Below are 72,089 nucleotides of genomic sequence, written 5' to 3'. Positions count from 1 at the left end.
CACAAAGTTCACTTGGCGGGGGCTGGGATCGAACCCGGGACCCCAAGCACCAGAGGTGAACGCTCTACCACTGAGCCACCGCGCCCCCCTCAGTGTTAGTTTAAAACGAGTAGTATCTAGATTTTTGGCTTTGTTAGAATTAAGGAATGACACTGCACAAGTAATCACAGAGACAATTACATCACTTCTATACAATCTTAAATTGAATCCGTCCAAGCTGTTAGGTTTAGGAGTTGATAATGCTAGCGTTAACACTGGTGTTGCCAATGGTGTATTTGAAATTCTAAAAGGAGAGTTAAATCTCCCTCATCTAGTTCTGATAAGATGTGTGTGTCACTCGTTACAATTGGCAATGTTGCGTGCAACTTAGGAAACTTTGCCTCGAAACATAGAATTTTTAGTGCGTGAAACTTATAATTGGTTTGAGCATTCTAGTAAAAGGCAAAATATGTACCGGAATATTTGTTACGAGAGCCACAGAAAATTTTAAAAGTATGTGATGTCAGGTGGTTATCTCTAGAACCGGTCGTTCGCCGCATTTTGCAGCAATGGGACAAATGGAAGTTGCACTTCGAAGTTGTTCGATCCGCTGAAAGCCGCTATACGGTTAAAATGTTGTTTCAGATGTACTCAGATGTGTCCAATAAATTATACTCTCAGTGAGGTGCAGAAGACAACCAAAGCATTTGAAGCTGGAAACGTTGATCCCACACAACTGCTTGATGACTTAACTAACCATATACATTTCACAAGCAAAAGGATTTTAAATCCAACAGTCGAAGTAGACTGTCTAACACATCCGAAATAGATAATTTTGTTGACCCCAAACCCTACTTCACGGCTCTCTGTAAATAATTGTTTGAATGTCGGTAAAAATCCAATCACCGATTTAGCGGAAGAGATGGGTTGTTCACCATTGAAGATAGGTAACACAGAAAACCAGTGGCGCACTCTGACAGTGATTAAGTGGAAAAATACTGCGACTACAATTGACTTTTGGGTGGAGGTCTATGAGTACAAAGATTTAGCATGGGGTAATTCATTTCAAGATTTAGCTAATTTCGCGAAGGTAGTGCTATCTCTCCCTCATTCAAACGCTGAGGTTGAAAGACTTTTAACTAATTGAATATTCTAGAAACAAACCTGAGAATTCGGTTGAAAGTGGAAACTGTGTCGGCTATATTTCAAGTACGAAATTCACTTAGAAAATCTGGAAAGAACTGTCATTCGTATGATATACAAGTGGCTGTCATTAAAACAATTGGAGTCAAAGCGACGTACTCGCAGCCGTCGTCTACCGTGACATCCCAGCCTTCAACATCCGTAGAAGAAGAAAGAGTGTATCTTTTCGAGTAGGCAACTAATTTTACGTGGTTTCTGTTTTGATTGATTATGTTTAGCCTATGTATATATGTTTACTTTATATCGACGCAGTAAAACATAGTTTTAGATTTAAATTCGACAAATACCTGTTAGCGACTTTTGGAGCTAGATTTAGCGACATTTTTGTCAATAAGAGTAGACAACAGTGTATAGCACAATCAACTCTGTCATCAATAAGTGAAATTTTCGTAAAGGTAAAGTAGAAAAGGTGACATCTGCTCTAAAAAATTATTTAGTATGTTCTACCAGTAAATAAAATGTTGAAGCAAGGATATAAATCATCCATATAAGCTTCTTTAAAAAATTGTTTAAGTGCTAAGCATCTAACAGTGCCAAACCTATGCTTTTTTTTTAAACAAGAGTTTCATTCCCATCCAATGGATGGGCGGGCCGTAGAAGGCAACACCTTCTCTGTGGCCAGAGATATTTTCAACCTTTTTGATTTATAGGACATGGAGATTGATTTCAGGCTATATAATAATGTGGATTTAAGTAGGGAGCTAATAGCAAAATCAAGTTGACGAGAATGTGTCAGAGTTGGCTATTGTGTTAAAATGTTTCTTGAGCACATGTACGGAGGTTATGGGCAATATATATGTGGATTTTCGTGGTAGATACGGCGGTCAGGATTATACTGATCTATGGCTTCGGTACTTTCGTATATTGCTAAGAGATGATCCAGTGGTGGGTAGGCATAGCGTGGTACAGCAGGAACTTGGTCTAAGAGCTCATGGACGATGGGATGTGCCAATTGGATTCGTGTCGCTATGTAGCGCTGGCGTAGATGGTGGAGGTGTGGCAAAATGGTTGGAAATTGCGCACGACGATATATTTCAGCAGTGGGAGTATCGAAAGCGAGAGAGTAGGCCAGACGTAAGGCATGTCTTTCTAGAACTTTCAGACGCTCATAGTAAGTTGGTGCTGCTGATAACCAGGCAAGATGTCCATACGTGAGTGCTGGGCGTACAAATACTTTATATGTTAACAGTAGTAGTTTTGTATTAAGACCCCACGTGGTGCCTTTAAGGTTTCGTAAAAGGTTCAAACGGCGCCGGATATTAGCTTCTAATTGTTTCAGATGAGGCTTCCAAGTAAGATGTTTGTCGAATATTACACCCAGATATTTGAGACTGTTTTGAATTGGAATTGGAGAGTCAAAAAGGGTTAAATGTAGACGTTCCGGGTTGCGACTGTTACAGTATTTATTGCGTTTGAGCCCAAAGAGAGTCATTTGAGTCTTAGTTGAATTCAGCTTGAGCTTCCATTTCAGGCACCATGTAACTAGTTTGTCCAAAGCTGGTTGTAGGAGTTGATTAATGCGATCCACAGAAGATCCCAATGCTACATAAGCGGTACCATCAGCAAATTGTAAGGCATATAGTGGGGGCTGAGGTTGAGGCATGTCGGCTACATAAAGAATATATAATAGAGGAGATAAAACAGATCCTTGGGGCACACCGGCGCGAAGTTGAAAGGTGTGTGACTTTGCCCTGTTGATCTGAACGAAAGCCTGGCGGTGATGCAGAACCAAACTTATGGAAATACAGAAATAAATTAGAGAATAAAGAGGGCCCCTTAGCAAGAAAGCTCGCCCCCTTGAGTGATGCACCAACCTATATCTACGTGCACCTCCTACATGCAGTTAGAGATCTAAAGCAGCATGTCGTCTGTGGTGTCGCGCCGCGGTTTTTATCCTAAGACATTTACCGGACAGTGTGTATTAGAGAAAGAAAGAAGGATAAAAAAGAAGATAGGAAAGCGCGTGAAGAATTTTTCACCTCACCATTGGCTTGGGTAGTAGGAGGAAAAACCCCGGAAACACATGGAGTCCAGGAAAAACCCCTTTATCGGTCATGCACATGCTCAAGTTATTTACATGGTAAACCACACTAAGAAGGGGTGGAAAAACCCATGTAAAATTATTATTTTACTGTCTGTATTTAATCTAACTTAAAAGCTGGGTGTGATTTAATCTAATTTGTTAGTTGTCTGTAGTTTGGTGGTCAAGTTTGGTTAGTGGGTCTTTGTGTTGTTTTTAAGCATGCAACTTGGTCCTTGGCCTCGCCTAGTCGTCATCGGTTTTCGGTGGTCGCAACTTATCCATGTCCCTCTCTTCCCTCTGTTGGTTTGGATTTGGCGCTGCTTCCCCCGTTCTGTCTGCTTCTAGTGGCTATCTGAGGTTTGGTGACATACAGTTCGCCGGTTGTTGTAGATATGGTGTTTATTGTCAAGTGGAAGATCTTTTTTGTTGCTGTAGCTATTGCATCGGTGAGTCTGGGTCTGTTCGCTGGTGGCGTCGTCATCGTTAATATTGATGTAACCCACGTTACTATTTGTTTTGTTGCTCTATTAATAGCTTCGTCTATTGCTGCAGATGTTATGTGGTTGTGGGTTTCGTCTTGTTTTTGTAGGACATCTTTCTCTGCTTGTTGATTTGTTGTTTTTGTCTGTCCCTGATAAGGGCCTGTTTTTGTAAAGTTTTCTTCTGTGATAAGTTTTGGCTTCGTGATTTGAGTTGAGGCCTTCGGTCTCATGGGGCATTCGCTACTTCCTGTTCTGTGGCCAGTTGTTTTGCATGTGGCACAGAAGTTCCTGTTTGTTGCCATATTACATGGGTCTTTGTGCGTTTGGCCACACCTGTGGCACACTCTCTCGCTGGTACATTGAAACTTCCGGTGCCCATATGCGTAACAATTCCAACAGGGTGATGGTCGAGGTTGGCTTCTTGATTGTTCTACCTGTAAGTCTTTGTTTCTGTCTGTAGGCCTTGTGTAATGAGCTTGTTGACGTCTTCTGGGTGTGTTGTAAACATTCTCACTAGTGGAGTTGGGCCATCGTTTGATTGGATTCTGTTTAGGCTGGTAAACTGTATGTTTTGCTTCTGTAGTTCTTCTTGTAGGCTTTTTAGATCCTCGGTTGTGGGAAAGCCTTTAATTACACACGTGAACATGTGTATCTTCTTCTTCCTCTGGTTAGGTTTTGGAGTTTGGTTCTTCCCTCCATCTTGACTGGCTTCTGGTAGGCTGCTAGTTGGGTTCTGCTGATTGGTAGTTAAAGTTTTGCTTTGGTCCTGAGAAGGGGCTGAGTTTTTGGTTTGTGCCTGTGGCTCGTCTCCCACTTTAGCTGGTTTGGTTTTCACCTGTATGTGACTGGTTTCCACCTGTGTGTGTTTGGTTTTTTCTTCTGAGAGTTTGGTTCCTTCCTGTGTGAGATTTTTTGACACTGCTTCTGTTGTCTTCTCTTCTGGATTTTTCTTCTTTCTTCCTCTGCGTTGAACTACCTGGAAGTGGTGATCTTTATCGGCTTTCTCACATGAGATTTCTATTTGGAAAGCTGCTTGGTTGTCATGGTTCAGTCCGTCTTGAGATAGCTCTGGAGTTGTGGTATGGTGGTCCTCATAAGGCCCGGAACCCTTTTTGCTGCGGTGCTGGTTTGGTGTGATAGGCGTCAGCGACACCCCGTCTTCTTGGCATCTCTTTCCTCTCTCACAGAAAATAGCACGGGAACCAAATTCAACTGCCCTGAAGATCTTGAGGAAGATTTCTCTCGCTGCTGCTGACTTGAAGTATACTCCGAAGTAGTCCTTCTCGTCAACTGCACTGAATTCCCTGGGATCCATCCTATCTTCTATAATGGCACTTACGTCTTGTTTGGAAAATCTGCTGTTAACATTTTGGATCAGCACCGGTGGCACTGACAGCGCCAGCAATGCATCGGCGTCCAGCATTGTGCTCACGATCTGCTCCTGCAGCTCCCTTGCTTCACCTCTGCTGTCTTCTTCATCTGCATAGGTTTGCCTTCTTGTTTCGTGTTGCTTTCTCTGGTTGTGTTTGTTAGCTGCTCCCACCTCATCTGCAACCTTCCTGGCAGGCGTCTTCTGTGCCCGTGGCATGGCTCTAAACAGGGCCGGAAATTGAGCTTGCAAATGTGGTAGCTGGGAATGGTCCTGACAAGGGCCAGATGTGCAAAGGATAGGTAACTTTAACTGTGTGTGTATGCTTCGCTAATGCTATCCCAAAGAGATAGTATTGCGTTCCCGTCAGCCGACTGTCGCCAAGGGCTGTACAACCTATATGGCCAGTGCGAATCTTGGTCCACAATAGGGGGTCAAGCCGACGGAAAACAATGCCTATTTCCTCAGGAAGCGGTGAGTGTTAAGTGTTGTGAGATCAATTTTATTATTCACGAACTCTTCTCTTTAAACACAGAATTATCTCAAAAGACTATTCTGCTTCTTTGGTGTCTTGCTTCTGACCACACCTTCGTTAACACCGCAAGGTCTCCCGGTGTGTCACGGCGTCTTCCAATACAGCAAACAGCATCTTCAGCGTGAAATTTGCCACCAAACTTATGCTTTTTTTTATTGCTAGCCGCTTACGACTAGCACCCACCCAAAGGGTCACACCCTTTATTGAGGGATGAGGGAGGAAAGGAAAAACTGAACAGAGATAGGGAAAAGGTTGATGGTTAGAACCCAGTTTTTATTTATTTCTTTATTTCCATAGAAAAAAAATCAAAAAACAAGGTGGAGGGAAGCATCAATTTGCAGCAGTGGGACTGTCGTTGAGCTTCAAGGACATTATGGTCTTTGACCATAATCATTCAATTAGGATGGGATGAGATGAGAATGAGGTGCAGTAGACATCACAACAACAGGGAGATGGTTAGAGTAGACACATGCATGTTATCTTCTGATCCAGGGCTACTCTGGATCGTGATGTAGACATTGGGAGGCCTAGTGAAACAGTAGGACTACTGTGCAGTAGATGGAAAGATGAAAGATGAATCAAGATGCGTGATGAAATCGGCTACGAGAGGAAGGTGAAAACTATCTGGCGGTAGGGAGTAGTAGTAGAGTGTGAAGAGTAAAGATAAGGGGGTATGGCGAAGTAATGTCTTTTTACGGAAGGTGGCGTCGAAATGCATAGTGTCGAAGAGAAGTGGATGATGGTTCTGGAAGCGTTGAGAGATGTATCGTAAGCGGAGAGTTTCAAGATGATATAGAATATGGGGAACTGATGTACGGGCGTATAAATCACGAGTGGGGCTAGGAAGACGGATTCGGAAAGCAAGCCGGAGTGCATGGCGTTCCAGAATTTGAAGGCGTTTGTAGAAGGAGGGAGGAGCATCAACCCAAGCTGTAAAGCCATAAGTGAGGACTGGTCTGAGGAAAGCTTTATAGGTATTCAGAAGGGTGGTAGCAGAAAGACCCCACGTGGTACCGGTCAGGCGACGAAGAAGATTAAGGCGAGAATAGGCCTTTTGACAGATATACTTGAGGTAGGGAGTCCATTTGAGGTGGTGATCAAAAATTACGCCGAAGTAGGTGACAGTTTTACTGATGGTAATAGGAGTGTGTGAAATGTGAAGATGAAGGTTGGCGGGGTTACGATAGACACGGGACCGTTGGCCAGGTGGTAAGAAGATGATCGCCTGAGTTTTTGTGGCATTGATGGTAAGTCGCCACGAGTGGCACCAAGAAAGAAAGGAATCGATGGCGGGTTGGAGTAAGAGATTAAGGCGAGAGATCGTATTTCCTGCAGCAAGAAAGGCAGTGTCATCAGCATATTGAAAAAGGGTGATATTGGCGGGTAGAGTAGGAAAATCTGCGAGATAAAGAAGATAGAGAAGGGGTGAGAGAGCCGAGCCTTGTGGAACACCTGAGTGAAGGAAAATGGGATGAGATAGACGATTGTTAATGGATACGTAGCTAAGGCGACAGGTTAGAAAGTGATAGATAAGACGAATGTAACAATAGGGTAGATTGAAGTGAAAGAGTTTATAGAGAAGGCCCAGATGCCATACCTTGTCGAAAGCTTTTTCGAGATCAAATAACAGAAGACAGGATGGTTTGGAAGTGTTGAACTGGTTGGTGATGAAAGTAGTGAGGCGGAGAAGTTGATCTGAGATGCTAAAGGAAGGGCGGAAACCAGCTTGATGGAGAGGGAGTAAATTATAAGCAGTGAGATGGGTGTGAAGACGGGTGACAAGGATACGTTCAAGAATTTTGCTAAATACTATTGTGAGTTGGATGGGGCGATAAGAGGAAACTGAGTTTGCTGGTTTGTTGGGTTTAAGAAACATTAATGTGGTAGATGTTTTCCAGGGTATGGGATAAAAGCCTGTGCGAAGGATGAAGGTAAAAATAACGAAGAGGAGGTAATGTAAGATATAAGGACCTTCCTTGACATGACGATATGTGATTTTATCTATGCCAGGGGCAGTGTTCTTTTTTCGAGAGACGGTTTGACAGATTTCCGGGACAGTGATGGGGACAGTGAGTGGATTGTTTAGAGGAAGCTCATGATCGGGGTGAGGTTGTAAATCCGGTGAGGAAAGGTTTAGATGATCAGTAGGGTGGTGGCGAAGAGGTGGATCAGGCGCAGTTGGGGTGAAAATACCTTGAAGATGTGTTGCAAAGGCGTTGGCTTTGGTAGTATCGTCTGAAAGAGGATGATCGCCATCGAGAAGTGGGTAGGGGGTACGGATACTTTTGCCGGTGAGTTGATGGAAACGCTTCCAGAACTTGGTGGGATGAGAGGTGTCAGCAAGAGTGTTGCACGTTTTAATCCAGCGCGGCGCTTGTAAGCCACGAGATAATTATGGACTGTACGTTGGTACTGGCGGTGGAGACGAAGAGATTGAGGATTTCCTGTACGGGTAAAGTCTCGATATAGTTGGCGGGAGCGTGTGATGAGAGAGAGATATTGGGGTGGGAGTGGCGGTTGGTGTGGTCTGATGACAGATTGTGGGATGTATTTCTGCGACGCTGAGTGAATGGTGTTGGTGACAGTGTCAAGAGTCGTGTAGAGTTCTATTTCTGTAGTTGGAGGCGAAACATCAGAGAGGTTGTCAGAAATGTAGGAGCGGTAATGAACCCAGTCAGCTTTATCGAAACGTGGAGTGGTACGAACTGGAAAAGACTGGGTATTAGAACGGGATTGCCGGAGAGGGATGGTAAGTTTTACCGGGACATGGTCGCTCCCAAGGGGGTCCAAGACCGTGATCGCACAACGTGCGGAGAGATTGGCGGATGTTATTACCACGTCCGGGGTGGAGTTACTTTCGGGACGAGTTGGTTTGGGAAGAGTATGAATGAACCCAGTAGTGTGAGTAGTGATATACGTTTGAAAGTCTAGTTTCTGGTGGGCTGAGCGGCTATGGAAGTTCAGATCGGCCATAATAATGAAAGATCGGAAATGAGAAGAGATGTAGTGAAAGAAGTCTTGCGGAATGGGATGACCGGGACGAACATAAAGAGTAGCGACAGTGACAAAAAGATGTTTAAAATAAAGCGTAAGAATGAGATGTTCAGGAAGATTAGGAACAGTAGAGAGATGCTGGCGATAAGGAATACTGGGTGGAAATCCGATGGCGACTCCACCATTAGCACGACGTGCTGGAAGAACATTATCATGTCGAACTAACTGATAACCAGAGATACGTGGATGGAGGCGCGGGGTCAGATACGTTTCGTTTAAAATAAACGTAGTAACATGTTCTTCCCTTAGTAGTTGTTCAAAAAGAGGTTGATGTTGTGATAGGGAGCGAATGTTCAAAAACAGAAAGTTCAGTTATATGATGAAAATTACAGCGAAAGATAGCAAACTTATGCCCCTAAACTGAAACTAGATACTATTGTCACCATTATTTACCTGCGGATATCTTATTTTTTTTTTTTTTTTTTTTTTTTTTTTTAATGAGCAGGAATGCTACGAGAACTGTGCATTTTAGACACATTATTTAAGCAGATGTAGGATTTGAACTAACTGTGTGCAACATTTCTTCTATAAACTAATAAAGATGTCACACATTCTAGAAATATCGATCACTTCACATATGCTGCCATCTACTGATTCGCATTTATAATCACTAAAGCGCCTGCAAGATATCGAAATGACAATGAAATTGTTGAGGTTTACGTCGCATGATTATGTTGGCTAGGCTAAAGGCAGGCCCGTATCCACGAAGGGGCTAGGGTGAGCCGCACCCCCTAAATTTTCACTGGCCTCCGTAAAATTTTCACGGTAGGCTTGCAAAGGAACTATAATATGGTTGGGTCGGGCCCCACCTAACTTCTACCGGGCCCACCTACATTTTTGGGCTGGCTACCGGCCTGGCTAAAGGAGACGGTGATTATGAGAAATGAATGAAATTGTGGAATGAAAAAAGTGGGAGTAAACGGGAGAACCCCGAGAAAATCCACGCACACGGTTTGTCCACCACAAAGTTCACTTGGCGGGAGCAGGGTTTGAACTAGTGCTGTCCAAATCGGTTTTTGAAAAAACCGAAAACCGGTTTTTGAAAAAAGTGAAATTTCATAAAACCGAAATGTCGGTTTCAAAAACCGCTTTTGCGGTTTCGGTTTTAAAAGCCGCATTTGCGGTTTCGGTTTTGAAAACCACATTTGCGGTTTCGGTTTTAAAACTGCATTTGCGGTTTCGATTTTGAAAACCGCTTTTGCGGTTTCGGTTTTCAAAACCGCTTTTGCGGTTTTCGGTTTTCAGAAAACCGGTTTCCTCAAAACCGAAAACTGCAAAAGTCACAAAAATTCGACAGCACTAATATCAATTAAAGACGAGAAAACAGCAAAGAATCTTTCCCATCTTCGGCTCACAGTTGCCAGATGGAGGGAAATTTCCCTCGGCGTAGGGAAAAAATGCTCAAAGTTTGCAGAGGGGAAAGAAGATATTTTTTCTTAAAATGTCTTAATGTGTAGGAAAATTCTTGTTTAGTATACTTTTACAATTGGCAGAATAAAAAAAAAAATAAGTTGCAGTTTCTCACAAAGAGACACGGCTATCGTTATTGGGAAGTAAAAAGATATAGAATAAAATATGATCGGTGTTCTCTTCACGTATGAACTATTGCAGGTGTCTGGGACTTGCGATAAGAAACCAGTCAACACATGGAAAACCACAACATTCACATTTATCGCAGTAGCAACAAATCAACAATAAAATTGTGCATTGCGATCTAAATTTTCTTTCTTTTCTTTTTTTAAGAAAGGGAGACGGTGTTTTTTGTTAACAAAAGAAAGAGTTTCAGTACTATTTAAAAACAAGGTGAAAGAGTAATGATAATATAAAAGATCTCAGTCTAAGTGGATGAGATTTCAAATTGAATTTCATGAGTTGCAGGTGTAGTGATCTTAATAGGGATATACCTTATTTTCTATTTAGCTTAGTGTTGTCATATTACCCGATTTTTGCGGGTACCACCCGATTTTTAGGTTCTATATTCGTCCCTTCGCTCACGAAAAACCACCCGCTTTTTGGGATTGGAGAAAAATCTAAGACGACTTAGTGGATAAAGTGTTGGTATATTCAACGTAAACCGCTACACATCTGACAATCTTAATCGCGATTGACTTAAATTTGGACTCGCGCTCAGGCTCAGGCTGTGAGCTATCTGAGCAGTGCGCGGGTGTAGGGCCATTTGCTAATAAGAGATCTGCTCTAATGCACAATAGTTTCTTTGTGTAGTTCATGTGTTTTTAATGTAATGTGTTGGAGGTTCTATACGAATGAATATTCGTTTGTAGATGTTGTGACAAACATACTTGAATTATTCATGCCTTCATAAGCTACAATAATGCCGAACGACAATTTCAAGTGTAACTTTAACGACTCTTATAGAAGCGAATTTACGTATGTTAGCCAGGGCAGAACTCAGTTTGAAGCAAAATGTACACTCTGGAAAACAGTTTCGTTTGAAAAGTAGGCTGCACGGAAGCAAACTGGAACCCACCTGATTTTTTATGCATTTTGTAAATTAGAGCACGAGAAACACGAATCTGAAGGAATTTTGACATTCCGAATTTCGGAACTCGAGATATTCAATCATAAAGTGACCAAGAAAGCATACTGGACCCCATCTTATTTTTATATATTTTGTAAATTAGACCACGAGGAACACGAATCTGAATTAATTTTGACATTTCTAATTTCGGAACTCGAGATATTAAAACTTTAAGTTTAATATAGATATATTCTCTATACTAAACATATTATGTCCTGTGATATATATAAAGGTAACCCAGAAAGTTCTGTCCCTTTTTGTGGAGGTCTGTGTTCAATTGATCCTCACACCGTGAGTTGAATGCGAATTGAGAAAAGGCGAAGGTCAGATGTTGGAGTGGGTATATCCAACATTCTACCTGCATGTGGCAGTTCAGTTACAACGTGAACTTGTGTAAGGACAGAGTGAATATGGAACCTCCACAGAGCGTCATAAGAACGTGTATGCTGTACGAGTTCAAACTTGGGTCAAACGCCACTGCAGTGGGGCGGAAGATATCTCAGGCCTTTCGTGAGGGTGTCGTGATTACGCAGACAGTGCAAGGGTGGTTTAGAAAGTTTAAGGACGGTGACAAAACACTCACGAAAGACGCACCACGTGCCGGAAGACCAACACATGTATAAAATGAAGATCTTCAGGTAGCAATTGAGGCGAACAGTGGAGAGACCTGTGAGGAACTACGGCTAACATTCAATGTGAGTGGAGAAACCATTCGACAGCACCTCCGTCAACTTGGGAAGCACTACAATTTGAGTCTATTGGTCTCACATGAATTAACTCCGGGCCAGAAGGCTACGCGAGCAGACACCTATGTTTCTTTGCTGTCTCGTCTGAGGAAGGAGTCATTTCTGGACAGGATGTTGACATGTGATGAGAAGCTCCATGGCGTCATCATTGGTTAAAATCCCATGAACTGGTTCCAAAACAGCTGAAACCAGTAATGCAGCAGAAAGTCCTGCTGTGTGTTTGGTGGACTGCTCGCGATATCGTGCATCGGGAACTGCTACCGGATGGTCAGAGCAGAACATTAATGCAACTGTCTACTGTCAGCAGTTGAGCCGCGTTCAAGAAAAACTCAAAACCCTGGAGCCAGCACTTCTCAATCGCTAAGGGGTTCTCCCGTTACGGGACAACGTTAAGCCCCACATGGCTAGAATGACCCGGGACATCATCCTACGCCTTGGATGGGAAACACTATTGTATCCGCCATACTTCCCGGACATTGCACCGTCCGATTATCACCTGTTTCATTCCTTGGACACTCACTTTAGAGAACTCCAGTTCAACTCCGTAGTAAAGGTGCAAAATGCACTTGATGCCTTCTTCGCTTCACGGCAAACCAAGTTCTACCGTGAAGGAATCCATGCCCATTCCGAACGTTTTCAGAAGGTCGTTGATACTGATGGGTACTATTTTTGATCTTCCAGGTACGTCTTAGATGACATATCGATGCTCTAAGGTAATAGGTCAAAAAGCGACAGAACTTTCTTCGTTAATTTTATACATACTATGTAAAACTACTGTATAAGTTCTAGTATCTCGAGTTCGGGAAGTCGGAATGTCAAAATTCCTTCAGATTCGTGTTGCTCGTGATCTACTTTACAAAATATATAAAAATCAGGTTGGGTCCAGTTTGCTTCCATGATCACTTTATGTTCGAATATCTCGAGTTCCGACATTCGAAATGTCAAAATTCCTTCAGATTCGTGTTCCTCGTGGTCTAATTTACAACATATATGAAAATCAGGTGGGGTCCAGTTTGCTTCCCTGCAGCCGAAAAGTACATTGAAAGTGTCACCAAAGAAGTAACTAAAAAAAAAAAGTGTGAAGGATCCCAGGTCAGTATTTGTAATACACAAGTTCACATCAGTACTTACGGTTTAGAACTCCTCACTTTTCTGATTTTAAAATATTGCAACCCTAATTTAGCTGTGACTTGTACAGCGGGGGACACTTCTAAATGGTACAGCCATATGGAGATTTACGGCTAAGGTGTACCATTTAGAAGTGTCCCCCGCTGTACAACCATCGAACTATCCCTTTCGCACAGTGCTGCATATATTACCATAATGATCTTGGAGCAAATAAAAAAAAAGTTAAAACACAGACATAAATCAATACAATTGTCTAGATCGATAGATGCTTTCACAATTATTAAAAGGTGTAATTAAAAACATCAAACATTGTTTCTGCTTTGAAAAGGACAAACAGGGTTTCGCTTATAAAACCGCAAACACGGTTTCGGGTGGTTTTAGCTTTCGAAAAGGGCTTTTGCGGTTTCGGTTTTGAAAACCGCATTTGCGGTTTTCGGTTTTCAGAAAACCGGTTTTCTCAAAAACCGAAAACCGAAAATGTCACAAAAAATCAACAGCACTAGTTTGATCCCGGGACTCCAAGCACCAGAGGTGAACGCTCTACCTCTGAGCCACCGCGGCCCCTGCAAGATATCGAGTTTCAATTGTCTTCAAGTGGTACAAAGGTTCTTTTGGTGCGTAAGTAATGTCACAACAAGGTAGTTCAATACCTACTAAGAAATAAAATGGGAATAATTTACTTTCCAGGTCACGGACATTTCTAGTAGTCCTATATAGATTGAAAATAGATTGGCACTAATTTTGGCCAATTCAGGAAAGTCATTTAGTCACAATTTACTTTCAAGTCACGAGATTTTTTTTTGTTACGTTAGCTAGCTATGGTGTAGCTAGCACCCATTGCGAGGGCTACACCCTCTATTTGGGAAAGAGATTTAACATTATTATGGCGAAAACAAGGAATTTCTGTTTGGCAGAGACATTTATTAACTTTATTAAACATCCATAAGGTTTTTTTTTTTTTTTTGTTATACGTGAGGAGGTCCTGTTAGTAACAAGCGGGTTTACTGTGCATGATGTGAAGGTTAGATATGGGCCGGTACGTCTGATGTGCTGAGGATACTGATGATGTTATAGTCCGGATGATTTGGAGGTACGGTATATTTATATAATGCGAAAAGCAGTGAGAGATGTGTAGACGTGTGGTGATGGCTGTGAGTGTAGGGAGCGTCGCTGTAAACGGTTTCAAAAAATAAAGCGTGTTCGCTGTCATAGCGTTGAGTTATATATTTAATACGAAGAGCTTCAATATGATAAAGAAGGTGAGGAAATGTGATGCGGTCGTACAATTCACGGGTTGGACTTGGTAATTTAATGCGGTAGGCTAGGCGGAGAGCATGTCGTTCCATTATTAACAGCTTTTCCTAATGTTTTGCGCTTGCTGATATCGATGAGGTAAAACCATATGTAAGAACGGGACGGAGGAGAACCTTGTAGGTGTTGATGAGCGTAGAAGAATGGAGACCCCACGTTGTGCCTATGAGACATTTAAGTAAATTTAATCTAATTTTGGCTTTGCTTACAACGGTAGCGAGGTGTGGACTCCATGTAAGATGATGATCAAATGTTATACCCAAGTAGCTCACTGTCTTTGAGTGCTGTATGGCAGTATCATTGACGGTAAGGGCAAGGCGAGCTGGGTTTCGGTGAACTCGTGATCGACGTTTTGGTGGAATAAAGACTATGGCCTGAGTTTTGGTAGCGTTTATTGTTAAGCGCCACGGCCGACACCAATCGCTAAAGCGACGGATAGCTTCATTCATCGCAGTGTTTATTTGAGAGATAGTTTTTGTTAACGCCAGGAAAGCCGTGTCATCGGCGTACTGAAAAGTATGAATGTTTTGCGGTAAGGACGGCATGTCAGCGACATAAAGCAGATAGAGCAGTGGGGACAAGGCAGAGCCTTGCGGAACGCCGCTATGAAGAAAAACAGGATAAGAGACACTGTCATTGATGTAGATGTAAGCCAGGCGGTTTGAAAGAAAATTATAGATGAAGCGGATGTACGTGATAGGAAGACAGAAAGACAGAAGCTTGAATAAAAGTCCCAGGTGCCATACTTTATCAAATGCCTTTCCGAGATCGAATAAAACTAAACAGGCAGGCTTGGAAGAATTGTAATGATTAGTGATCATGGTGAGGCGGAGTAACTGATCGTTAATACTATATCCTGGTCGGAAACCAGCTTGATGTAAAGGAAGCAAATTTTTCGCTGTTAAGTGAGTGTGAAGTCGTTTGACGTCACGAGTTATTTTTTAAAGCTATATATGTAATATGTAGATCAATCGATTGAGAGTGGCGAAAGAAAACAATTGACACAAATCTTCATCAACTTTCTGAAAGCCATTTCCGACGTAGGCCTAGTCACAATTAACTTTTCAGTGCCCGGGCATAGGCTATATATGTATTAGTCCTATATAGACAATATACACATCAATCCATTCAGGACAAAGTAAGTAATCGATTGGTAAGTATTTTAGACACTTGCGAAAAGCCACTTCTAGTTTAGAGTCACAGTTTTCTTCTCTGGAGCCAGACCCTTTTACATACAATCAGGAGCGGATTAAGGGCGGAGCCAATAGAGCCCAGGCTCAGGGGGCCCCAAAAATCCTCCTCTTTAATAGTAAAATATAACAATCAACTTATTATATTATAGGCTTCAGATCCATGCTAATTTTTTCCCGCTCACTTCTTTCGTTGTATCGCTAGAGTTAAGTCTTCTTCCACCAGTGTCTTAATGATACTTATTTTGTGAGGGAGTGAGATATTTTGGGCCTCTATAACAAATCAAATTATTAGCTTATGGTGGCAATTTCTTTGAAGTATCTCTGTCATTTCAATGTTTAATGACATAATAGAATCCTTTCCAAAGCAATGATGTAGGAAGAAAACTTTTCTAACAATGTAGCCTTGTACAGCTTTACCTATTTGTATATGATTTTTCTCATTTTACTCTATTAGTGGTTTTACAGGAACTGTTGACCATTTAGCTTGTATTTGGCATTTGTGTGTTACACTAAAGTATATGAGCATTTAACTGTTAATAATGAATATAATTAAACTAATTATTGTAAACTTGGAGCACAATAAAATATTACAGCATAATTCTCGGTGTTTCAACAAACTTATAAGGCTGTGGAAGGCACCAAAGAAAACTTATGAGCTGGAATTATTCGTAACATAGGACCCCCTTGAAATAGTCAACTCCAGGGCCCCAAAAGCCTTAATATGCCCCTGCATACAATATGTGTACACATCAATCGATTCAAGGTGACGAAAGAAGTCGATTGACATTAATGTTAACCATGTTTGAATAGTCACTTCCGGCTTAGAGTCACAATTTACTTTCCAGGGTAACGCCATTTCTGTTAATGCTATACAGGGTGTGTCAAAACAACCGACAACGTTTGGGGGGTGAGGCCTTTCGGAGTTATAGGCTTGCCGAAAGCATGAAAAAATGTACTTTAATGGTTCATAGCTCCAATACTAGGGGACCTATCGTAGTCGGGTCAAGACTGCACTAGTGTATGTGCCCTATGCAAATATCCATGTTTCAGAATCCTACGGTACTTCCGAAACAATTTTTATAAAGGTAGTTGGTGAGTACTTCAAAGTATATGCTCGTAGTGAAACTCCCTCTATAAATATTGTTGCGTGTGTACCGAAGGATTTTGAAACATGGATATTTGGATAGGACACATACTAATTTCTAAGTGAAGTCTTGAACCGACTACGGTAGATCCCGTAGTTTTGGAGCTATGGACCTTCAAATTTATTATTTTTTTTCCTGGGCACCATACTTATCAAGACTGTGCAACTTGTGTCTAAAACAGAGAAGGGTACCTAAGAACTGGGAAAAAAGCAAATTTAAGCAATCAAAAAGAATGACGACAAAATGAATGACGATCCAAAAGCGTACAGACCAATATGTCTCCTAAATACAATTGGCAAACTCTTCGAGAGAGTTATCGTACGAAGATTAAACAAATACAGAAATATAGAAAATGATAGGCTACAACATGGTTTTCGGAAAGGAAGAAGTACTGAGACTGAAATAAGGAAACTTTTGAAATTAACTGAGAAGGGTAAGGCGGAGAAATATCAGGTAGTAATATACGTAGATATAAGTGGGGCCTTTGATAACCTATGGTGGCCATCACTATTTCGGCAATTTAAAGAGATGGGGATACCAAAGTCCTGTAAGAATTGATGATAGATTACTGCATCGATATATATAACATAACATAACATATATAACATAACATATATAACATAACATATATAACATAACATATACACCACCAAATAAAAGTATAACTACATATAGGCGTAGTACAAAAGGATGCCCAGAAGGATTCATATCTGGTCCTACATCATTGTGGCATATTGTAATAGATCCATGTCTGAAATATCTCAATCGACTTGAAGAAACAGGAGGAGTGGTTGGTTATGCTGATGACATAGCGATAGTGTTGTCGGCATCTTCAAGACACGAAGTAGAAAGAAAGGGAAATATAATATTAGAAAACCTACACAAATGATGTTCAACAAATAATTTCTCTTTCTGTAACAAAAACAAAGTATACAATTCTTGGTCAGAAAATTCAAAGATGTCCTATTCTAAAGATATCCAACGAAAAGATAGACAGAATGAAAGAATTTAAGTGCCTGGGAGTATGGATAGATGAAAAATGAAATTACGGAAAACATATAGAGAAGATTACGAATAGAAGCAAAAACGTAGTACACAAATTACTTACAATAGCAAGAAGGGATTACCAAATCCCTATGAGGATATTGCAAACTTACAACAAAACAGTGACCATGCCAGTACTCAGCTATTGTGCCAGTGTCTGGTGCCACAGTCTCTTTATGAATATAAAACTAAGACAAGCAATAAACCGGGCACAAAGAGGGGTACATATAAGAACCCTAGATGTAAGAAAAACCATGTCAACGGAGGCTCTACAGGTACTGGCTCAGGAAGAACCAATACATTTCCAGGTACTAAGACAGGCTTATAAAATGTGGACAAAAAATAACGAAATGACAAAAATTTTAGAAATACTAGGACAAATTCCAGACACCTGAACAACAACAGGTGTTACTTAACCCCAGTGCTAATAACCTCGTTCCGAATGTAGGGCAGGTATGTGCGAAATGTTTTACGCCTAATTATCTGGCAGAGAGCTGCTTACAGCCGAATTTAAACTGAGAAATACTGGATGTTGGGGTGGTGATCTTCCAGGTGGAGAATATGTTAACCGCCGCACTAATTGGAAACAAACACAGACTTCTACGTGTTCGGGAAGAATACCAGACGTGGGCAATCAAGTAAATAAGATAGAGTTTGTACAACAAAACAAGTATAAAACTAGAATGGCGAAAAATAAGTAAAATTAAGCAAATATAAACAAATTCAAGTACCCATATATATCACAGGCAATAAAGTAAGATTACAAGTGCAGATTGATACCTTAAATACCAATAGTATTTTATATAGTGCATCAACATTATCTTTAGCTGATAAGAAAATTTTGCCAAAGAATGTGTTGTTAAGGCCCTTGGAAACCCAAATTAAAGGAATTGGAGATACAGTTTTTAATCTAACTAACTCTGTGAATTTAAAATTTAAAATTGGTTCAAACGAATTTTTCACTGCTTTCGAGTAGTTGAAGGAGCCGGTTTTGACGTTGTTGGGTGTAGATTTTTTAATGGCGCCAAATGCGAATATGAACTTTCAAGATAAAATGGTACAATTAATGGCACAACCTACGAAAGTCCATTAAATTAGTGCAACAACAAGAACGAGCGCTACATTTAGTGTCTACGAAGGTAGGAGAGCACTTAAATATGAAACTTTACATAAATGTCAAGTTAACCTTCACCTAGCTTCTAATCAAATCGCAAAACGAAACTTTTATTTCTCCAGTGCTGCACACAATAAAACAAATAAGACGGAAACGCAAGGCGCCAAATGTTGGAAACACGTTACTATTCTAGTGATACCTACGGCTAAATTTCCAAATATCCGGAGCGCAGAAAAACAAATTCCGACAAAAGAGATCTTGCTTGTAGACATCACCGCCAATTGGAAGACATACAATAAATATGTTCTTGAGGAAAAATATAGAACTTTCGTGTTGCTCAGGACCAACAAGGTCAAATAAAGGGTTAAAGTACACTGAGAAAAATTTACGGGTAAAAAGTACGTAAATTCAAGTGATTTTTAGGACATTTCGTAAGAATGACTTTCCAACATTACTGAGAATATTAATTGTTCTTGTCCGTTCTACGTATATTTTCTCCTTACTTTTCCAGATAAAAATGATGACGTCAGAACTATGACGTCATAGTTAATAACAGTAATAATGGAGCGACATCATTACCGGTCATGTTAAAACTCAAGTTGAATGGAAAAATCACAAATCAGGGATGTTATATTTCTAGCTGTTGCTAGACATTTTCTGAGGCAAACATGGAAAAATCACATGAAGGAATGGTAGAACCTCTGTCCGTGACTGCATTTAAATCTGTATGTGGAGTCTTAAGCACCGTATATTCCAGTTAAATCTGCATTCACTACTGTGAAAATAACCATGACGAAGGATACGAATACATACTTTGACTGTATTGTTGTCCTTATGCATAGATTTTCTTACCACGGTATAATGAAATGCTTGTAATCAGTCAGGGACGAAATTAATGAAAGGAAGACTAAAACCCAATCGAGCAATGTGTTTCTCGCATCTGCCTACAGACTATTTCTCCAAGCATCGGAATAAAGTTTGCAGTAAATAGTGCACGCAAATACTAATAGAATGTAGAGTTCACTACATAGGATCGGAACATGCTCCTTCGGAATATACAAATTGTAAGCACCCATCGATTTCTTTTAACGTTTACCCATTCAAAGGGTTGCGCCCTTTCTTCGGTAAGAGTTAGGGAGAATAGCATAAGAGGTCCAAGTTAACATTAGAGGGTCTATGTGCTATTTAATTATCAATTTATTTGAAACTTTATTCATTTTCATGGGGAGGGTCATCAATTGTGTGAGGGCAAGCCTCAGTTACGGTGGGTGCTGGTCCAGACTGGCTGGCTGGCATCCAAGTTATGGTCTTGCTGGCACTGTGGGGCCTGAAATGAATAGATACATCAAACATATGGTGGTTAGTTGAATACATGAAGGGCTATAACAGCATTATTTTTAACAGCTAAGTATATGACAATCATTAGATCTGTAATGATGGATGGTATGAGGGTGAAGTGCTACGACGCCACAACACATGGGTGATGTTAGTAAGACAAATGCTGTGATCTTCTGTTCCTGGGGCGACGCAGGAACTGATGGAGACAAAGGCAGCCCTGTTAGTGGATGGTTTACTGTGCATGAGATGGATAGATGAGTGGTGAAACTGTGCCAGGATGATAAATGTCAAAAACTTCTGAATCAATGTTGTCTTGGCCGATGTTGAGATGATAAATGGTCATCAGATGCTGAAGAGGTGTCGGATAATATACAGCGGGAGTGTCATAGTCTCGGTCATTGCGGAGAATGCTCAGGAATATGGGATGAGGAGCTTCAATGCGTTTCTGAATGTACTTTGAGCGGAGGGCCTCAAGATGTGATAATAGTGGAGGAAAATTGATGCGTTCATAAAGAAGGCGTGTCCGATGCGGGAGACAGATGTGAAAGGCTAAACGAAACGCATGGCGTTCAAGAATGGCTAACTTAAGATAATATTTAGAGGGAGCTGATATCCAGGCTGTGTGGCCATAGGTTAGAATTGGGCGCATGAAAACCTTGTATGTATTGAGAAGGAGAGAAGAATTTAGACGCCACGTGGTACCTATTAGGCGCTTTAGTAAATTGAGTCGGTTTTTGGCTTTCTCGATGACAGTAAGAAGATGAGGCATCCAAGTGAGCTTGGAGTCAAATACAACGCCAAGATATTTAAGAGTACTATGGATTGTAACCGGACTGTTGTCAACATGGAGACGTAGCAGTTGGGGATTTCGATGGACCTGTGATCGTCGTCTAGATGGTAAGAAAACGATCGCTTGCGTTTTCGTAGCATTAATTGCCAAGCGCCAGGTGTCGCACCAGTCGACAAAAGCATCAATGGCCAGTTGAAGGCTATATTGAATAGAAGTAATTCTTCGACCGATAACCAGAAATGCTGTATCGTCAGCAAATTGGAAAAGTTGTACGTTAGGAGTAGTGGGCAAGTCGGATACGTACAGCAAATATAATAGGGGTGAAAGAGAAGATCCCTGTGGTACGCCAGAATTCAAAAAGATTGGAAAGGACACAGCATCATTGATGGAGATGTAGGCGAGTCGGGCTGTAAGGAAGGAATGTATAACTCTGATGTAAGAGCGGGGAAGTTGAAAAGAGTATAACTTGTATATAAGACCCTGGTGCCAAACTTTATCGAACGCCTTTTCTAGATCGAAGGTAACCAGACTAGATGGATTGCCTCGATTGAATTGGTTATATGTAGAAGTACTGAAATGTAACAGGGGATCTAGAATGCTAAAGTTAGGTCGAAACCCAGCTTGGTGCAACGGAAGTAACTCGTAATTCTGCAAATGGTCATGGAGGCGGCGAACTAATATGCGTTCCAAAATTTTGCTTAGTGTTGATGGTAGTTGTATCGGCCGATAAGACATGAGGTCAGAAGGAGGCTTATTAGGCTTTGGAAAAAGTAAGATTTTGAGTACTTCCAAGTTATGAAAAAAAAACAGTTCGAAGTATGAATGTATAAATGATACTTAGTAAGGTGAAGACAACAGGAAGGGCGTTCTTAATCAGTGTATGGGTAATAGCGTCAAAGCCTGCAGCGGAATTTCGTTTGTTGAGGAGTGTGGCCTGGATATAAGTAGGTTGAATCGGTACTGCAAGTGGATGATATAACTCCAGGGCGTGATTGGGATTAGGTTGTAAATGTGGTAAGTTGGGGTCAGATCGACTATCGATAGCTGCGTTTAGATGTAACTGAGTATCCCAACCAGGTAGAGGAGTGAAGATATTTGAAAGTGTTGGGCAAATGTATTAGCTTTGTCTTGATCAGAAGATAGTGCTTGTTGATTAACAACTGATGGGTAGGGCGTCCGTTGAAATTTTCCGATAAGCTGATTAAACTGTCACCAAAAGAATGTGCATGGATTGAGTTTTAAGCCATTTGTGAGAGCTGAATATTTATTAGAGTTGTTCGAAATACTTAAAAAAAAAAGGTACCCTTGGGGAAGGGGTACTGCGACAATTGATTTGTTACAACTTCCTTTATCTGGTTGAATTATTCTCAAAAGGTACATCTCTGAGTGAATCAAATATCCCTTCATTGCCAAATGAAGAGCATTTCCACTAATTCATCAGATCAGTGTTGTAGCTAGCAAGTTGTTATAAGGGGAGGTATTACTTTTTCAGGGAGCAGGCTTTTGCATTTTAAAAGAATGCGGTCCTCCCCTCTGCTCTAGTGGCTAGTACGTGTCCCTTTGATGCAAGAAGTCCCGGATTCAATTTCCGGTGTGAACGCCTTGGAAAATTTGAATTATTACAGTGATTTCGATTTAAACTGTAGGTTTACTGCATGTCACTGCGTTAATTGTGATCCCAAGAATCCAAGTTTGAAAAAATGAACAAATAATAATATGCAAGGTCTACAATTCTTTTTTCTCTTTTATTTTTATCCATTGTTTACAATCTGATTTAGAAAGAGAATATTTGTCATTTTGTTGACTTTTTAATATAATTTGATGGATAGTCAGTAGATATTAAAGTTAGTAATATTATTGATACAAAAGCATAATTGCCTGTTTCTATGATATTTATAAACACATTTAAAAAAAAAATTGAAACTGGGGTATCTTTCCTCAACATGCGTGCCGAACATGCCCCACTTGAAGGTTTTTGTAAATAGTTTATTTTAAGTTCTTAAATTTAATGAAATAAAATTGTATTTCGAGATATTACAAACAAGACATCACTCTTCTAGTTGATCAAAAATTCAAAAACCTCACCTCAATTGCAGGAGTGGAAAATGGGTAATAATGAAAAAGTGGGACATCTTTACCCAAGTTGCTCTAAAGGAAAATTATTTATAACATTTCATTTGTTTATGTTCCATTAATTTTACATTATTGTACTTCATCATTTTTTTTTTTTTTTTTTTTTTTACTTTTAACACAACAAACACCTTTTCTCATGTCTGACACGTTAGAAACAAAACGAGAAGAAATATTAGAGATTAAAAAACTTAAAATAAAGGTAAAACTGATATCTTGTAACAAACCACATTAAATGTCAGTCTCAACGTCGTCAAAATCATCATCACTACTGACAACAAAAGTAGGAAGCTCGAATTGTTCACTTCATTTTCACAGTCAGTACACTTGCAAAGCATTGTACACTGCATTCGTGAGCATCGTACACTGCATTTTGTACATGCAACGAGGACTTTTGCACTTTTTGTAAGAACAACTGAATAATTCCCTAGATGCCCGAGCTGCTTCAGGAAGAGTTGTCCATGTTGGCTCAAAGCTCCCAGTTTCATTTCTGTGCCAACGCCAAAGGCCGGGATAAGATTAGGTAGTTTTTTTTTCAAAACCAAATTCTGTCTCCAACAATAGCCAGCTTGATAAACACTCTTCAAGACATGTTTAAATAAAGCTGATTTGTTGGTGGTATTCTTTCCATGGAACGTCCTTTGTTTGTAGTTATTTTCTACACCCATTAATTATGCTATGACATGATGACTTATCATACATCAAAACAACAAATTTGTCAACTTCATCCATAAACATCTCAATTTCTGCAGGTTGCTAAGACAAAATCTGGAATGTCTGTGTGATCTTCGGGAGATTTCTGTACGTTTGCCAAGCGTTTTTCCATAACCAGTAAACAAGGTAGTTGAGTCGCTACTCTACAATGCATGGAAAATGGAAGGAAAGTAGCTTTTCCGACTTCAAGCTTGGTAAATAGTATTTATAGATGAATTGGGATGCTCTTAATTCTTTTTTCCAGTGCCAAAGCAATCCATAAGAAGTCTGCTTGTAGTTGATTAAATTTTGACTACAACATCTGAGTCCAGTGCCCGAATGATGATAGATTTGTGTCTATCTTGATACGTCTCCATAGCATAAAGCAAAATTCTTGTATCCGCTTCCTCTTGACTGCATGGCTGATGATCTTCATGGGTACATAATGGTGTATTGCATAATATCACTTCTCCTTTCGTAGTTACGACTTCTTTCCCGACTCGAGATACGAATTTAGTTGCAAGTAGGTCGAAGAGTTCCTTCTTGTTTTCACTATTGAATAAAACGTTCTTTCAAGTTTTAGGCACATACGTATTACTACAAACTTTTCATCTTACGCCAGTACCTCTAAACATCGTGGTCTCAGCTTCCAAACTGTCAGGTTAGTAGTCATTCCAGACAATGTAAGTTCTATTTATAGTGTCCCATTCGTGAAGAACTATGCTGGCAAATCTCTGCGTACACATCAAAAGTCTTGGCATCTCCAGGATGTATCATGTGGACTAAGGCTTGGCCATCCAGTATGGGGCATGATGCTGAAGGTTTGTCGCTGGGATAGTCACAAACATTTCTGAAACATTGAAGAAGATCAGATTTCTTAGATTTTAAAGACAAACACAGTCTGACAAAGATGATGAAAATGGCTGGTTTTCATGGCTAAAAAATTCGTCAAGATCAAAATCTCGTTGTTGACACCCGATATATAAAATTTCGAAAAGAGGCGTCACTTTTTATTCTTCTGATCAGCAATTGAAATTTGCTCTTCGTTGGAGATTTGTTTGGAATAACTTCACTTGATTGCTTACATCTGTTTCTCAATTGATACATATTACCTGTTGTTCAAGTCTGTTATTGACAAATTCTTTAAATTGATGTTTTCGAAGATCTCTTAGTTCTCTTAAATTTGCAATTCCACTTTGAGAAACAATGACACATTTCGCAAGCCTTGGCTGCTCTCTTCAGATAGATTGCCTAAATCTTCAATAGTGTATTTCAAATTATTTACATGTTTGAAAAATAAAGCCTGGGTTTTTGATGAGCATTCATGGTGTTCCTTTGAGGGTGTGTTAGGGTTTTTAAACCTTCTTCAAATTTTTGTATCACTCTTGTTACTTCAGGACCAGCTACCATCCATAGCCTCAAAACGTCTGGGTTTTCTGTTAATCCCACTGCACCTCCATCCCCCTTAATGTAAGCATTGCGCTGTTCACTCGCCTGGTCCAATGTCATTGCAGAAAATAATCTCCCACTAATGTTAGCAGTAAACTTCCCATCTAAAAATTCCTCATGTATTCTCGGGTGTATCTCTGGCAGGTTTTTCATGTCACGCCAATACACTCGAAGTCATCTGGCATAGTTTTGGTGGTTAAATAAAAAGAGCCAAGGAGCCCATCTTATCAGAGAGTTCACGTAGAGCTCAAAGTTGGAATTTGGGATGGATGTATTAATAAAAAAAAAATCAGAAGCAAATTCACTATTTACATCGCTGTACTCCCGTATGCGAAACTTGGAATTCTTTCACAATTGTCTTTACCCATTCCTTAAACGGAAGAGGCTTACAAGGATTTGCGGGGATTTGGGGGCAAGGGGGGTAGCTGCTCCCCACTTTTTTGAAGTAACATTAAGGTATATAGTTTCATTTGGAAATGTAAATTTGTTGTGTGTATTACTGGTTCATACAAAAAGAATTTTAAGCTGTGCATGAGCAAGGAATCAAATCACTTCTCACACCTTCATTGTTTAAGAGTAGTATCCTATTAGTTACACAACTTTTCGTCAAACAAAGTGTTAGAAACAATTAGGGAAACTAAGATTGATATCCAAATATTCAGATCATGTCTTGCCTCCCCCCTTTTAACGTCCAATCGCTACCACTGCTCACAAGTACCATGTTTTTCTTCATGACCATTAATATATTGAGTTTAAGCTTGTTTCGACAAGATAAACAGGGCACACAATGTCACCTGATGTGCATACCTTGCCCTTGAAATATGATGCACTTTGATATAAGACTGATCTCTACCCTAAGATGCTATCTAACCTCAATGATGTATTCAACTCATCCACTGCCATCTAAAAGAACTCCGAGTACACTCATGATAGCCTTCTCCAGATATAGGGCCCCAAAATTTTTCAGGACATGTCCACTGAATACGTTTTGCAAGGGCATACAGGTGAACATCACAAGTAATACCAGGTGTTTGTCCTTTATTGGGATAATTTACCGCATCTGCTATTACTGACATTGAATATCTAATCATAGCAGGTAGATGCCCAACCTCTGGAAACATAGGCAGTAATCCACAATGACTTACGTGTTTCTCTCTACATAACGTCAGTTTAAACTCCTATGAAGTAGTGCTAATATGTGATATTTTGTCCTAGAAATAAGATTAGGAAATTGTTTTCACAACGTTACTATGTATGATATCGGTACAGCAAATGACATAAACATTACCAATACTCCAATATATTTTTTAGGGTACATTAAGGAAACGTGCTTTCATCTGGAATCATTCTACGAGCAAGAAACCTTAAAAAAAGAAGGTTTTCCTATATATTTCCCGATTTCTCCCAAATTTCCCTTTTTCCATACCTCACAGGATCTTGAACAGTATTGCAATTGAGAAATTGTATCATTTTAAAGAAAATTAAGTGGTAGCCATGAAATTCGTTGGAATATTAATTTATCCAGAAATTTTAGATCGCAAATTTCCCTCTTAGTGTAAATTTCCTACTTTCAAACAGGATTTGGGAATATTTTTTCTCAGGCCATTATGTAGGATATTCCAATGTTATTTGGCAAAGAGATACCATAACTCCTTTGTATTATTTCAGGGTACGTTAGGGTTGCGTACTCTCAGCTGGGGCGGCTGCAGAGGGGCTCAAACTTCCAAAAACGACATTTTTTAAAGAAAAGTTCCCGATTTGCTCGATCCCAAGAATCCAAGTTTGAAAAAGTGAACAGGTAATAATATGTAAGGTCTACAATTCTTTTTTCTCTTTTTTTATCCATTGTTTACGTACGGATTTAGAAAACATACATGGAGAATATTTGTCATTTTGTTCATTTTTTCTATACAATTTGATGGATAGTTAGTAGATACTAAAGTTAGTAATATTATTGATACAAAACCATAATTGCCTGTTTGTATGATGATTATGAACATATTTTGAAAAATTGTAAAACTGGGGCATCTTTCCTCAACATGCGCGCCGAAGATGCCCCACTTGAAGGTTTTTGTAAATAGTTTATTTTAAATTCTTAAATTTAATGAAATAAAATTGTATTTCGAGATATAACAAACAAGACGTCAGTCTTCTAGTTGATCATAAATTCAAAAACCGCACCTCAATTGCAGGAGTGGAAAATGGGTAATAATGAAAAAGTGGGACATCTTTACCCAAGTTACTCTAAAGGAACATTATTTAAAACATTTCATTTGTTTGTGTTCCATTAATTTTACATTATTGTACTTCATCTTTTTTTTTTTTTTTTTTTTTTTTTTTTTTTTTACTTTAACACAACAAACACCTTTGCTCCTGTCTGACACGTTAGAAACAAAACGAGAAGAAATATTAGAGATTAAAAGACTTAAAATAAAGGTAAAACTGATATCTTGTAACAAACCACATTAAATGTCAGTCTCAACGTCGTCAAAATCATCATCACTACTGACAACAAAAGTAGGAAGCTCGAATTGTTCACTTCATTTTCACAGTCAGTACACTTGCAGAGCATTGTACACTGCATTCGTGAGCACCGTACACTGCATTTTTACATGCAACGAGGACTTTTGCACTTTTTGCAAGAACAACTGAATAATTCCCTACATGCCCGAGCCACTTCAGGAAGAGTTGTCCATGTTGGCTCAAAGCTTCCAGTTTCATTTCTGTGCCAACCCCAAACGCCTGGATCAGATAATGTACTTTTTTTTTTTAACCAAACTGTGTCTCCAATAATAGCCAGCTTGATAAACACTCTTCAAGACATGTTTAAATAAAGCTGATTTGTTGGTGGTATTCCTTCCATGGAACGTCCTTTGTCTGTAAAGTTATTTTCTGCACTCATTAACTGTGCTATGACATGATGACTTATTATACATTAAAACAACAAATTTGTCAACTTCATCCATAAACATCTCAATTTCTGCAGGTTGCTAAGACAAAATCTGGAATGTCTGTGTGATGTTCGGGAGATTTCTGTATGTTTGCCAAGCGTTTTTCCATAACCAGTAAACAAGGTAGTTGAGTCGCAACTCGACAATGCATGGAAAATGGAAGGGAAGTAGTTTTTCCGACTTCAAGCTTGGTAAATAGTATTTATAGATGAATTGGGATGCTCTTAATTCTTTTTTCCAGTGCCAAAGCAATCCATAAGAAGTCTGCTTGTAGTTGATTAAATTTTGACTACAACATCAGAGTCCAGTGCCCGAATGATGATAGATTTGTGTCTATCTTGATACGTCTCCATAGCATAAAGCAAAATTCTTGTATCCGCTTCCTCTTGACTGCATGGCTGATGATCTTCATGGGTACATAATGGTGTATTGCATAATATCACTTCTCCTTTCGTAGTTACGACTTCTTTCCCGACTCGAGATACGAATTTAGTTGCAAGTAGGTCGAAGAGTTCCTTCTTGTTTTCACTATTGAATAAAACGTTCTTTCAAGTTTTAGGCACATACGTATTACTACAAACTTTTCATCTTACGCCAGTACCTCTAAACATCGTGGTCTCAGCTTCCAAACTGTCAGGTTAGTAGTCATTCCAGACAATGTAAGTTCTATTTATAGTGTCCCATTCGTGAAGAACTATGCTGGCAAATCTCTGCGTACACATCAAAAGTCTTGGCATCTCCAGGATGTATCATGTGGACTAAGGCTTGGCCATCCAGTATGGGGCATGATGCTGAAGGTTTGTCGCTGGGATAGTCACAAACATTTCTGAAACATTGAAGAAGATCAGATTTCTTAGATTTTAAAGACAAACACAGTCTGACAAAGATGATGAATATGGCTGGTTTTCATGGCTAAAAAATTCGTCAAAATCAAAATCTTGTTGCTGACACCCGATATATATAATTTTGAAAAGAGGCATCATTTTTTATTCTTCTGATCAACAATTGAAATTTGCTCTTCGTTGAAGATTCGTTTTGAACAACTTCCCTTGAGTGCTTGCATCTGTTTCTCAATTGATACATATTACCTGTTGTTCAAGTCTGTTGTTGACAAATTCTTTAAATTGATGTGTACGAAGATCTCTTAGTTCTCTTAAATTCGCAATTCCACTTTGAGAAACAATGACACATTTCGCAAGCCTTGGCTGCTCTCTTCAGATAGATTGCCTAAATCTTCAATAATGTATTTCAAATTATTTACATGTTTGAAAAATAAAGCCTGGGTTTTTGATGAGCATTCATGGTGTTCTTTTGAGGCTGTGTTAGGGTTTTTAAACCTTCTTCAATTTTTTTTATCACTCTTACTTCAGGACCAGCTACCATCCATAACCTCAAAACGTCTGGGTTTTCTGTTAGTCCCACTGCATCTCCATCCCCCTTAATGTAAGCATTGCACTGTTCATTCGCCTGTCCAATGTCATTGCAGAAAATAATCTCCCACTAATGTCACCAGTAAACTTCCCAACTAAAATTTCCTTATGTACTTATTCTCGGGTGTATCTCTGGCAGATTTTTCATGTCACTCAAATACACTGAAAGCCATCTGGCATAGTTTTGGTGGTTAAATAGAAAGAGCCAAGGATCCCATCTTATCAGACAGTTCACATAGAGCTCAAATTTGGAACTGAGATTGATGTAAGAAAAAAAAAATCAAAAGCAAATTCTCTATTTACATTACTGTACTCCCATATGCGAAACTTGGAATTCTTTCACAATTGTTTTTACACCATTCCTTAAACGGAAGAGGCTTACAAGCATGTGCGGCGATTAGGGGGGCAAAGGGGGCACTGCCCCCACTTTTTTGAAGTAACTCATTAAGGTATATAGTTTCATCTGGAAATGTAAATTTGTTGTGCGTATTACTGGTTCATAGAAAAAATGGTGCCATATAATATTTGCCATTGCGTGAGTACGTATTGGTTATTTGTTCCAGTGGAGTTAAGAAAGCTACAGGAATTGCGTTTTAATTGCCACGGAAAATAACCCAAAAATTAACCTATTGGAGCACAACAATTCCATGGGGATGCGGCACAGGATCGACACGGCACAGGATCGACACGGCATACGACCGACAATTCAGCTCAGAAACCTGTTTCGGTCCTGTGCCGTATCGATCCTGTGCCGTTTCGGTCCTATGCCGTGTCGATCCTGTGCTGTTTTGCACTCACGCCGCTGCTCTGAAATAATTTAACTTTTAATCATGTGCCTAAAAAAATAATATTTTTATTATCTGTTTAATCTTTGCTCTTACAAATTATAAACTCCTGTCGATTCTATGCCTGTGCAAGTTATATGCATAGAATACGTACGATCGAAACGGCATAGAGCCGACACGGCATAGGAACGAAACGGCACAGGATCGACACGGCATAGGACCGAAACGGCACAGGATCGACACGGCATAGGAACGAAACGGCACAGGATCGACACGGCGCAGGACCGAAACGGCATAGGACCGAAACGACGCACGATCATCCCCACTGCGTAGTATCTATAAAACCAAATATTTATTTCTCATAAAAGCAATCAGAGACCTGTCAATTGATTTTAAAATATAAGAATTATAAGATATTTACTATATGAATATTAATAATTGTGAGTGACAAAAGAATGATAGTGCTAAATGGACAAAATATAATTTCTTGTGTGCTTGGTCAAAAGCATTTCTATATGTATGGAATACTTATATTTATTATTATTATTATTATTATTATTATTATTATTATTATTATTATTATTATTATTATTATTATTATTATTATTATTATTATTATTATTATTACGTTTTAACTCGTTTTGAAATCATGGCCTGATTCCACTAGAAAGCGAAAGCCATGAGAAATGTAAGCTAAGTAGTAATATGGAATACTTTTAATGTTGCTCACTAGAGGAAACATGCTCGCATGTCTTCTCGTCTCGATATCGAGACCACAAGAGACTTTTTTAATAAGAAGCTCAGTTGGGAAGTAATAACTGAGCCGATGGCTCGAGCCGGCTCGCTTGGGGTGAACCATCGGCTCGAGCTGGCTTGGTTGGATGAACCATCTGCTCGGTTCGGCTCATCTGGGCCGAAGGCTCTTGCTGACACGGTTCGGTGAGCTGTTGGCTCGGCTCACTTCTCGGTTCGGGTCCATAGTGAGTGAGCTGTGAGCCCAGCTGCTCAAGTTGTTTACAATTGTAAACCCGGGCCGAACAGTTTTGAAGATATTTGGCCAGTGCCCTATAACTTTTAACAATGTTTGGCTCGAGCCCGAATACTCAACCTAAACCCTCAACCCAAATTCACAAGCTCGTGAACAATATCCTTGACTCCTAGAATTCACGACTACCGAGGTTAGCAATCAACTAGTTTTTTAGTATTCAAACACAGACCGCGTTTCTTTCATGTTTAAACACAGTGTTGTTATAATTATAATTATAATTATTATTTATTATTAATAATAATAATAATAAAAGTTGTACTAGTAGTAGTACTAGTATCATTGATAACCTATATTGTCTATGCAAGATACTTGAAGAGAATACTCGAAACTATAAACCAGATTTGGTTCGACTCGACCCGAATTCGAGTCGAGTTGGAGGAAATTTTTCGAATCGCGTTCAAAGATGTCTGTTTTAGTCGAATCGAGTTTCAAAGAATACTCGCTCGTACTCACTCGTGCCCATCGTAGGATGACCACATTCTAACAATCGAAAAGTAGGACACAAGTATAATAGTACTGTATATGATATCTTACTGCGTCGGCAATACGCATATCATTATTTCAATTAATGTTAACCTTAAGTTAATGAACATTTTTGTTAAGAAGAAGCACTGAACAAAATTATTAAAGGAATTAAACACAACTCCAAATGCTTTGATGAATAACAAATTGGTTTATTTTATGAACGTACAGTCAAAGTTCGTGTTGGGCTAAATAATAATAATAATAAATTTCGAAGCGTGGTATTATTTTAAGAAATGAAAGAAAATTTAGACCGGCACAAAGGAACTTCTATTTAACTTGGTTAGCATCACTGTCATAAGTTCAATAAGAAACCTTTCCTACTTTACCGATATCTCAACAAGGCCTTCTCAGTAAAAGCGATGTATTGTAAAAAATGGTTTGTTGATTGTTCTCCATCCCTAGTCTTCTGAGGAGTGTTAAAAAACACAGCGGTTCATCATTCAGGAAAAGAGTGTGTTTGATTCAAAATATTGTGAATAAAGAATGAAACATTAAGATATTGCAAATAAATTAACTCTGGACATTTCGCAGGACATTTTAAAGAAGAAGGATATTTCTCGATTTCCTAGACATCTTCGCAACACGCAGGACAGCTCTTTGAAAAACAGTACTGTACTGCGAAAACCAGTACATCTGGTTACCCTAGCCCATCCCTACGAGTAACGCAGTATGGCATTTTAGCCAATGTTACCTTATATGAAAATATTCATAACTTATAGCTGTCAAGTAAAAATGTGTCCTTGCATTTACATAAAGCAATTCAGAAAGGGCAATAATAATAATAATAATAATAATAATAATAATAATAATAATAATAATAATAATAATAATAATAATAATAATAAAAGCGATAGTAATAGTAGTACGGAAAATTGAAGTGATAACATTTGTTCACATATTCTAAGTTTCAGACCTAAAAGTAACGCGTTACTTTCGAAGTAAAGTAACAGTTACTTTTTGGGAGCAAGTAACGCGTTACATTTTAGGAAAAAGTAAAGTAACTTGTAACGCGTTACATTTTTACATGTAACTTACCCAAAACTGTCCATGGGAAAATTGTTCACTGCTCGGGCCAAGATTGTTTCTGACTGTCGACAGATGGATGCCGTTTATGGCAGACCTTTGCCTGAAGTACTGCCCAAAGTTTGTAGTCCAACGGGTTAAGATCCGGGCTGCTAGAAGGCCAATCAGTGGTAGAAATGAAGTGAGGGACGTTCCGCGCCAGCCAGTCCTAAGTTGGTTTCGCTGTGTGGCCTGGAGCGGAATCCTGTTGGAAGGTCCACCTTTCTCCAGGGAACATGGTAGCAGATAGTGGTTACACTATAGGTGTTAGCACTGTGTTCTGGTATACCTTGGCAGATGATTTAACACCTTGTTCGCAAAAATACAGCTGGGTTGTGCTTGAGTAGCTCACTCCCCACCAAACCATCACTGAGGCAGCATGATGTGTCGGGTGTCATCCAGAAGTCCTAAACGGCAGAACTCCTAAAAATATAGGCAGTAGACCTGAATTTTAGTACTTCTGCAGTTTAGGACTTGTGGCACGGTATGATTTTTAGGATTTCTGCCGTTTAGGACTTGTGCCGCGATATGATTTTTAGGACTTCTGGCGTTTAGGACTTCTGCCTTTTAGGACTTGTGCCGTTTAGGTCTTGTGCCTTTTTCATTCACTTGCTTTAGTTCTGAAATTCGCCACCACCCCACGAAATTGCGACGATGCAGCAACTAGTTCCCAATAATGTCACGAACGTAGCTAATTCCAACAATAACAGCTATATTTGTACTACTAAGATTATTATTATCACTATCTGTTCTGCATTTATACGTGAATTACATAATACAACTTATTTCATTCTAAGAATTAATTACATAATTAGTTAAGAAATTCGTTTCTTTCGAATGGAGATACGAGAATCCCAAGACAAATTCCTAAAACAAAAATAAATAAATAAAAAATTGAAAAAATGTTTAAAAAGCATATTTTACCAGACTTCTGAAAGCAAGAAAACATTCAGAATTTCAATATATACTGTGTGGAGCGAATTTTATTAAGAGTAAGACAAAAATCCACCAAAGTTTACTTAATTAAGACAAAAGCTCACTAGACATTTCACGAGTGAACATTAAATACCAACGGTATACATAAAGAACGCAGTAGATTTAAAATTGAACAAAGAACATTTACTATGCAATACATTGGGTGACATTCATAAGTTCTAAACGGCACAAGTCCTAAAAATATAGGCACTAGACCTAAATTTTAGGTCCTGTGCCATTTTTGCAGAAATTACTACATAGTCATTTAGGGGTGTAGCCTGCAATTTTTTCTAGGGGAGCTTGATTTTTATATATTAAAAGCAAATCAAAAGTTTATTTTCAGATTACGAAAGCTTCAATAAGACAATAAATTTATACTTATTACACATGTACATAAATACATAATATTATTGTATTTCCAGTTACTTCCTTTTTGAAACTTGGACTTTGACAGAGCGTAAATTTAAAACCACAGCTTGTGGGAAATTCTACGAATAAGTTAGTTATAAGAAATCGGAAACTGTTCATGGAAGTCCATTTGTTTGACTGTATTTATCTTCTGTACTCTTATATAAAAGAGTAAAGATGAGTGATTTTTGGGCATACTACTACAAGTAGAGGCGATAAATTTTAGTTATAAAATATAATTTTCTTATGAAAGCAGTACATAAGAAAGAATTTTTGGAAATAAGTATCGTAAAAAGGGTGGGGTAAGATTTTTTTAAAGGGTAGTGTATCTCGCAAGTTTCTAAAGCTAGTAAAATAAAACTTGGCATATAAGCTTTCCTATTAAAAAAAAAAAGAAAAACTGAAAATTGAAAATTGAAAATTGAACACATAAAAGGGAAAGAGCAAAGGGAGCACATTTTTTTATGTTCGATTTCCCCATTACTTACTCAGAAAATATGTAAATAAATTAAGGAAGGATTTGTTTAAGCTAGATGCGTGAAACTCGGCATTTGAACTTTTAACTAAAGGTAATAAAATACTATATGTTTCAGCGTCTTGAAAATTACACTTCTAAGCGAAAGGAGGGTCAGTTTCTATAATATTAAAATATCCCACTGCTTATGAGATTTGGGCAGAAAACTCTTTTTCCTTTAGGCCTCGGTTCATTCAGTTAAGCAAACGAGAGTACAAAGTGGCTGATTAATTAGGTTCTTTTAATTATTTTAACATGTTGACGTAGTTTAATTCTTTTAAAACTGTATTCTTTCACATTCTATTATAAACATATTTCATTTGCTGTAATTATTAAACACGTTTAATAAACATAAAACAGACTAACCTCCGGTCTCGGCCAGAATATGTTTTTGGTGTTAAGCCATCATTTGCCGTCCGTAACATAACCTTTGATTTAAACTTCACGTACTATCAAGACTCAAGTCTCAGAAATGTAGCATATATGAAATATATTACTTCTACTACTACTACTATACTACTACTACTACTACTACTACTAAATATTAATAATAATAATAATAATAATAATAATAATAATAATAATAATAATATAATAATAATAATAATAATAATAATAATATGTACTTCTGAAATACATATGTATCTATGTGTTATTAATTCTTTCATAATCTTGAAAGAAACTTTTGATTTGTTTTTAGTTTGTAAAAATGAAGGCCCTCTAGAAAAACTTGCTGGCTATACCCTGAATGACTATGTATTGGTTTCTGTACACGTATTGTGTTATCACTTACTAGTCTAGTGTTATTTTTAGAACAAGACAATGGTTCTTGTCTTGGAATATTACTAGTTTGGTTTGGTAGTACAGTGATAGAGTGTGACCTATGATTTTATTTCCCTGTAGGGTATGCTATCTGCAATGCAATAAACTGTATATGCTTCTTCTTCCTAACAAGGCTGGGCGATAAGCCCCTGCAATTCCATTACAAATAAGGACGATATTATTTTATAAACTACTTGGTGAACCTTTGTTAATATAACGCTATTAGTTCTTACAACCTTTTGTTAATCTTATTTAACAATTGCAAAATGGAATAAGAGAGAAAATATATAATGATGATGATAGTTTATTTACATAAGGTATATATACAACAAAAAGGAATCTGTTGGTCACTACTGTGTATCTGCTAAACCAGGGTCAAACTCTGTGTGTCACAAAGGTTAGTTTAACAGAGTTTAAAATAATAATAGATATTTTGTTTGACTTACAAAGATTATCATATTAGCAAAATGATTTGAAATAACACGCCAAACATAGGATAAGCCTTGGGCTATATCGCTTAGAATTGTTTTAAGAGTAAATATATCATTTATGCATTAAATTTCATTACTGGCTACTTACACACTTAGAGTTTGTAATGTCCTTTCGGAAGCGCCTGAATGACCCTCGTCACGATAGATTGCACGTGTGTAACATTTTCATTGAATGTTCTTTCCTGGCTAATTTTAATTTTGGGAAGGAAATAGTCAGACGGCGATATAGAACGGTTCAGTTAAATTATTGAGCCCTTAAAATGCCAACTCCGTTGAATAAAAATCCATTTATTTATTGTTTTTGTTGTCCTGACAACGACATTCCAAAATCCTATTATTTAAAACATATAAAAACATATGAATATCTTTTTATATCGATATTATAATTAAAATATTTCTTTTTCTTCTTATTCTTCGAATTATATAATCAGCCTAGTACATATTTTAAAATATCTTACGCCCTAATAAAATAAGGATTTACAAGTAGTAAAAATATACAAATATACAACGTACTGTTGTATATTATGGCGCTCAACGGAATTTTCCTTTTTATTTATTTACTTTAAATGTTAATTATTCGAGTTTTCGAATGCACCTCGTATACTTGAAAATTACAATTCATATAAATATACATATATATCATATTCAATTTTACACACTACCGCAAATCCCAGGGGGGACGAGGGGGACATGCCCCCTCAATCTTGGACCTGGGGGACTGTCCCCCCAATAATCTGACTTAAAAAATGCTTCTTGAGATAAGTGTAATGATTTGTGTCCGACTGCCACAAAGAAATGAAGGAATGTAAGATGAAATTGGTTTCTCTTGGCTTTTCCATTTTTTAAAAAGAATCGTATTCTGTAGTATTTCAAACTGAACTTCGTGCTGTAGTGCGTTTAGTAATCTCGTCAATATGTATTAATTGCACTTCCACTACTTGGGTATAAATTGCAATAAATGCCAGAGAACGATATGCCCCTCTCCTCGTGCTGGAAAGTTGTCTCAGCTGTAGATACGGGCACAAATTCCGGGGAAATGGGGAGACATGTCCCCCCCAACATTGGAACTGGAGGTACTCCCAATAATCCGATTTGAAAAGTGCTTTTTTTGCAGATAAGCGTCATGATTTGTGTCCGACTTCCACAAAGGAAAGTGAAATGAAATTTGTTTCTCTTGGCTTTTCCATTTTTAATGAAAATGAAGGCGTGCGACTTTGCGTGACGTAACCTGATATGAAATCTTATCTCCTCCTCTCTCCTACTCCCTACACACGAAGAGTATATAGACTATCCAGTGTCGGTAGAGCCCATCTTTTCAGTAAATGCGCATTTAATCTATTTGTAGTATCAGCCTAGGCATCTACTCATGCTTCTTAAGCTAACTAAATCTATAGCGTATGGAACCCGGAGGTTCAATGCCGCGTTCACAAAAGCTCTCCACTGACTTCTATCCTTAGCCAACTGCATCCAGTTTCTACTTTGTATCTTATTTTTGCGAGATCCATCTTAATATTATCTTCCTATCTGTGCCTAGGTCTTCCTAATGGTCGTTTTCCGATTGATCTTACCAAGAAACACTTTGAAAGCGTTCCTACTTTCTTCCATCCTGGCTACAGTATTGAATTCAGACATTTTCACCCGGGGGGGAATTTCAACTCCTCGGGGGGAAGCGCTGTTTTTCTGTATTTTTGCAAGAAAGCAGCATACAGGTGTTGAACAATTCCATTCGCATTCATATCTTACCTAATATTGAAACTAATTGCTGATAAATATTCAATGTGAGATTATATTAAAAAAAAAAACAATCGTTTAATTTTATCTAAAACATTAAATAAAGACTGGCAAAAATATTTTAGACTAAACTTTAACTGCTATTTACAGTAGCTATTTTTGTTATTATTTCCTATATTCAGTAGTTACTGTTTGTTGCTAATGTAGAAGTTTTTAAAAAGATTTAAATTAACTCAAACATTTTTGTCCTAAAACAAACATACATAGGAATATCTTAATAAAAGGTATCATTCTTTCTCATACTTCTGATTCTAAATCAAACATATTAGCCTTGGTTTCTGCACTGCAATAGTTTAGTGTACGAAATCTACAGTAGGATTAGTGTCGTGTCATGGAAAATCAGCGCTTGGCGCGAGAGTATACGACGGCACCCCTGTATATATGACTGAGGTCGACAGACCAGCCGCGAAAGGTGAGAAAATTCTCAAAAGTAAACCCTGCTTTTCCTTGATTTTGAGCACTTTTTATTAATTTTTTCCTTTCATTTTATACAGTATATGTGCACATGCCCACATGTGCATATATATCTCATTCCTCTTTTTTCTTTTCTTTTCCCTTCCGAATATTGCGTCTCTTACTTCGGCGCCCGGGGCCGTCGCCCCGCTTGCCCCTCCCTCATGGCACGGCACTGAGCAGGATTTTCATCACCTTCAATAGCAATCTTTCACTTCTACTATTATATTGCTATTATATTGACATATATTACTATTATATTGATAAATTCTATATAAATATCTAACCCAAGAGGGGTAACTGTTCCTCCCTGATCCCTCTTAATCTCACCCTTTAACTAACTTATTTTTAATTAAAGAAAGGTGTGTTTACTTTAACAATCGTAAAACACATTTACGTCTGTTACTTCAGATGCGAGAAATGGAATTTAGGCTCTCTATTTCAAATAATGCAAGAACTGTACATTTTCAAGAACTGGTCTGCTGACATCAGAGATGATATGGAATGATCGAAAGATCTTCCCTATCTTTCCTTTCCTATCTCAATCTGTGCTAGTGCTACCTACTAATATACAATATAGGGCGAGAGTATAGTACCTACTAAAATACAAACCTTTCTTCAACAGTTAACAATTTCATGTTCTGCCAAACTCGGTTATAGCGTTAAGAAATACAAGTTTTATCGACTATTTGGCAGTAGCGACGCGTAGTCTGTACAAGTACCGGTTGCAATGTTGCAATATCAAAGGTATGTAGGTACGCGCAAGTGTTCCCCTCCCCCAGCATTCTTGAGTCTTATCCAAAAAATATTCAGGAAATATGAAGAGGAAAGTCTTTTAAGCTCTATTTATATATTACTGATTAAATTATTTCTCTAATATTGATTTAAAATATAAGCTATTTCCTTTTTTTCAAACAAGCACTATCAATGTACGTTTATACACTATTTATATACAAAACCTCTACACTCCTGTTATTGAACACGAGATAAATCGAATATATAGTATGTGCTGTAAGCCATGAATGATGGCGTTAATCCGAAAAGAAGAAAAGAAGCAAGAAAATTGCACGCACGAAGTTAAATAAAATTATTTAATTATATAAACTATGTATTATTTTAGAATGGAAGGTCTTTCTTCGATCTTTTGGGCTTCAAATTTTTATATTACTTTGAAATCTGAAATGCTACTCGCCAAGTTTTTCTGAATAGAAAGCATCGCTACTACAAATATTTTCCGCTTTATTTTCTTTAGAGTCCAGAAACACCTCTCTCCTCCGACAATATGCATTTTGTTAGCATTTCTTTGTATAAATATACGGTACCAAAAGTCCATTTTCAGAAACTACGTATTTTTGTCTGTAAAGAAGCATGAAATCTAAGATGCTTTCCTTCGAAAATGAAAAAAAAAAGTTTAACATTCCAGCAAATTAGGCTAAAGAAGACAGATGAGTATTGGAAGTGAATGATTTGATATTAATTTATGCTCTCCGCCGGAATTCGAACACGGAATCATGTGCACGAAAAACACAGAGCTAGGAATTAGACCAGTAGTAAGACATTTTCTTCTTCGAGACTCGATCGACCCCCCCAGAATAGGATTTTTTTAAAAATAAAACTTATCCCAAGAATTTTCACCTTTGTATTATAAATGTTAAATAAAATTTATTGACTTCGAACAACCGCCACCCCAAACTTTCAGCCTGGATACGTCCCTGCTACCACCAGACTTTGCGAGTTTGTTTTGTGAATAACTTCTTTCTTCCAAGCGTCTGTATCTCTCTCACCCTATCAATTGAGTCAAGCGCTGCTAAGCGGAGGAATTCGTAACTATTACAGAAGCTGACCAGTTGCGGGAGAAAATGCAATCGCAAGAGAGCAATACGGGAAGATAGGAGCGATGCAAGAATAAATCCACTTCTCCATGTTAAGAAATAGGAGCTCGCTGCCATATGCTCAATGTTACTGCTTCCAGTGACAACGTTGGCTGCCACTGGAAATGTAAATCATCTCTTTCTTTCCGTTTTTTAATTGACTTTTTTCAGAAATGCATCAATACTGTTTTGCGCTCAAGATCAAAGGTTTATTTTTCACTGATACACTACTTTAATACTTAAAAATATTTTAAGTATTAAAAAAATGTCCGGTTGCACAACCATGCAACATTAGTACCAGCCGCCGCTGCTATTTGGTATTCTATCTTACATGTTATATGCTTAATACTTATATAGAATGGGTCTGCGTCATTTATATGTATATTGAGAGATCGGATTTTGTCTGCACGTGCACGAAAAGAAAAGCAAATTTCTACATTTTGTGACTGAATTTTTTTTTAATTTCTCCGGGGGGGAATGAATTTTCTTCGGGGGGAGATTCCCCCGGGCCACCCCCTGAATTCACCCCTGCCTGGCTATATGTCCTGCCCACCTAAGCCTCCTAGAGTTAATGATCCTAACAATGTTTGGTAAGCCGTATAATTTATGTAGTTCCTCGTTATGAAGTTTCCGCCATTCCTCTTGGGTCCGAATATTCGTCTGAGCATCTTGCATCTTGTTCTCAAATACTTTCAGTCTATGTTCTTCCCTCAGAGTAAGCGACCATGTTTCGAAACCATACAGAACAACAGGTATGATTACTGTTTTATATATTTTAAGCCTCAAACTCCTCGACTGAATTCGCGACGACAAGAGATTTTGAACTGAATAATAACACTAATTCCCTGTTTTAGTTGACATTTAATTTCTTCGTGAAAATGATTTTCGTTATCCTAGATATTTGAAAGTATCCATTTTATCAATAGTATTATTTAATATTTTAACGCATTCATAATTGGCCGTATTACGTTCCCAACCCACTTCCATGTATTTAGTTTTCTCTGCATTTACTTCTAAACCCTTGTCCTGCAAGCGTTTAATAAGACCTTTGCATTTCTTTCTATTGTTCTCCCATCATCCCCTATTAAATTTACATCATCAGCGTACGCATAACCTGGTACCATTTCTTTCTTTACTATACCTAGTGCTCTCAACGGGTCGGGTCGGGTTCAAGACCGACCCGTGACCAGAATTGACTGACCCGACCCGACCCGAGTGACCCGACCAGTGACCCGATCCGATTGACCTGACCCGACAACCCGACCCGAGCTGACCCGATTGACCCGACTCTACAACTCGACCCGAATAACCCGACCCGAGCTGACCCTATTGACCCGACCCGATAACCCGACCCGATTGGCCTGACCCGACCCGAGCTGACACGATTGACCCGACCCGACAAACCGACCCGAGCTGACCCGATTGACCCCGATCCGACAACCCGACCCGAGCTGACCCGACACGACAACCCGACTTGAGCTGACCCGACTGACCCGACACGACAACCCGACGCGAGTTGACCCGACCCGACCTGACCCATTTGAGAGCACTAACTACTCCTTACATATATGTAATAACAATAAGTAAGATGTAGTACCCAAATAGTATAACAGTTGAAGTACAATGACATTATATTTCTGTTTCCATGTTACCTGCTATTTAGTGGGGAGGAAAGCTTTTATATATAAATATTTCGATGGGGTAACTTGCAACATCTGTTGCAACATGCCGCATGCCATTGAAATAGAAATTTTTGCGGTTAAACATTGTTATATGAACAATTGTTGTTGGTAATAAAACTAAGAGTATTATTATTATTCCATTATTATTATTATTATTATTATTATTATTATTATTATTATTATTATTATTATTATTATTATTATTATTATAGGACAACAGTGATGGCTTATTGCTTGCAGTGCCTAGTAGTAGTTGTTTCCTTTCATCTTCTCAGTTAGAACTTCAGACTGCAGGTCAAAGTGAGCTTCATGGATCACCTGCAAATGCATCTAAGAAGATAGTGTAGAATCCTTCAGATGATCTCCTGAACATGTATGGTTCTATCCAAAATCTGGAACTAGAAAACTGACAGCTCGGAAAAGGAAGAGATGTCCTATTCTCACAGACACTCTAGAAAAAAAGTACTTTCGAAATGAAAAAGAAGCATCTAAAAGCAACCGAAAACGTAAAATCATCAGCTGAGAAGAATTTATTCTCAAGTCGTCTGTTTGGTTTCTGAAGAACCGTACGAAGAACAGGATACAGAAGAAGACTGGGTACAGTGTTTATGTTGTGAGAAGTGGTCTCATTGGTCGTGTTCCGAGAGAAATCCGTACTACATCTGTATAGATTATAGACATTGACTGCCACAGTGAAAATGAGTGAAGCGATGTTCAAGCTGTAGATTTGATAGCATTAAATTTCTGAATCAAGTCCGATTGTTGCAACTTATCCCAGATGATGTTGCAATTTACCCCATGGGTGGGGCAAGTGTCAACAGTCGGACTTAGTTCAAAAAGTGGATGCTATCAAAACTGCCGTTCGATGTTTTGCACTTCTCTTTTTTTGGTATGTAGTTAAGGCATGTACCTTTTAGTACACTCAATATAGTTTTTATATCTATAATAATTTTCGAGTAAAAAAACAGACCTGAAAATTGTTGCAACTAGCCCCATCTTGCCCTACAATCACTTTTTCAAAAAAAAATGTATAAAGCCAGTAAAGCAATTAACATGTAGGTCTATTTTCGAAGATAATATAGGAATTTTTCGTGCTGCTAATTATTTATTTTTAAAAAATCAGATGCTGAAACCAATCGATATAGCGCAGTTTAAGCAATTCAGTTTGTTTTATTTAAAAAGAAAACTCTCTATTTACAAATTTGATTGTTCCTTTGTATTAGAGCAGTCTTCGAAAAATCAGTGCCTATTGTATTTCTAAAATATAGCTTTAGCCGCGGTGGGTCAGTGGTAGAGCGTTCACCCCTGGTGCATGGGGTCTCGGGTTCAAACTCTGCTCCCGCCAAGTGAACTTTGTGGTCGATAAACGCCGTGTGCGTGGATATTCTCGGGGTTCTCCCGTTTCCTCCCACTTTCTTCATTCCACCATTTCATTCATTTCTCATAATCACCGTCTCCTTCAGCCTAACCGGCATAATCGTGGGACGTAAAACTCTAAGATTTCATTTCATTTTCTAAAATATAGCTGTATTGATTTATTGGTATATATTTACCTTCAGTTTGTTTGAGAGAAAATTATTACAAGAACTAAAAAGTGTTTCTCTAGTAAATACGTTTTCATAGTTTAGCTATTTACGTTACTAAACAAATTTGGTTTTTTAATACATAAAATGGCGCCCGTATATATATAGGGTGTAACTTAATTAATATAACAAACGTCGTTAGGTGATTCCTGACACCGAAATAAAACAAAAACTATACAACAACCTGGGTGTAACACCCGAAAATTTGTCGGAAAAATGTATAAACCGCCATAACTCATGAACGAAACGTCGGATTGAAGTCGGGCAAAAGAATGTCCATTGTTTTTAGTCGTAGATTCGATTAGTGTACAGTGACGATGCAAGGATGACTTCCAAAGAAACTGGAGTATTCCTTTGAGTATTTTATCAAACGTTGAATGAAGAAATGATCAATCAAGTACAAGATTTAACATTAAAAAATAATAGTGCATCGTTCAAGTTAGAAGAACACTCAGAATTCGAAAGAAAGAGAGATACACATGTGTGATTCATCTATTTTGTCTCAGTACATAATGACGTCTCGGAAGATGATTTTAAATGGAACGAAGTCTTTAACGTATCACACTTATATCTTCTAGGCTAATGGTAACGGATGAAAAATGAACGGCTTCCTGTCCAAGAGTGTGTGAAAAAGGAAAAATAACTTTGATCCAGATTAGGTTTAAAACGACTGTGCATAGGACAGTCAGGCGGCATGTAAATAAATATAACATCGAAAAATGCAAAGATCATATGTGATGAACGAGTGTACAAGGAATTCTCCACATGACCCAGGGATTCCAAATATAGTGTGAATAGATATGGGGCAAAAGTAAGCTGCATTAAACTGTTTCTTCCTCGTAATATGTAATTCCGTGGAATATGGTACTTCTGTGCACAGAAGCAACAAAAGTGGAGAAACAAGGGATGTTGTACACGTTGCATAACGATACCAAGAAGTGCGCTGGAATAGTATACTTGATTTATCCGTTAGATGAATCTTCTCCCAGGAATACTTTTGATGGCGTTTTCCCCTTCCTTCGAGTTGGCAAACCTCAACTTTTCCCTGAGCTATGAAAAACTTCATTGCTATTGTGAATATACCAAAATACTATCCTAGTGTAGACCACTTACATTTTGATTTTATCATTGCCGGAGAAATTTTCTCAAAGGAAGCTCGTTGAAAGTACATTTTAAAAAAAGGATAGTCTTTTTTCGACATTCTAATGTACATACCTTAGAGCTGTATGGAATACCTACACGGAGGAATACCTACGGAACTATCGTCCCTTGTGTGCCAATTGCGAGTGGCTTACAGAAGGCTGTCTTGAAGTTTTATTGTGGAATGGCTTCAGTTAGCATGGCTGAGTTGTAATAAGCATCTACGCAACTTGTGAGTGATATACATAGTCAGATGCTCTACTGTTACACGTGTAATTGCTGTATAACAGGATGGGAAATGTTGTGTTCAACGGTAGAGGATTGTGTCCAGGTATTTAAGGTCGTGTAAAAGTGTAGACGTTGGTGTTTAAGTAAAATTGATTGTGTTAACCTGTACACGCCTGCGCGATGGAAGATTACCCTGTCCACGAGCTGGCAGATATGCAACTCATTTATGGAGTAGCAAAGGGCAATAGCCCAGAAGTGAGGCGTTTATATCGTGACCGTCGCCCTCAAAAGAGAGTAACTTTCCTTGTATTTTTCCACGCCTCCATATTCGACTTCGAGAGAGGGGTCCCTTCGGTTTCTCGTACGTGAAATCGGAGGAAATAGCCCCATATGGACAGCTGAACTTGAAGACAGCGTACGTCGAATGATCAAAACCGTCTTGAAACTATCATGTGTATGGCGTAAAAACCCACATGCAACTCTAGTAAACGATCAGCAGCAGAAATTTGGTGTGGTGTGGTGGATAATTTTGTGGTAGGATCTTATTTATTATCGGTCTGCCTGTGTGGGAGTACGTATCTTTTATTTTTACGTAATTTTCTCCCAAAATTGATAGAACATGTGCCCTTGAACATAAGACAGCAGATGTGATTTCAGTATGATAGTACACCTGCACATTTTGACAGGAATATGCAGACTTACCTAAATGAAACATTCCCAGATTGGGAGAGAAAAACCTGTGTTATGACAACCTCGTTCATTCTACCTCACGCTGCTTGATTTTTTATTTCGGGGATACGTATGAAACTCCGGCCACGACAGTCGAAGAACTTGTAGCTCGATGTAATATAGCTGCGGCAATCATCTACGAAATTTCAGATGTGCTTGATCACACGCGGAAAAATTTGCTTCGCCGATGTCATCTTTGCAATGCGGTCAACGGTCGACAATATCAGACTGTGAACTGTTATTCTTCATAGCTGTCTCGTGTACACATACTGCATTGCACAAATACTGTACAAGGTACCTCTGAGTATTTCAGTTATCCTACCTTCTCCGAAACAGAATAAATCGATAATTTGAAATTGTATTTCTTTCTTTCCTTGTGCAACACCCGCAAAACCTTGAGTATCGTCGAGTTTCATTCCTTCTGTACTCGTAGTTATTATCTTCCACGAATTTACGCATTACGGGGAGGAAATCTTTTAATCTAGCTTACTTTGGCTCAAATTATATTCACATAATTTGTGGGAATCACTGTTGTTATGTGAAGAATCCCTTATACTCTAATTCATCGTACATGATCTTTTGCCCCTGACTGTCTTATGCACAGTCGTTATAAACCTACTCTGGATCAAAGTAATTTTTTTCTCATTTTTACACACTCTCAAGTTGAACAAGAAGCCGTTGATTGATCATCCGTTACCATTGGCATAGAAGTTATAATTATGATAAGCTAAAGACTTCGTTTCATTTAAATTCTTCTTCCGAGTCCAGGAATCACCTCCAGACGTTCATTACATTAATGAAGTTGCACACTATATATATAATGATAAAAAATAATACCGATATTAGTGTCGATGAAATAGTATTTGGAGTCACTCAGACGAACAGTAACACTCCCGATGCAGTTTAAATCCATACTCAGATTCCATTGCCCTTTATGCTCAAAATGAAACTATTCTCCCCGTGCGAAGAACGGGTATTCTGTTAATAATTTATTATTAAACATCACACCATAAAATACAAATTGTATCACGTAATGTACACGTTATACTGTTACTTGCTTAATGTTTAAATGGAGGATGAAGGACTATTATTGGATCAAAAGATCCAATATATTTCAGACAATAAATTTCTTGTAGGCTTTATATCTGGAGAACAACATATAGTGTACCCAAACCTAAACTATGACTGAACTCAGTATGATGTGCTTAGTGCCTGGATAAAACGAAAGCTCGATTTAGGGGCCATTCAAAAATTCTGTTGCCCTTGATCCAAAAAATCTAATATATTTCATTCAATAAAAAAAAATCTTGTACGTCTTATATCTGAAGAACTACATATAGTGCAGCCAAACCAAAACTATCACTTAACTCAGCATGATATGCTTATTCCGAAAGTAATACGAAAGCTTGATTTAGGGACCGTCCAAACGTTTGTAGCCCCTGATCCAAAAAGTCCAATATATTTCATTCAATCAATAATTTTATTGTATGTCTTATATATGGAGAACTACATCTAGTGTAACCCAACCCAAGATATCACTTAACTCAGTGTGATATGCTTATTGCGTAAAAAATATGAAAAGTCGATTTAGGGACCGTCCAAAAATTTTGTGGCCCGTTATAAAAAAAATCCAAAATATTTAATTAATCGAAATTTTTCTTGTACTCCTTATACCTGGAGAACTACATATCTGGAGAAAACTCGATTTAGAGACCGTTCGAATATTTTATGGTAACTGATCCAAAAATTAATATTAGCCAAGATCATAATACTTTGATCCATTTTTTAGATCATTCCTAAAATTCTTGTTTTTATCCAATCTTTCTTTTAAACAGTATCACTCTCTTTGTTCTCAATTTGAAATTTATCAAGCAATTATAAAGCATTGCTTATTATCCAATTTGTATTCGGTGTAGAGCTTCAATTTTCTCAAAGTTTCAAATAAGATAATAAAATATGATTTACTATCGGAATTCGTGTCAGGTATTATTATTACTTTTATTGGTGTTTTCCTTTCTTTCAATTGTTAAAACAAGAAACTACCTTGCACTGTCATAAAATATGTGCTCTTTTCCAATAGCATAATAAGTGCTCATATAATTTTGAACTTTAAAATTAAGGATTGAATCAGTACAAGAAGTACAATTTGGATAACGAATGACTTATAATTGATGTTTAGTGGCGTACTGAAGTAAAGGGATTAAGGACTTTGAAACCCCCCTTGAGCAAGGTATTATGCAAAATTAAGCACGTTTATCATATTAGCACGTTTATATATATAAACACTTGATATTATATAAACTTGTGTTCCTAAAGCCCCTGAACCCCCTAAACATTTGCGTAGAGTACTGATTGTGTTTCTCTTATTATTTTAACCGTTTTATGCTTTGAACGAAATTTGAAGTGCAGGAACCCTGTGAAGGTGACCACCTTTACTATAAAAATTTCTTTAATGGTTCATAGTTTTTCTTCAAAACAATCAATAACGAACGAAAAATAAATGATTGAGTTTGATTTTAAATCGAAATTTGAAATACCACCAAAAAGTTGGCCCACCCAACCTTATTTTGTAAATGACTCTTAATAATTTTCAAAACAAACTATTTCCTCTTCAAACCAATCAATAAGAAAGGAAAACATGTTATTAGCTTGAGTATTGAATCGATATTTAAAAGCAGAAAAAACAGTATGAAGTTGACCACCAAATGTATCCTGGAAATAGATATATTTTACTGGTTGTTTTGAAACAAGTGATTTTTTCTTCAAAATAAGCAAACCGCCCCGAAACAAATCACCTTCATCAACATTATTTCTTAATTATATTCTTATGTTTTTCGAATCAAATTACTTTTCTTCCAAACAAGCAACAACAAATCCATATCAAACGATTGATTTTGGTCTTGAATCGAAATTTGTAAGTAAAGGAATCAGATTGAATTTGATCACATTCTAAATTTATTTTGTAAATCTCTTTCTCTATTTTTTCGAAACAAGCGATTTGCTCTTAAAAACAACCAATAAGAAACGCTTGGCTTCGGTTTTGATTCGAGACTTTAAAGTGGAGCCAATATGAAATGCCATCACCCATTTCTCTTGAAAAGACTCTTTATGTTTTTCGAAACAGACTATTCTTTTTCAAAATAATTAGTAGCATACGCATATCAAACAATTGATTTTGATTTTCAATCAAAATTTTAAGTGGGGGAACAAGGGTAAATTTGGCCATATACCAACTTTATTTTGTAAACATCTCTTTATGTTTTAAGAAAGATACGATTTTTACTATTTTTCTTCAAAAAAGTCAATAACAAACGAAAAACAAACGATTGGCTTCCGATTTCAATTCGAAATTTGAAAGGAGGCAACTTAACATGGGTGCATTGCTTCGCTTAAAAAAAAATCCAAACGCAAATTCTAAGCCTACAGTTTTAAAATTGCAGTTACATGTACATACTTCAACTTAGTATACATAAAAAATTACAGCATTATAAAAATATCAGACAAATAATATTATTTATTCGGTATTGAAAACCTCCAATCAACTATTGGAGTTATTTAGCGTATTTTTTTTAATATCACAAAATTAAAGGTGTATTTATTACGGCATGGATATATTACGCACAATATTTTTATACAATTTGTATATATATATATATATATATATATATATATATATATATATATATATATATATATATATATATATATATATATAATTTTTTTTAAAAATAGACCATTTAGAATTATTTATCCTTACAATTTTTTATATCCACAAATTCAAGGTGAGGGATATGCGATATTGATATTTTCAGAAAGTGTTGACCACCCTACAGAATGTCGATCCTATGCCGTGTCGATCCTGTGCCGTGTCGATCCTATGCCGTTTGGGATGAGTCAAGATACCCCTCCCAAATTTGTAAAGGAGTGCACAAATGTACCTATGTCTTATGATAGGGAATAGACCCCTATACATAACCATATAACCATATAAGGTAATAGGACCTCATCCAAGGAGATAACTTAGGTCAAAACCAAACACGTGGTACAACGTATTGCTTACGTTTATATTTTGGCATTTTTTTTTTTTACTCATGAAAGGGAACAAGGTGGACCACCCAAATTTATCATGATACATATTGAGGTCATGTACTATGATAGCGAATGCTTAAATTGAAAAAATTCCAAAATTTAAGGGATTGGCTATGGTACCCCTCCCGGGGTGCATCAATGTACCTATGTCTTATGATAGAAAATGGACCCCTATACATGACCATATAATCATATTAGGTAATAGGACCTCATCCAAGTGAATAAATTAGGTGAAAAACGAAACACGTGGTTGTACTAAAATTTGGCAATTTCGTACCCATGAAAGGGAACGAGATGGACCACCCAAATTTATAGTAATATATATATATATATATATATATATATATATATATATATATATATATATATATATATATATATATTAGGGTCTTATACTATTATACCAAATGTTTAAATTGGGCAATTTCCAAAATAAAGAGGTGGGCCAAGGTACCTCTCCCAAATTTTTAAAGGGTGCATCAATATACCCATGTCTTATAATAGGGAATGGACCAATATACATAACCATATAATCATATAAGGTAATAGGACCTCATCCAAGGGGATAATATCGACCAAAAACCAAACACGTGGTACAACGTATTGCTTACGTTTATATTTTGACAATTTTGTACCCCTAGAAGGGAACGAGGTGGACCACCCAAATTTATCATAATAGATGTTAGGGTCCTGTACTATAATACCCAATGTTTAAATTGAGCAATTTCCAAAATTGAAGGGGTGGGCCAAGGTACCCCTCCCGGGGGTGCACAAATGTACCCATATCTTATGATAGGGAATAGACCCCTATACATAACCATATAAGGTAATAACACCTCATCCAAGAGGATAAATTGGGCCAAAAGAACAAACACGTGGTACAACGTATTGCTTACGTTTATATTTTGGCAATTTTGTAGCCCTAGAAGGGAACGAGGTGGACCACCCAAATTTATTATAATACATGTTAGGGTCCAATACTATAATACCAAATATATAAAATGAGCAATTTCCAAAATTTAAGGGGTGGGCCAAAGTACCCCTCCCAAATTTTTAAAGGAGTGCACAAATATACCCATATCTTATGAAAGGTAATGGACCCCTATACATGACCATATAACTATATAGGATAATAACACCTCATCAAAGGGGATAAAATCGACCAAAAAACCAAACACGTGGTACTACGTATTGCTTACGTTTATATTTTGGCTATTTTGTACCCCTAGAAGGGAACAAGGTGGACCACCCAAATTTATCATAATACATATTAGGGTCCTGTACTATAATACCCAATGTTGAAATTGGTCAATTTCCAAAATTGAAGGGGTGGGCCAAGGTACCCCTCCCAAATTTTTCAAGGGGTGCATTAATATACCCATGTCTTATGAAAGGTAATGAACCCCTGTATACGCCTATATAACTATATAAGGTAATAACACCTCATCAAAGGGGATAAATTAGGTCAAAAACCCCCGAAATTTGACTTTTTGGCAATTTTTTACCCATGAAAGGGAACGACATAGACACCCAATACTGATAGAGGTACATACTGTGGTCCTAGGCTACCACACCAAATTTTTAGATTTGGCAATTTCCAAAATTTAATGGGGGTGGTCCTATGTACCCCTGCCAAAATTTAGGGGGTGGGCCATGGTACCCCTGCCAAAATTTAGAGGGGGTGGTCCTAAGTACCCCTAGGTCATTGACCCCGGCCAGGGACCATGGGTCCTGAGGCAGGGACCCAGGGGCCAAAAAGTGTCCTGAAGTGGGGCCCATACTACTGCATAATACCTTACTCAAGGGGGGTTTCAAAGTCCTTAATCCCTTTACTTCAGTACGCCACTAAACATCAATTATAAGTCATTCGTTATCCAAATTGTACTTCTTGTACTGATTCAATCCTTAATTTTAAAGTTCAAAATTATATGAGCACTTATTATGCTATTGGAAAAGAGCACATATTTTATGACAGTGCAAGGTAATTTCTTGTTTTAACAATTGAAAGAAAGGAAAACACCAATAAAAGTAATAATAATACCTGACACAAATTCCGATAGTAAATCATATTTTATTATCTTATTTGAAACTTTGAGAAAATTGAAGCTCTACACCGAATACAAATTGGATAATAAGCAATGCTTTATAATTGCTTGATAAATTTCAAATTGAGAACAAAGAGAGTGATACTGTTTAAAAGAAAGATTGGATAAAAACAAGAATTTTAGGAATGATCTAAAAAATGGATCAAAGTATTATGATCTTGGCTAATATTAATTTTTGGATATTCAATTAGAACTGGATAATCTACATGAAATTCGCTATCGACCAGTGAAAACGTCATCTTTCTAGAGCCTGCAGTTTCCGAGATCTCATTTTCGAAAGGATTGACCACAAACAGATAACCGTCCACAATATCTATCTATTAAAATGCTACAATAGCAATTAAAAGCGTTTTTTTTAGTGCTCGCCATAGGCTAGCTCCCTTTTTGAGGGCTACACTCTCTCTTAGGTGGGAGAAGTGAAGGTACTATGGTAAAGAAGTAAGGAATGGGTGGGCTAAGAGTTATTTATTTATTTATTACTAAAACTAGGACATTATGATCTTTTCGATCATAATCATACTTGAACGGTTGGTGTAGTTTTAATAACATAAGAGCAGTAACATAATAGCGAGTATAATTGAATACAACATAAATAATAAATATGGTAATTATATAGTGGTTTTCAAAGCTAAACCAAGTTTTCTTATCAGCAGTAAAACTGTCATATGGTTGTTAGCAGCCACGTGCGGTTTGTCAACCAGTTGGAAGTTGCCGGTATTACAAAAGCTTAGCCGCTCTCCCTCTCGCCAGGGTAAACAATGAAGTCTCGAACTATTCTTTCTGAGTGTTGCAAACCAATAAGCAGATACATAAAACCAGAATAACAATTTAAAACAGGGATAAAATACGTACAAGTCATTCAACAAGTAATTTTCTCTCCTATTGATAGAATAATAATAATAATAATAATAATAATAATAATAATAATAATAATAATAATAATAATAATAATAATAATGTGATAGTTTTTACGTCCGAGCCATTTCGGGTACTGTGCATTTGCGGTAATGCTCGGAAAATAGAATAGAAACTGGACCGCACGTTGGACCGATATTATATTTTTACCCGTATGAATCGGGTTTGCCCGATTGAACCGTATGAATAGGGATGACCTGATAATCCCGTTTTTATGAAAACAAGCTTAGTCTGTCATTATGGTAAATGATGTGTTGTTTCACTTTATTATCATAACACAAATTGTTCTAATTATCATGTACGAACTCATAACGAGTCTATCGGTACAAACGTTCCAAACAGGACAAACACGGGTCAAACGGGTTTATCAGGTCTAAGGATCGAGTATACCAAACGCAATGGGTATCGGGCGGATACAGTTTACCCGAAAAGTTCAAGCACTAATTATAGGTTAAAGTCAATACTTAAGAGCTCTAATTGTTTGCATTCACTTTTTCTTTCTTTTTTTAGGTAGCCGACCAACGAACTTGAGGATACATAAATATAAATGCTCAAATCTAAATTATTGTATTATATTATTGCAATGAGCATCAACGTGATTTACTATTAGGAGTTAGCGTGATGCACTAATTTTAGTCTTATAAATGTTATTATTATTATTATTATTATTATTATTATTATTTGTTTATGCCCTTCATGCAACTTAGAATCAATCTCACATAAAGTACTATATCAGACCTGATTGAACATTATTTTGAAAATTCTCATATAAATAGATAAAATTAACAATTGGAACTTAACACTTCAAGAGTTCAAAACATGTCCTCGTTTTCGTTTTCCTCAGTTTCTGAGGACGATTGAACTATCTCGATGACAACATGATCTTTGTCTCCAACAAAAATATTTTGCAAGACACGGTTACTTTGTTCAATGTCCTGGGAAAACATTATTATTATTATTATTATTATTATTATTATTATTAATAATAATAATAATAATAATAATAATATTCGACAGGCCATCTGTCTATAATGACAATTTAAAACTTTATTTTTAAAGAAAGAAATGATTAAAAAGCATTCTATTAAGTATCTAAATCTCATATGTATTAATGTATGCAGGTTAATATCTGAGTAATAAAGCTATCATTATTAATTTCCTGTGTATAGTATCCTAATTTGTAGTTTGTCCAGTTTTTATATACGTGACGAATCACATTAGAAAGAAACTGATCAATTATATAATGACCTCTATAACTATATCTTAAAGTTAGAAATAATATACTTACAAGCAGAACACATAAACAGGCAGAATCTTTATTAAGCCTATTACTAATATTACATATTAATATTAGCAATAATAATAATGATAACTAAATTCATGGCGCAACAGCCTTTAGAAGGCATGGACTTATGGCACTCATTTCTGTGGGGTAATGTGTTTATAGGTCTGCACGGGCTCGGGCTACTATGATAACCGTAATAGGGTTAGCCATACTGAGAGCTTTATACAGTTCTACCTGAGTTAGAGCGGCAACGCCGGAATCTGGTTACAATGAAGGATTTATGGTAGGGACAAGTAAACCCTTAGATCTTTACTTACTATATATATATATCTATCTATCTATCTATCTATCTATATATATATATATATTATATATATATATATATATATATATATATATATATATATATATATAGATAGATAGATAGATAGATAGATAGATAGATAGATAGATAGATAGATATAGATATAGATATAGATAGATAGATAGATATCGAGTGTTGCAAAATAAGTGTTACAACTCTTGAGAGGTGACTCCTGCCACTGAGACAAGAAAAAAAGTTCTCTTGAACTTTCGGCTATCGGACATAGTTTCGGATCTACAAAGCGTGGAAAAATGAGTTTCGGACGCCAATAGTTCGGAAATTAACCAACATAAAGAGGGCGGGTAAAAAAATCACTGAAGAAGTCATACCTGCTCCATTGAATTTTGCATGTTTCACAACCCTACCATGCACGCGCAAGGGTTCCCCAAAGGAACGTAGGGAGTCCCGGATAATCTTCCAAGTGAAACTTGGTCTAAATGGATATGAATTGATAGGCTTGTACCAGGTAACAATAATTCGTTTGTATTAAGTCGATATCTGGAACAAATATAAAATGGCGGACACCATGCCCGTTGTGTGTGGTTGCATAATCGCCAGGTATGGATGCCGGACAACAGTGATGTTCTGAGTATTAAGTATAGCGAATTTGTACTCAAATGCTCTAGAAAGACATCTGCAGTGTCGGTAGAGCATAACAGTGAAGCAGGGTGACTCAAATGTGTGGAAACACTTTACGAAAAATCCCCAGAATGCACTCATACTCAGTAAACGTGAGTTCAAATCGTCGGAAATGTAAGGATTAGCGTCAAGAACATGAAAGCCATTGCCAATTCATCAATAATATTCCCTCAAACTGATGCAATGTGATGTGCACGGTTGCATACCAATAAGGATGCGATAACTGAAGCCAAGTTACTTTACATATATATGATTGTTATTAGTAAGAAGATAAATAAGAAAATAATCAGGCAGTATATTATAAGGAAAGAACATTAATGATCATAACGAAGGATTAGGTATACAATGCACGATACGTATGATATAGTAATGGGCGTGAATGATGTGGCGAGATGCATACACAGGACAACACGTGGGTGATATTAGTTAGACAAATGAGCTTATCTTTAGCCTAGAGGCTGCTCTATTCAATGATGAAAATGAATGAGTCCCATGTTAGTAAATAATGGTAATCACTGTGCTGGAAATAATGGGTGAATGAGAGAAAGATGTTCATGAATGATGTAAACGGCGATGATAAGTAAAGAGGGATCTAACGGTGGTAGATTATAGGAGCGAAAGTGGAGAATGATAGTAACGGTGAGGTGTTGGGTGAAGTGCTAAATAATGCATTGTATCCTGAAGTAAAGGATGTCGGTTTTCGAAACGTCTGGTGATATATGTTAGCCGAAGTTTTCCAAGAAAGTATTGTAAGGTCGGAAAGGTAATTTGGCGGAGTGTGCAATTAAAACAGTTATCGTGGAATATGAAAAGAACACGAGAAGCTGACTTCCAATACGAGGCCGAAACGTGTAAGTAGCCAGTAATGAAATTTATTGCATAAATGACATATTTACTCTTAAAACAATTCTAAGCGATATAGCCCAAGGCTTATCCTATGTCTGGCGTGTTATTTCAAATCATTTTGCTAATATGATAATCTTTGTAAGTCAAACAAAATATCTATTATTATTTTAAACTCTGTTAAACTAACCTTTGTGACACACAGAGTTTGACCCTGGTTTAGCAGATACACAGTAGTGACTAACAGATTCCCTTTTGTTGTATGTATACCTTATGTAAATAAACTATCATCATCATTATATATTTTCTCTCTTATTCCATTTTGCAATTGTTAAATAAGATTAACAAAAGGTTGTAAGAACTAATAGCGTTATATTAACAAAGGTTCACCAAGTAGTTTATAAAATAATATCGTCCTTATTTGTAATGGAATTGCAGGGGCTTATCGCCCAGCCTTGTTAGGAAGAAGAAGCATATACAGTTTATTGCATTGCAGATAGCATACCCTACAGGGAAATAAAATCATAGGTCACACTCTATCACTGTACTACCAAACCAAACTAGTAATATTCCAAGACAAGAACCATTGTCTTGTTCTAAAAATAACACTAGACTAGTAAGTGATAACACAATACGTGTACAGAAACCAATACATAGTCATTCAGGGTATAGCCAGCAAGTTTTTCTAGAGGGCCTTCATTTTTACAAACTAAAAACAAATCAAAAGTTTCTTTCAAAATTATGAAAGAATTAATAACACATAGATACATATGTATTTCAGAAGTACATATTATTATTATTATTATTATTATTATTATTATTATTATTATTATTATATTATTATTATTATTATTATTATTATTATTATTATTATTATTATTATTATTATTATTATTATTAATATTTAGTAGTAGTAGTAGTAGTAGTAGTATAGTAGTAGTAGTAGAAGTAGTATATTTCATATATGCTACATTTCTGAGACTTGAGTCTTGATAGTACGTGAAGTTTAAATCAAAGGTTATGTTACGGACGGCAAATGATGGCTTAACACCAAAAACATATTCTGGCCGAGACCGGAGGTTAGTCTGTTTTATGTTTATTAAACGTGTTTAATAATTACAGCAAATGAAATATGTTTATAATAGAATGTGAAAGAATACAGTTTTAAAAGAATTAAACTACGTCAACATGTTAAAATAATTAAAAGAACCTAATTAATCAGCCACTTTGTACTCTCGTTTGCTTAACTGAATGAACCGAGGCCTAAAGGAAAAAAGAGTTTTCTGCCCAAATCTCATAAGCAGTGGGATATTTTAATATTATAGAAACTGATCCTCCTTTCACTTAGAAGTGTAATTTTCAAGACGCTGAAACATATAGTATTTTATTACTTTTAGTTAAAAGTTCAAATGCCGAGTTTCACGCATCTAGCTTAAACAAATCCTTCCTTAATTTATTTACATATTTTCTGAGTAAGTAATGGGGAAATCGAACATAAAAAAATGTGCTCCCTTTGCTCTTTCCCTTTTATGTGTTCAATTTTCAATTTTCAATTTTCAGTTTTTTTTTTAAATAGGAAAGCTTATATGCCAAGTTTTATTTTACTAGCTTTAGAAACTTGCGAGATACACTACCCTTTAAAAAAATCTTACCCCACCCTTTTTACGATACTTGTTTCCAAAAATTCTTTCTTATGTACTGATTTCATAAGAAAATTATATTTTATAACTAAAATTTATCGACTCTACTTGTAGTAGTATGCCCAAAAATCACTCATCTTTACTCTTTTATATAAGAGTACAGAAGATAAATACAGTCAAACAAATGGACTTCCATGAACAGTTTCCGATTTCTTATAACTAACTTATTCGTACATTTCCCACAAGCTGTGGTCTTAAATTTACGCTCTGTCAAGGTCCAGGTTTCAAAAAAGAAGTAACTAGAAATACAATGATATTATGTATTTATGTACATGTGTAATATGTATAAATTTATTGTCTTATTGAAGCTTTCGTAATCTGAAAATAAACTTTTGATTTGCTTTTAATATATAAAAATCAAGCTCCCCTAGAAAAAATTGTAGGCTACACCCCTAAATGATTATGTAGTAATTTCTGCAAAAATGGCACAGGACCTAAAATTTAGGTCTAGTGCCTATATTTTTAGGACTTGTGCCGTTTAGAACTTATGAATGTCACCCAATGTATTGCATAATAAATGTTCTTTGTTCAATTTTAAATCTACTGCGTTCTTTATGTATACCGTTGGTATTTAATGTTCACTCGTGAAATGTCTAGTGAGCTTTTGTCTTAATTAAGTAAACTTTGGTGGATTTTTGTCTTACTCTTAATAAAATTCGCTCCACACAGTATATATTGAAATTCTGAATGTTTTCTTGCTTTCAGAAGTCTGGTAAAATATGCTTTTTAAACATTTTTTCAATTTTTTATTTATTTATTTTTGTTTTAGGAATTTGTCTTGGGATTCTCGTATCTCCATTCGAAAGAAACGAATTTCTTAACTAATTATGTAATTAATTCTTAGAATGAAATAAGTTGTATTATGTAATTCACGTATAAGTGCAGAACAGATAGTGATAATAATAATTTTAGTAGTACAAATATAGCTGTTATTGTTGGAATTAGCTACGTTCGTGACATTATTGGGAACTAGTTGCTGCATCGTCGCAATTTCGTGGGGTGGTGGCGAATTTCAGAACTAAAGCAAGTGAATGAAAAAGGCACAAGACCTAAACGGCACAAGTCCTAAAAGGCAGAAGTCCTAAACGCCAGAAGTCCTAAAAATCATATCGCGGCACAAGTCCTAAACGGCAGAAATCCTAAAAATCATACCGTGCCACAAGTCCTAAACTGCAGAAGTACTAAAATTCAGGTCTAGTGCCTATATTTTTAGGAGTTCTGCCGTTTAGGACTTCTGGATGACACCCGACACATCATGCTACCTCAGTGATGGTTTGGTGGGGAGTGAGCTACTCAAGCACAACCCAGCTGTATTTTTGCGAACAAGATGTTAAAACATCTGCCAAGGTATACCAGAACACAGTGCTAACACCTATAGTGTAACCACTATCTGCTACCATGTTCCCTAGAGAAAGGTGGACCTTCCAACAGGATTCCGCTCCAGGCCACACAGCGAAACCAACTTAGGACTGGCTGGCGCGGAACGTCCCTCACTTCATTTCTACCACTGATTGGCCTTCTAGCAGCCCGGATCTTAACCCGTTGGACTACAAACTTTGGGCAGTACTTCAGGCAAAGGTCTGCTATAAACGGCATCCATCTGTCGACAGTCAGAAACAATCTTGGCCCGAGCAGTGAACAATTTTCCCATGGACAGTTTTGGGTAAGTTACATGTAAAAATGTAACGCGTTACAAGTTACTTTACTTTTTCCTAAAATGTAACGCGTTACTTGCCCCCAAAAAGTAACTGTTACTTTACTTCGAAAGTAACGCGTTACTTTTAGGTCTGAAACTTAGAATATGTGAACAAATGTTATCACTTCAATTTTCCGTACTACTATTACTATCGCTTTTATTATTATTATTATTATTATTATTATTATTATTATTATTATTATTATTATTATTATTATTATTATTATTGCCCTTTCTGAATTGCTTTATGTAAATGCAAGGACACATTTTTACTTGACAGCTATAAGTTATGAATATTTTCATATAAGGTAACATTGGCTAAAATGCCATACTGCGTTACTCGTAGGGATGGGCTAGGGTAACCAGACGTACTGATTTTCGCAGTACAGTACTGTTTTTCAAAGAGCTGTCCTGCGTGTTGCGAAGATGTCTAGGAAATCGAGAAATATCCTTCTTCTTTAAAATGTCCTGCGAAATGTCCAGAGTTAATTTATTTGCAATATCTTAATGTTTCATTCTTTATTCACAATATTTTGAATCAAACACACTCTTTTCCTGAATGATGAACCACTGTGTTTTTTAACACTCCTCAGAAGACTAGGGATGGAGAACAATCAACAAACCATTTTTTACAATACATCGCTTTTACTGAGAAGGCCTTGTTGAGATATCGGTAAAGTAGGAAAGGTTTCTTATTGAACTTATGACAGTGATGCTAACCAAGTTAAATAGAAGTTCCTTTGTGCCGGTCTAAATTTTCTTTCATTTCTTAAAATAATACCACGCTTCGAAATTTATTATTATTATTATTTAGCCCAACACGAACTTTGACTGTACGTTCATAAAATAAACCAATTTGTTATTCATCAAAGCATTTGGAGTTGTGTTTAATTCCTTTAATAATTTTGTTCAGTGCTTCTTCTTAACAAAAATGTTCATTAACTTAAGGTTAACATTAATTGAAATAATGATATGCGTATTGCCGACGCAGTAAGATATCATATACAGTACTATTATACTTGTGTCCTACTTTTCGATTGTTAGAATGTGGTCATCCTACGATGGGCACGAGTGAGTACGAGCGAGTATTCTTTGAAACTCGATTCGACTAAAAACAGACATCTTTGAACGCGATTCGAAAAATTTCCTCCAACTCGACTCGAATTCGGGTCGAGTCGAACCAAATCTGGTTTATAGTTTCGAGTATTCTCTTCAAGTATCTTGCATTGACAATATAGGTTATCAATGATACTAGTACTACTACTAGTACAACTTTTATTATTATTATTATTAATAATAAATAATAATTATAATTATAATTATAACAACACTGTGTTTAAACATGGAAGAAACGCGGTCTGTGTTTGAATACTAAAAAACTAGTTGATTGCTAACCTCGGTAGTCGTGAATTCTAGGAGTCAAGGATATTGTTCACGAGCTTGTGAATTTGGGTTGAGGGTTTAGGTTGAGTATTCGGGCTCGAGCCAAACATTGTTAAAAGTTATAGGGCACTGGCCAAATATCTTCAAAACTGTTCGGCCCGGGTTTACAATTGTAAACAACTTGAGCAGCTGGGCTCACAGCTCACTCACTATGGACCCGAACCGAGAAGTGAGCCGAGCCAACAGCTCACCGAACCGTGTCAGCAAGAGCCTTCGGCCCAGATGAGCCGAACCGAGCAGATGGTTCATCCAACCAAGCCAGCTCGAGCCGATGGTTCACCCCAAGCGAGCCGGCTCGAGCCATCGGCTCAGTTATTACTTCCCAACTGAACTTCTTATTAAAAAAGTCTCTTGTGGTCTCGATATCGAGACGAGAAGACATGCGAGCATGTTTCCTCTAGTGAGCAACATTAAAAGTATTCCATATTACTACTTAGCTTACATTTCTCATGGCTTTCGCTTTCTAGTGGAATCAGGCCATGATTTCAAAACGAGTTAAAACGTAATAATAATAATAATAATAATAATAATAATAATAATAATAATAATAAATATAAGTATTCCATACATATAGAAATGCTTTTGACCAAGCACACAAGAAATTATATTTTGTCCATTTAGCACTATCATTCTTTTGTCACTCACAATTATTAATATTCATATAGTAAATATCTTATAATTCTTATATTTTAAAATCAATTGACAGGTCTCTGATTGCTTTTATGAGAAATAAATATTTGGTTTTATAGATACTACGCAGTGGGGATGATCGTGCGTCGTTTCGGTCCTATGCCGTGTCGATCCTGTGCCGTTTCGTTCCTATGCCGTGTCGATCCTGTGCCGTTTCGGTCCTATGCCGTGTCGATCCTGTGCCGTTTCGGTCCTATGTCGTGTCGGCTCTATGCCGTTTCGATCGTACGTATTCTATGCATATAACTTGCACAGGCATAGAATCGACAGGAGTTTATAATTTGTAAGAGCAAAGATTAAACAGATAATAAAAATATTTTTTTTTTAGGCACATGATTAAAAGTTAAATTATTTCAGAGCAGCGGCGTGAGAGCAAAACGACACAGGATCGACACGGCATAGGATCGACACGGCATAGGACCGAAACGGCACAGGATCGACACGGCACAAGACCGAAACAGGTTTCTGAGCTGAATTGTCGGTCGTATGCCGTGTCGATCCTGTGCCGCATCCCCGTGAATTCAACATAATTCTAGGTTTTAGAATTATTTTGTATAACTGGAGTGTGGAGTGATTCTAAGTATTGTTGTATTTTGATGTGTTCCATGAAAGTGTAAACTGCTCCTAACGACAACCAAAACTGCAAAACCAAATATTTCTTTAAATGTCGTAGCATATGCTTGTAGTATTTACTGTCTTTCATTTTCTAAGAGTAATAACACACGTTTAATAGCATGTGTGGAATTAAAAATTAAATTGTTCATTAATCACCAGTTTCAATATAATTTTTGCAAAACAAGTCTTATTATTCATTACTATGGTTAATATTATTCTTTCTGTGTACTTGTTTTGTAAATTTATTAAATAATCTGATCACATAGTTTTCCAGACAGAATTTTAAGCTGTGCATGAGCAAGGAATCAAATCACTTCTCACACCTTCATTGTTTAAGAGTAGTATCCTATTAGTTACACAACTTTTGGTCAAACAAAGTGTTAGAAACAATTAGGGAAACTAAGATCCAGATCATGTCTAGCCCCCCCCTTTTAACGTCCAATCGCCGCCACTGCTCACAAGTACCATGTTTTTCTTCATGACCATTAATATATTCAGTATAAGCTTGTTTTGACAAGATAAACAGGGCACATAATGTCACCTGATGTGCATACCTTGCCCTTGAAATATGATGCACTTTGATATAAGACTGATCTCTACCCTAAGATGCTACCTAACCTCAATGATGTATTCAACTCATCCACTGCCATCTAAAAGAACTCCGAGTACACTCATGATAGCCTTCTCCAGATATAGGGCCCAAAAGTTTTCAGGACATGTCCACTGAATACGTTTTGCAATAGCATACAGGGGAACACCACAAGTAATACCAGGTGTTTGTCCTTTATTGGGATAATTTACCGCATCTGCTACTACTGACATTGAATATCTAATCATAGCAGGTAGATGCGCAACCTCTGGAAACATAGGCAGTAATCCACAATGACTTACGTGTTTCTCTCTACATAACGTCAGTTTAAACTCCTATGAAGTAGTGCTAATATGTGATATTTTGTCCTAGAAATAAGATTAGAAAATTGTTTTCACAACGTTACTATGTATGATATCGGTACGGCAAATAACAGAAACATTACCAATACTCCAACATAATTTTCAGGGTACATTAAGGAAACGTGCTTTCAACCGGAATCATTCTAGGAGCAAGAAACGTTAAAAAAAAAGTTATCTTATATATTTCCCGATTTCTCCCAACTTTCCCTTTTTCCATACCTCACAGGATCATGAACAGTATTGCAATTGAGAAATTGTATTATTTTAAAGAAAATTAAGTATTAGCCATGAAATTCGTTGGAATATTAATTTATCCAGAAATTTTAGATCACAAATTTCCCTCTTAGTGTAAATTTCCTACTTTCAAACAGGATTTGGGAATATTTTTTCTCAGGTCATTATGTAGGATATTCCAATTTTATTTGGCAAAGAGATACCATAACTCCTTTGTATTATTTCAGGGTACATTATGGTTGCATACTCTCAGCTGAGGCGGCTGGAGGGGGTCTCAAACTTCCAAAAACGACATTTTTTAAAGAAAAGTTCCCGATTTTCTCCAAATTTCCCTTTCCTTGTACCTCATATGGATATGCCCCATGTTGCATTTAAAAGCACGTTTTATTCTGAAGAGAAAGACGTATCAATCAAAAATTCGTATGAATAGTGTTGAAGCAGTAGCTACGAAAAATGGATATTCTAAAAAATAGTCCTACTTTTCAAGAGGCGAGTATTTTCCAATACGGCGGCCAAAAACTTTGAACCCTACCTCTATATTTCTTCTGCCGGGTGTAAAGAAGTATTCCTGAAAATTTCACTTTTTTATTTTATTTTACTTTTTTTTTTCAGAAATGCACAATTCTTATAAAATTGCCCACGTAACCTCCGCACTAATGGGAAAATGTAGGTTCAAGATGAACCAGGCTAAGATGAGTAGGTGGGCAAGTTGACATGTTTTACTGTATATCTGGTATCGTAGATGCAGGGATGTGAGAGTCTCTGGGATGCATTTCTGCCATGCTTGCAACCCACAATTATACAAAAGCATTGGCAAGCGGATGCTGTTCATAGATATGTGTCACTCATAAATTGCATATACATGGTGAGCGCTTGCATGGCTTATACTTATTTAAGTTATGAAACAGATGAGAGTATGAATTATGAAGCAAGGGCATAAATCACCCATTCATGCTTCTCTAAAAATAATACTATATATATATGCACCTTTAGATAGCATGAATCCATAGAACTTTTTTTTTTTTACACAATGCTAGCATGCTGAAGGCATGCTAGCCCCTTACAAGGGTTACGCCCTTTTCTCGGGAAGAGAAGGAATATTATACAGAAAGGAGGCAGCAGTAATGGTCTATGCGATTTAATAATTTATATTAACTTTATTGATTATAAATTATATAGTATTAAAGTACCAGAGTAGACATTATGGCCTTTAGCCATAATCATTAGGATAGGTGATGAGATGGAGATGAGAGTGAGGTGCATTGAACGCCACAACACAGTAAAGGGAAGGGTTAGTTAGACGAATGCATGTTATCTTCCGATCCTGGGGCTGCTCAGGATCATGATGAGAGACACAATGAGCCCTGTTAGAAGAGATGGATTACTGTGCGTATGATGGGAAGATGTAGTGCGAATCTGAATGGATGGCAAAGGCAGCTGCGATGTCTTGATCTGGATGATTTGGTGGGAGTGAATAACGGTATAAAGTAAAGAGGAGGGAGAGTGGCGGGTGGCGAACAGGATGTTGTGGAGCATAATCGATATCACTGTGTAGAATATCAAGGAAAAGGGGATGCTTCTGAGCCAGTCTATTGGTGATGTAGGAAAGTCGAAGCTTTTCAATGTAGTACAGGATGTGAGGAAAGGAGATGCGATCATACAGATCTTGCGTAGGGCTGGGTAGCTTTATACGATATGCAATACGCAGGGCGTGTCGTTCTAGGATCTTGAGCTTGCTGTAAAAGGTTGAATGAGCAGCGACCCAAGCTGTGAACCCATAGGTTAGGACGGGTCGTAGGAACACCTTATATGTTGTAAGAATGGTATCTGCTCGTAGACCCCAGGTTGTGCCAGAAAGTCGGCGAAGAAGATTCAGTCTATTGTAGGCTTTAGTGATAATCTGAGCTAAGTGAGGACGCCATGTGAGGTGAGTATCGAATGTAACGCCTAGATACTTAACGTGTTTGGTTGGTTTGATGGGAGTATCAAGAACAGTAAGGTTCAGGCGTGTTGGGTTTCTATGGACGCGGGACCGTCTCTTAGGGTCAAGAAAAACTATTGCTTGAGTCTTCTCAGAATTTAGGCGTAATCGCCATTTCGAGCACCAACTAACAAAGATATCGATGGCAGATTGGAGTGCTGTGTTCAATTGATGGATCGTTTTGCCGAGAGCAAGAAATGCCGTGTCGTCTGCAAACTGGAAGAGATGTACATTTGAAGGAAGTGGAGGAAGATCGGCAACGAAGAGCAGATACAAAAGTGGAGATAATGCTGAGCCCTGTGGAACTCCGGAATGAATAAAGACAGGGTGTGATAAGGAGTTGTTTACAGATATGTATGTTATGCGACATGATAGAAAGTTGAAAATGAATCGGATGTAGCACATTGGTAGTTTACAGGACAGAAGCTTAAAGAAAAGCGCAAGATGCCATACCTTATCGAAAGCTTTCTCAAGGTCAAATAGAAGTAAACATGATGGCTGTGAGCGGTTAAAATGATTCGTAATGAGATTGGTAAGGCGTAAGAGCTGGTCATGAACACCAATGCGAGGACGGAAACCTGCTTGATGGAGTGGAATGATGCGATGGCGAGAGAAATGTGGATGAAGTCTGTTAACAAGAATGCGTTCGAAAATTTTGCAGAAAACAGTGGTTAATTGGATTGGACGGTAAGATGATACTGAGGTAGCTGGCTTGTTAGGTTTTAGAAACATTAAGGTCTTTGAGGTTTTCCAATTGACGGGAATGAAACCGGTACGTAAAATGAAAGTGAAATTATGGGCTAACAGGAACAGTAAACATAAAGGACTCTCTTTAATGTGACGGTAGGTGATAAGGTCCATGCCTGGAGCAGTGTTACGTTTGCGAGCTGTGACTTCACGAATTTCTGGAACTGTGATAGGTGTGGTAAGTTCGTGATGAGCTGGAAAGGTATGTTCTGTACTGGGTTGAAGATGACGAGAATCAACATTAAACGTATATGCCGGATGGTGTCGTTCAGATCTTTCAGGAGGAAATGGCGTGAAGATGGTTTGGAGGTGGTTCGCAAAGGCATCAGCTTTAGCACTATCTGAGGTGAGTGGATGATCACCGTCAATGAGGGGATAAGGTGTTCGAGTCAGTTTGCCAGTCAATGCATTAAATCTCTTCCAGTATTTGGTAGGATGTGAAGTTGCGTCCAGTGTATTGCACGTTTTGACCCAGTTTCGAAGTTTATAGGCTATAACGTAGTTTCGAACCGTACGTTGGAGTTGTCGGTGATGGCGGAGAGCCTCCTCGTTCTTTGTACGTACGTAATCTCGATAAAATTGTCGAGAACGTCTGATCATGTGAAGGTATTGAGGTGGTAATCGAGGACGCCATGGATGTACTTGCGAGGTAGGTATATTCTCGGCAGATGCTGTATGGATAGAAGAGGTGATAGTATCCAGCGCCGAGTATAGTTCATCCTCCGTATTTGGTGGCTCGAGATGTTCAAGCTTAGAAGTGAGATGAACTCTATAGTTATCCCAATTAGCTTTGTCAAATCTAGGGACCTCCCGCGGTGGAACGTTTACAGAACAGTGATGTCGAAAGGAACTTTTGATAGTTAACTTGACTGGAAGGTGGTCGCTGCCAAGAGGGTCTAAGACTTCGATATGGCATTTGCCGGCAAGGGTAGTTGAGGTGATGACAACATCCGGTGTGGTATCTGAGAGAGGGCGTGTTGATTTTGGAAGTTTATGCAGAATGCAAGGTATGCGTGTTGTAACGAAGTCCTGGAATTGAGCCTTCTGGTAAGCGGGTCTACTATGAATGTTAATATCGGCCATGATAATGAAGTGGCGAAAATTGTTTGCGATATACTGAAGAAAAGAGTATGGTATTGCATGGCCGGGGCGAACGTAGATGGTCGCCAAGGTGATATATAAAGCTTTGAAATAGACGGTTGTGATAAGATATTCTGGAAGGTTGGAAATAGGAGCTTGGAAAGTACGATAAGGTAACTGAGAAGCAAATCCAATGAGTACGCCGCCATTGGCGCGGAGGGCTGGTGTTTGATTATCGGCTCGAAAGATTTGGTATCCTGAGAACTTACAAGACATGCGAGGTGTGAGATGCGTTTCGTTTAGTAGAAACGCTGATGCATGTTCTTCCAGAAGAAGTTGTTCGAAGAGAGGTTTATGTTGATTGAGGGAACTGATGTTGAGAAAGATAATAACGATATCCATGAAGAAATTCATAATTTCAAACAGATGTTTCCAAGCGGGTGGTGTGAAAGTGAACTCGTTGGCCTGTATAGGTGGCATTGAGGGTAACGTGGAATATGCAGCGGGCAGCATACTGTACTTGTTGTAGTACATGCGGCCGTAGGAAAGGATGAACGTTTTGTAGCGTTAATGTGATGAACTGAAGAAGTTGAGATACTGTAACAGGCTGAGAATCAGGTGGTACATTGGAGGAAGGAGTGGGGTCGGTCGTTGGTTCAGTTTGAGTGCGAAGTGGTGCCACTAAGTGAGGTTTGTCCGGTGAAGGTGCGGGTCGAGCTTGACACTTAAAGCTATAAGTCGGATGTTGTTAAGGACAAGCGGAGCACTGCGGTGGACGCTGCAGGTTCGGACAGGTACGTGTGGAATGGAGTCCAGCACAGTATCCGCATTTCAAATTATTCCTGCAGTTGGCGCTGGTGTGCGTGTTATATTCTTGACAACGCTCACAGCGGATTGGTACTGGTCGTGCAGTGCGTGAGGGCTCGACACGATGCCGTTTGCGGTATATATAAGCTCCGTTATCAAGAAGCTGGTTGATGGTGTCCTGCGATTGAGATAACACTCTGACCATGTAAGTGGGACCTCGGTCGTTTCTAATGCGGATGCACTTGGAAACTTTGTGCCCTTCCTCTGTGAGTTCTTGTAGAATCTCATCGTCCGTAAAGTCAGGATTTACACCTCGTATGACCACGGAAAAAGCAGGCGTGCGAGGTGGCGGAGGCGGCTGTTTGATTCTCCGGTCAGTCAGTTTAGAGAGTTGTGCATTCTTGCCAAAAATTTCATAACTGAACTTGTTACGAATGGTGGTAGCGAGATGCTGATCAGGAGATTTGATGATCATCCCATTTCTGGTGGCAACAATTTGAGAGATCTGAGCTCGCCGATAATATTTAGTGAGTTGGAGATATATTTGCTTTCCGTTCTGATATTTTGCGTCGAAATTTGTAAGCAAGAACGAATAGATTGGTTGTTTTGTACTGTCAGATAGCGATGGGAACTCCGTGTCGTCGATTCTAAGTCGCTCACTATCAGAATCTGAGATGCTATCTCGGCGATGACGTTTCGGAGATGGTGCGTGATGGTGACCTATAACTGGAGATCGTGATCTTTCCGGGCTATTGTCGGTACGGTGTGAATCTCGGTGCCTACGCCTGATATTCGAATCTACAGAGGATACGGTAGGACCAGCTATTACCGTAGGAAGTCCGACATGTTGTCCTCCAGTCGCCATATCGAGTCAACCAGTGATGGGCCCAAGGCCCACTGGTAGAAATGAGAGATGAGCAACTATGAGATGTGAGATGAGAAAGAAAATAAGATGAGTGTAATGAGTTTCAAAAGACAAGGAACCCTTCGAAAGCGATAACTTTCGTCTATCCTGTAAGTGCAGTATGTGTGTTATGCTCTCAGGTACGTATTGCAATACCTGGTCCTCGCTGACACACTAACAAACACGAGAAAGGCTAGGTTTCTTGATGAGGTAAGTATGCCATAGAACATTTTTTTTTTACGTTTACCCGTTCAAAGGGTTGCGGCCTTTCTTCGGTAAGAGAGAGAAAAGCATAAGAGGTCAGAGGTACCATTAGAGGGTCTAGGTGCTATTTAATAATCAATACATATGGAACTTTATTCATATTTCATATTGCATGGGGAGGGTCATCAATTGTGTGAGGACAAGCCTCAGTTACGGTGGGTGCTAGTCCAGACTGGCTGGCTGACATACAAGTTATGATCTTGCTGGAACTGCGGTGCCTGAAATGAATAGATACAGCAAACATATAGTGGTTAGTTGAATACATGAAGAGCTATGAGAGCATGATTTTTAACAGCTAAATATATGACAATCATTAGATCTGTAATGATGGATGGTATGAGGGTGAAGTGCTACGACGCCACAACACATGGGTGATGTTAGTTAGACAAATGCTGTTATCTTCTGTTCCTGGGGCGACGCAGGAACTGATGGAGACAAAGGCAGCCCTGTTAGTGGATGGTTTTACTGTGCATGAGATGGATAGATGAGTGGTGAAATTGTGCCAGGATGATAAATGTCAAAAACTTCTGGATCAATGCTGTTTTGGCCGATGTTGAGATGGTAAAGGGTCATCAGATGCTGAAGAGGTGTGGGATAATATACAGCGGGAGTGTCATGGTCTCGGTCATTGCGGAGAATGCTCAGGAATATGGGATGAGCAGCTTCAATGCGTTTCTGAACGTAGTTTGAGCGGAGGGCCTCAAGATGTGATAATAGTGGAGGAAAATTGATGCGTTCATAAAGAAGGCGTGTCGGATGCGGAAGACGGATGCGGAAGGCTAAACGAAACGCATGGCGTTCAAGAATGGCTAACTTAAGATAATATTTAGAGGGAGCTGATATCCAGGCTGTGTGACCATAGGTTAGAATTGGGCGCATGAAAACCTTGTATGTATTGAGAAGGAGAGAAGAGTTTAGACCCCACGTGGTACCTGTTAGGCGCTTTAGTAAATTGAGTCGGTTTTTGGCTTTCTCGATGACAGTAAGAAGATGAGGCATCCAAGTGAGCTTGGAGTCAAATACAACGCCAAGATATTTAAGAGTACTATGGATTGTAACCGGGCTGTTATCAACATGAAGACGTAGCAGTTGGGGATTTCGATGGACCCGTGATCGTCGTCCAGATGGTAAGAAAACGATCGCTTGCGTTTTCGTAGCATTGATTGCCAAGCGCCAGATGTCGCACCAATCGACAAAAGCATCAATGGCCAGTTGAAGGCTATATTGAATAGAAGTAATTGTCCGACCGATAGTCAGAAATGCTGTATCGTCAGCAAATTGGAAAAGTTGTACGTTAGGAATAGTGGGCAAGTCGGATACGTACAGCAAATATAATAGGGGTGAAAGAGAAGATCCCTGTGGTACGCCAGAATTCAAAAAGATTGGAAAGGACAGAGCATCATTGATGGAGATGTAGGCAAGTCGGGCCGTAACGAAGGAATGTATAACTCTGATGTAAGAGCGGGGAAGTTGAAAAGAGTATAACTTGTATATAAGACCCTGGTGCCAAACTTTATCGAACGCCTTTTCTAGATCGAAGGTGACAAGGCTAGATGGATTGCCTTGATTGAATTGGTTATATATAGAAGTACTGAGACGTAACAGGGGATCTAGAATGCTAAAGTTAGGTCTAAACCCAGCTTGGTGCAACGGAAGTAACTCGTGATTCTGCAAATGGTCATGGAGGCGGCGAACTAATATGCGTTCCAAAATTTTGCTTAGGGTAGATGTTAATTGTATCGGCCGATAAGACGTGAGGTCAGATGGAGGCTTATTAGGCTTTGGAAAAAGTAAGACTTTTGAGTACTTCCAAGTTATGGGGAAAAAACCAGTTCGAAGTATGAATGTATAAATGATACTTAGTATGGTGAAGACAACAGGAGGGGCGTTCTTAATCAGTGTATAGGTAATAGCGTCAAAGCCTGGAGCGGAATTTCGTTTGTTGAGGAGTGTGGCCTGGATATCAGCAGGTTGAATCGGTACTGCAAGTGGATGATCTAACTCTAGGGCGTGATTGAGATTAGGTTGTAAATGTGGTAAGTTTGGGTCAGATCGACTATCGACAGCTTCGTTTAGATGTAATGGAGTATGACAACCAGGTAGAGGAGTGAAGATATGTTGAAAGTGTTGGGCAAATGTGTTAGCTTTGTCTTGATCAGAAGATAGTGCTTGTTGATTAACAACTAATGGGTAGGGCGTCCGTTGAAATTTTCCGATGAGCTGATTGAACTGTCGCCAATATTTGGTAGGATGGGAGTTTTCGTTGAGTTTGTTACACGTTCTGGTCCAGAGAAGGCGTTTGTATGCAACGATATAATTGTGAGTGATGCGCAGATATTGTCTATGGAGGCGAAGTGCTTCTAAGTTACGACTGCGTGTGTATTCTCTGTAAGCACGCCGAGCTGCAGTAATGAGAGGTAGGTATCGTGGAGGAAGTTTAGGTTTATGCGGAGTAATATAGGTAGTTGGAATATGCTGTTCGACTGCTGTTTGTAAAGTCTGAGTGAGTCGGGTAACGGCGTTGTCAAGGTCATCTTGTGACGCTAAGTCAAAGTTACCTGAGAGTGAGTGTGTAATGGTCTCATGATAGGCTGGCCAGTTAGCCTGATGATATAGATACACTTTCTTCTTGGATATAGTATTGTGTGGAGAAGTATTGGTAGTTAATGATAGCTTGATGGGAACATGATCGCTCCCCAAAGAATCTAAAACGTCAATAGTGATGTGAGAGTTGATCGATGTGGAATAAATTACGATATCTGGTGTGGAGTTGCTAGAGGGGCGAGTTGGCTGTGGTAGAACATGAAAGGTGCCGGTGGTATGAAGACTGATAAAATCCAAAAATCGCTGTTTCTCATATTGAGGCCTACTATGAAAATTGATGTCTGCCATGATAATGAATTTATGGTAGGTATCGGAGAGGTGTTGAAAGAATTGGTAAGGTATATCGTGTCTCGGCCTGACATAGATGGTTGCGAAGGCTA

General features: G+C 38.0%; 1 protein-coding gene across 1 annotated transcript; it reads right to left on the bottom strand.

Annotated features, from left to right (window-relative positions):
* Positions 1–20,074: 20,074 nt before the first annotated feature.
* On the bottom strand, positions 20,075–67,664 carry LOC145689492 (uncharacterized). Its single transcript, XM_081763664.1, has 2 exons — positions 66,109–67,664; positions 20,075–20,192 (listed from the first exon to the last, which is right to left on the bottom strand). The coding sequence occupies exons 1-2, from the start codon at positions 67,662–67,664 to the stop codon at positions 20,075–20,077; spliced, it is 1,674 nt and encodes a 557-aa protein (XP_081619790.1).
* Positions 67,665–72,089: the final 4,425 nt, after the last annotated feature.

The sequence above is a fragment of the Thermobia domestica genome, chromosome 7, assembly GCF_964235325.1.
Source record: "Thermobia domestica chromosome 7, izTheDome1.hap1.1, whole genome shotgun sequence".
NCBI lineage: Eukaryota > Metazoa > Arthropoda > Insecta > Zygentoma > Lepismatidae > Thermobia > Thermobia domestica.
The sequence above is the reverse complement of the archived record's forward strand: the minus strand, read 5'-3'. Positions and strand labels throughout refer to the sequence as shown.

What these genes read in the sequence shown, in the direction of transcription:
- LOC145689492 (XM_081763664.1), bottom strand. Translation starts at nt 67,664, where the DNA reads ATGTACTACAACAAGTACAGTATGCTGCCCGCTGCATATTCCACGTTA. An exon ending in CCTTTATGTTTACTGTTCCT is followed by an intron (nt 20,193 to 66,108) that starts GTTAGCCCATAA and finishes TATTCATTTCAG; the next exon opens with GCCCCACAGTGCCAGCAAGA.